At 42.4% G+C, this 60,597-nt stretch overlaps 4 protein-coding genes across 6 annotated transcripts; 2 read left to right on the top strand and 2 right to left on the bottom strand.

The window, feature by feature from the left end:
* Nucleotides 1–4,659: 4,659 nt before the first annotated feature.
* UBR7 (ubiquitin protein ligase E3 component n-recognin 7) lies at nucleotides 4,660–26,117 on the bottom strand. The gene is made up of 11 exons (XM_049898594.1): nucleotides 25,911–26,117; nucleotides 23,370–23,503; nucleotides 22,651–22,711; nucleotides 21,676–21,771; nucleotides 19,364–19,417; nucleotides 19,039–19,144; nucleotides 17,626–17,834; nucleotides 17,316–17,465; nucleotides 14,145–14,307; nucleotides 13,050–13,111; nucleotides 4,660–6,944 (listed from the first exon to the last, which is right to left on the bottom strand). The coding sequence occupies exons 1-11, from the start codon at nucleotides 26,058–26,060 to the stop codon at nucleotides 6,852–6,854; spliced, it is 1,278 nt and encodes a 425-aa protein (XP_049754551.1). The 5' UTR covers nucleotides 26,061–26,117; the 3' UTR covers nucleotides 4,660–6,851.
* A 159-nt stretch (nucleotides 26,118–26,276) lies between these two features.
* Nucleotides 26,277–29,197, top strand: GON7 (GON7 subunit of KEOPS complex). The gene is made up of 2 exons (XM_049898865.1): nucleotides 26,277–26,522; nucleotides 28,848–29,197. Exons 1-2 carry the CDS (start codon nucleotides 26,315–26,317, stop codon nucleotides 28,940–28,942), a joined length of 303 nt encoding a protein of 100 aa, XP_049754822.1. The 5' UTR covers nucleotides 26,277–26,314; the 3' UTR covers nucleotides 28,943–29,197.
* Nucleotides 29,198–47,712: 18,515 nt separating this feature from the next.
* On the bottom strand, nucleotides 47,713–49,662 carry LYSET (lysosomal enzyme trafficking factor). Of its 2 annotated transcripts, XM_049898872.1 has the most exons (3): nucleotides 49,565–49,615; nucleotides 49,137–49,285; nucleotides 47,713–48,510 (listed from the first exon to the last, which is right to left on the bottom strand). In XM_049898872.1, the coding sequence occupies exons 2-3, from the start codon at nucleotides 49,232–49,234 to the stop codon at nucleotides 48,099–48,101; spliced, it is 510 nt and encodes a 169-aa protein (XP_049754829.1). In that variant the 5' UTR covers nucleotides 49,235–49,285; nucleotides 49,565–49,615; the 3' UTR covers nucleotides 47,713–48,098. The 2 variants fall into 2 exon arrangements, with proteins under 2 accessions (XP_049754829.1, XP_049754830.1); XM_049898873.1 differs by lacking the exon at nucleotides 49,137–49,285 and having other exon boundaries at nucleotides 49,565–49,662.
* A 5-nt stretch (nucleotides 49,663–49,667) lies between these two features.
* Nucleotides 49,668–52,121, top strand: MOAP1 (modulator of apoptosis 1). 2 transcript variants are annotated; one of them, XM_049898870.1, is made up of 2 exons: nucleotides 49,668–50,035; nucleotides 50,261–52,121. In XM_049898870.1, the coding sequence occupies exon 2, from the start codon at nucleotides 50,385–50,387 to the stop codon at nucleotides 51,444–51,446; it is 1,062 nt and encodes a 353-aa protein (XP_049754827.1). In that variant the 5' UTR covers nucleotides 49,668–50,035; nucleotides 50,261–50,384; the 3' UTR covers nucleotides 51,447–52,121. The 2 variants fall into 2 exon arrangements, with proteins under 2 accessions (XP_049754827.1, XP_049754828.1); XM_049898871.1 differs by having other exon boundaries at nucleotides 49,672–49,733.
* The last annotated feature ends 8,476 nt before the right edge of the window (nucleotides 52,122–60,597 follow it).

Here is a 60,597-nt window from a genome sequence, read left to right as displayed (position 1 = left end):
AAAAAAAAAAAATCACTAAATTGAATAGATAGGAGAGACCTGCTTTCTACTGCTGCCTTGCTGAGCTATCTTGGGTCAGTTGCTGTTCCTCTGGACCTGTTTCCTCACCTGTCAAGTGGTAGTAAGGGCAGTTCACATGTGGTGAGCACCTACGCTGTGCCAGGCACATGATGCTCTCCACAACCCAGTAAGGTATATAAATATTGCCCTGATTGGGCAGGTGAGGAAACTGAGGCACAGAAACTAACATGGCCAGTGAGATCTGCGAGCAGGTCTGTCCAGTCTCACAGGTGGAGTTCTTAGCACTACAGTAGTCCCTTCTTATCCGTGGGGGATATATTCCAAGACCCCCATGGATGCCTCAAATCACAGATAGTCTCTAACCCTATATATACTGTGTTTTGTCCTGTACATACATACCTACGCTAAAGTTTAATGTTTAAGTTAGGCTCAGTAAGAGATTAACAGCAATAACTAATAATGAATTCATTTTTTATAGTAATAAAAATATTCAAAAATTAATTATAACAATATACTATAAAAAAGGTTATGTGAATGTGTAATACTTGCCAACCACAGTTGACGGGGGTGGGGGGCGGTCACTGAAACCATAGGTAAGGTGGGGAACTGCTGTACACTGCACCAATGCCCTTGTCACAGGGTTATAGTGAGAGCCACAAGACAGAAAAGTCTCACCATCTACAAAGGCCTTGCAAAGCCATCTCCATTTAACTCTTCCCTCAGTGTTGCCAGGGCAAGTAGCGGTTCTGACTCCCACCTAGGCCCTCCTCCGGCTGAGCTGCCTGAACCATCCACTTGCCAATGGGTAGGTCCCCAGGGGATCCAGATGCCCAACAAAGCTTGGGGCCTGAGGGAGGAATCTCTGCCTGGGAGGTTGTGGGCTTGCTTTTTCCCAAGCTGAGACAGACCAGGCAGGGTGACGCCTTCCTTCCCTCTTACTTCCTACAGCTCAGTGTTTCTCTTTTCTAGCTACGAAGTGGCTCCTGGTTCCCTGATGGAGTCTACCCAAGTTGTCAGCCCCCACCTCAGCCCACCTCCATCTGCCTGGCGGCTACCATTTTAAATCATCTGTTCTGTGTGGCATTCCTGGTAGGCGAAGGCAGGCCTACATACTCCAGCGGGTGTCACCTTCCATTCCCAGCTGTGCACTTGGGCAGGCTGAGCTGGAGTCTTGTTTCTTGGTAGGTTTTCTAAACCTCCCTGGAGTAGCTTAGATGTTGGTTATTGTTGTCGCTGGGTGTGATCAAGTCTATTCCAATTCACAGCGACCCCACGTGACTGACTAGAATTGCCACCATAGGGTTTCCATAGGAGGCCTGGTGGTGCAGTGGTTTAGAGGTCACCTGCTAACCAAAAGGTCAGCAGTTTGAATCCACCAGCCACTACTTGGAAACCCTATGGGGCAGTTCTACTCTATGAGTCACTATGAATCGGAATCAACTCAACGACACTGGGTTATAGGGTTTCCTGTGCTGTAATCCTTCTGAGAGCAGAGTGCCGGGTCTTTCTCCGCCACTGGGTAGGTTGGAACCACCAACCTTTTGATTAGCAGCTGAGCACTTAACCACTGTGCCATTAGGGTTCCTTTTAGATGCTGGAAGAGAGTCCAGTTCTGTCAGGTTAAGTCCAAAATAAAACAAGAAGGGTCAATGCCCCTGTTACTCCAGGGTAGCATATGGCACCCTGTGATTTAGACAAACACCATCGGCCTCTTCCTTTATTTCTGCCCAGTCTCTTAACTGCTCCCAGGTGCCCCCACTTCAGGGAGGCCAGACTGGTGGGGTACGAGGCAGGGCCTGGGATCAGGTGAGTCCATACTTGATTTTGGGTGTCATCATTGACTAGCTGTACCACCTCACCTTCTCTGAGCCTCAGTTTCTATATCTGTACAATGGGGGTGGAGCCCCTGGGTGGTGCAAACTGAAAAGTTGGAGGTTCAAGTCCACCCAGAGGCACCTCAGAAGAAAGGCCTGTTGATGTACTTCAGCCACTGAACACCCTATGGAGCAGTTTTCTGACACACATGGGGTCACCTTGAGCCAGAGTCAACTCAATGACAATTGGTTAACTGGTTAAAATGGGGGTAGACAATGATACTCTTAGGGTCATCGTGAGGACTGAATGAGATAATGTACACAGAAGCTTCCAGCCCGTGCCCAGCGCTCACAAACTGTTTGATGCACAAATGAGCACTGTCATTCATGTATCTAACAAACAATGGCTCCAGCGCTCTAATAATGAACAGAAAGGACACAGTCCCTGACCTCACGGAATTTTTGTGGCTTAGTGGGGGAACAGATTCTAACAAAATACACTCACAGATATATTATTACCAACTGGGTTAAGTGCTATTCCAAAGTGAAACGTCAGTGATTTGAATACTAGCGTTGTCACGATGTCTCAGGTCTTCCCCATCCACAATGAAGAGGTGGCTGAGGGGCAGGGGCCGCAATGCAGGGAAGATACCAGGAAAGGCATTTGACCTGCACACGGACCAAGAAGGAAACCAGGGAATGACTTTTGACTCCAGCCTTTGGGAATAAACTGTGTAGAAAAGGCAACTCTGTCATTCTAAAGCAGGTTCTGTTTTTCCCAGGGGCTGCCCAGTTCTGTTTACAGCTCTGGGCCTGCCTCAGGGAGCTTTCCTGAGGGAGGCTAACAAGTCCCTTCCCCATACATGGGCTGTGCTCTGGCCTTGAGATGGTCATCCCACTGCTCTGCGCCTCAGCAGGCCTCTGCCATGGAAACACTGAGTTGCACGTGGGGCCAAAGGGGACATACGAAAAGGTAAAGCACAGGCCACAGTTGGTCCCAGGGTCTCAGGGCCTTCCAGACCCCAGGGGACGTACCTTGCTCCACAGAGTGCTTGGGGTGGAAGGAGACAAAAGTAATGGGTTGATTGTAGCCTTTTCAATTCAGCTCATTTAACTAAACTGCTGGTCAGCTGGGTCTTGAGGCCTGAGGCAGACACAAGAGGGTGAAGCTAGGAGGCTGGGCCCTGAGGGAGGGAAACAGAGCAAGAACCACACAGGAGCCCAGGGAGTCTCCAGGTGGGGGGAGTCAAGGAGGAACAATGGAGTTGCTTGGCAGGCTAACAGAAAGCACCGTCAACAGCCCCCACTCCTGCCAAGGAGGAAACACGGGGAGAAGACAGGAGCAAAGATATGGATGGGAAGCCGACAGCGTAGTCCAGAAGCCCTAGCCTTTTCCATAGGAGTCGCTGAGGACTGGGAATGCGTGTCTAGTGAGGTAATGAGCACCCCATCACGCGAGCATTCAAAAGCAGAAGCTAGAGGACTGTAGGAGTGCTCTCTGCTATGGAAAAGTCTGCCAGCAGCACAAGCTTCAAGCGAGGCTTGATCCCATGGCTGAATGCCTGGATCACCAAAGACCTGGTTTCGTTCTCCCTTCTTTGCCTTCCAGAGCTTGGCTTCGTCCTAAGGCTGGCTCCCCTAGTGCTCACGTGACCTCTTCCAGGAGCTTGGAAAGGGGGTGGTTAGTGTCCCTCAGACCACATGGCAGGGAAGTGGAGGGGCAGAGAACTCGCTGAAAACTGGGGTGCCACCCCAAGAGCATGGAGGCATAGAAACTGAGTGGCCAAGACCAGCCCGGGTGCCTCATGAGGGTCATCTGTAGAGGACGGGACTCCTGCCCTGAGAGATGAGGCTGCGTGATTTCTCAGGTCCCTTCCAACCTAGCGGCTGTGCAGCTCTAAGTATGGAGCAAACACCTACCTAAAGCCTGTTGGTTCAGGGGAAGTGAGGTACCGATGGTGTTATCCCAGCACCACCTGTTGAATGCCCCTTCAGACCAAGGCTTGCCTCTGGTGGCAGCTTCAAGACCTCACTGGGAGGCTGCCTTCCTGGCTCCGGGCCTCTGCTAGGTTGCTTTCTTGTACTCCCCATTCTCCCCAGACCAGGCTAATCTTCGGTGGGAGCTGGGCCAGCTCCCTTCTAAGGTCCTGTAATCACTTGACTTGCCCTTTCAATTTTATTCTGCTCCACTAAACCCTCTAGAGGGGCTGTCAGAATTGCAGTTTTCCCAGTGTTGAGATTATATAATCTTTAGTGTTCAGATACATGAGCAGCTCCAGGGCAGAGCTGGAGTACAGAGTACTTCCACAGCTAAGCTTAAATCTCCACGGATGATGACCACACGTCTGAGGAATCTCCAAGGAGGCAAGGCTGGGGCGAGGCCACAGATGGGCCTCTAAGCTGGCTCTTTGGTTTGGACAGTTCCTTTTGAAATAATGGCTACCACATAGGTGGACCTCATCTTTCCTTCGGACTGTGAGCTTGAAAGCAGGAGTCATTCTGCGCTCATTCTTGGCCAGGACCCAAGCCCATTTCTTCGTTTTCTTGTTCATTTAGAACCCAACGGGGATTATGGAACCTCCCTCCCAGGAGGTGTAGCAAAGCTGGCCATAAAGGAGCTCCACTGGGTGGAGGAGGACTCAGGTGAGGCTGCATTTTACAAACAGCAGGAGAGAAATGAACTACTTAACATCTTCAGCCGGCTGGGCTTTGAGAGCAGGCCCTGTGGCAAGAAGAGTCGTCAGGCCACTCTCATATTACGCCAGGACCTACAGAGGGAGGCTGTGCAGATTTAAATATGACAAAGAACAATCTGAAAAGCCAGTATTTTAAATTGGTTTTATTTAAATTTTTACAGAAACCTGATTATAGTTAATTATGTAGTTTTAAGTCCAGTAACAATTTCTACAAAAACGCACATACGATGCCAGAATTCCTTAAAAGCAACTAATATATTCTTGTTTTGCAGAAAACATGCATTAATGTCAAATGCCACGTCTTGGCCAAAATCAGTCTCTACAAGAAGAGACAGTTGAATACAGTCAGTAAGAAAACTAGTTGTGAACAACAGGTAAAAAAGAGGTTTTCCGGTTAACGTAAAAGGAAGAGTACCTTTCAGACAACAAGCCCTTCGGCACTGGGTGATCTGCATTACTGTGCTGCACAGACAAGCGTCACCTCCAAGACGCGGTCCCGACCTGTCACAGAAGTAAGGAACTTTCTGGTAGTTAAGTCAGACATCTGAGAAGGTATAAACTTGCAGGCCACAGTGGTACACAAATACTGCAACCTTGCAGAAGGGGTACAAAAATCCTCAGACTTGGGAAAACGTTTCCAAGCCACTGATTGTAAACAACCTCAAACACCCTGAGCTTTTTAACCTAGCCCTCTCTATAAGGCCAGCTCAGGGCACACCAGCGTCTCCGGCAGCCATGAGACTTCCGGCTCCACCCAGCCCTCTCCAGGAGGGTCCGCCACTACGAGGTTTAACCCAGGAAATAGCGGGTGTACCGTTGTACCATTCCTTTGAGGCCTTGGCTTTTTGTAGGCCTCGTTCCTCTCACCCAGGGATTGGCGGCCGCTCATATACGCATTGACTGGTGGACACGCAAAGGGATATTAGCATACACATGTAGCCCCAACACCTCACGCTTGTGGTGACATACCTCAGTGTGTCTCCTACTGTAAGAAAGACCTCATTCCTCCAGAGGGAGAGCAACTGAGGGCTCTATACTTATCAAAAGGTGTTTTCCACATAGACTGAGGGGCTTTAAAGGGATTCCATTTGAAGGATTTCCCTTCAAATATGGGGTTTTATATAACATTCCATGAGGAGCTTCAAATGAAGATCTCATAGTCATTAGGGAACCAGCTGTGGACGTTAAAGTTTATATACAGAAAACCCATCATTCGTGTGGCCTACAGCCTTGCTTGGAATCTCTTCCAGAGAGTCTGCCTCTTTCAAAACACAGCGATGACTGCCCTGCTCACTACAAGTCAGCTAAGTCAGTATCATTTTTTTCTTCAGCACAGATTTAAGGGGGAAAAATAATTTACTTCGGTTTTAATAACATTTTCATAACAGAAACAATATCAAAATAGGTCTGTTTTCAGTACATGCTTTTGCTTATGAATATCCCTGATAATATAAAAAATCAAAGGGCTCTGTAAACAGCCAAGATCTCACAGGGCTGGTACCCGGTCTGTTGTACAAGGCAGCAGGAAAGGGACAGTGCACTGCTCCATTCCTCCCAGAAGTCCTCTGAGCACTAGAGTACTGAAGTTCTAATATTCTAGTGCCAGGAGAATTGTGAATGAAAATCCCACTTTAAATTTACTAGTAAAGTTCGTAACAAAGGTTGCTTCCTCGGCTCTGGCATTATCCAATCTCCCTGCCTGAGACAGTCCAAGCCAAAAAACCATCAGTCCTGGCCACCCTGGAGGTTAAGACCAGAAGAAATCACTCCCAAGATCCCTTCTATGCCATGGTCAACCCTCAAAACAGCAGGGATGTGGGAGAAGGAGCGGACCAGGCTCAAGGAAGCTTTGACCCAAGGCACCATGATCATAGGGGTGAGGGGCCTGTAAGGTTCCACCCAACTGGAAGAGAACCTTCTGCGATGCCCTACAGAGCAGCTCCTGGAATACAATGGCTCTGTGGCAAAGGAGACACATTAAGGAGTTAAAGAACAAATCGTTAAGGAAGAAACCAATTTGCTTTCTCAAAACCAAATCAAACTTCTTAAAACTGAAAAGCAAATCACCCTGGGTATATCAAGTAGAGGGCTGAAGTCTGTGGAATGAGTTGCATTTAGCTGAGTCGTAAAGAAGAATGCTGGTTATGAAATCAGCATACACACTGTGGCTACTGTAGTTAAGGAGAATGGGAAAGCACGAGGCCAGAGGAGGCGGCCTCTGGAAAGAGAGGAGGATGGAAAGGGGATCGACTGTGAAAGATGCCTCTTTTATTTTAGTGGCATTTTCATTGGCCTGAGAGGCAAGGCTCCATCTTGCCTTCTAGCTGCAGTAATACTGCATCCCATCCACTCTTCTTCTCTTTTTTGACTGAAATTCTTCAAAGAACTGCTGAATGTCCTCTCTCTTCACAACCTGTTGATGAAAAGCAAAGATTAGGAAAGGGAACTAAATGACAGAACAGTAATGATGGGTTCTTACAAGTTAACATCAAGAAAACAAAAATCCTCACGACTGGACCAATAAGCAACATCAAGATAAACAGAGAAAATATTGAAATTGTCAAGGATTTCATTTTACTTGGAGCCCTAGTGGCGCCATGGTTAAGAGCTACAGCTGCTAACCAAAGGCTGGCAGTTCGAATCCACCAACCTTTCCTTGGGAACCCTGTGGGGCAGTTCTGCTTTGTCCTACAGGGTTGGTATTGAGTCGGAATTGACTCGACGGCAATGGGTTTTCATTCACTGGGATCCACAATCAACGCTCATAGAAGCAGCAGTCAAGAAATCAAATGACATCTTGCATTGGGCAAATCTGCTGCAAAAGACCTCTTTAAAGTGTTGAAAAGCAAAGATGTCACCTTGAGGACTAAGGTGCTATTTTCAGTCACCTCATATGCATGCAAAAGCTGGAAAATGAATAAGGGAGACTGAAGAATTGATGCCTTTGAATTATACTGTCGGCGAAGAACACTGAATATACCATGGACTGCCAGAAACACGGAACAAGTCTATCTTGGAAGAAGTACAGCCAGAATACTCCTTAGAAAGAAGAACGGTGGGACTTCATCTCACGTACTTTGGACATGATATCAGGAGGGACCAGTCCCTGGAGAAGGACATCATGCTTGGTGAAGTAGAGGGTCAGCAAAAAGAGAGGAAGACTCTCGATGAGATGAACTGACACAGTGGCTGCAACAATGGGCTCAAACACAGCAACGATTGTGAGGATGGTACAGAACCAGGCACTGATTTCATTGTGTTGTACATAAGGGTCGCTATGAGTCAGAATCGACAGCCCCTAACAAGAACAAATGATGTGTCCTAACATTCACAAACGAGTCAGACAACATGGGTGATAAGAATTATTTTAATGTGTAATTAGTTATCCTATCTCCATTGTATAGAAGAGATAGCCACAGCTCATAGAGTCTGACCTGTTCAGAGCCACACAGCCAGGCGAAATAGTATCATGGGTAGAGCTTAGTTTCCATCACCTACCTCGGATTTCTCATACAAAATGGAGACAAAAGCAGTGCGTGCCTACTGGGGTCATCTGAAGATCAGATGGCTCGAATGCCTGTATGCGCTGCCTGGCCCACAGTGAGTTCTCAATGAATATGAGCCGAGAAGAAAAGTGGCTGAACTAGCCTGCAACTCAAGAGTGCAAACGCTCTCCTAAGATCACTGCATGTCCGCTACCACGGCTGTCTTTCTGGAATGTCCTTCAGCTCTGCCTAAGCACCCACAAAACACAAAGGCTGTTTTGCTTTGAGATTTGTGCTTTCTTCCTTACTGAGAGAGGAGAAGGTTTAAGAGTCCAAAATTAAAGATGTTTGCTATATAAACAGAAAAATAACTGGCCAGAAACAAACAAAACTATAGGAGTACTACTTTTAGTGCAATGGAATGTCCATTTTATACAGTAAAAATGAGAAATTTATCCTCCATTTTTTTGGAAAAAGGATGCAGAACATCTAGGGCATCAGCAAGACAAAGTACTAAAAATATGAAAAGAAGATAAAGGGAAAATATGGATTAAAAAAGCAAACTGGGGCAACCTAGAATGAGTCCCTGCTCATCCGAAGAACGGGTCTGTAAGAGTTGCCCTAATCTCAAGCTTTCTAATGGCCATCTCAAGAGACAGGTTTGTTCATTCGTTTTTTAACTACAAAGGTTAGTTTATTGTTAGGAAGGAAGGTGAAGTAGGGAGAGGAAAGGAAAGAGAGAGAGGGCATGTGAATTTGTGAGAGCAAGAGGGAGAAAGAGAAAGTGGTCAAAAGCTATTGTATGAAGTGAATGCCCCTGCCCCCGGCTTTCACTCACAGGGGCAAGCGCCCCTAACACACTCAAGTGGCAATGCTAACTGGAAGTAACCTTCTTGGGGTAAGATACTATTTAATCCTCTAAATGAAAAAACATAAGTCTTGTCTGTGCTCTACTAAAGGCCAGTGGCTGATACACCACTTACCAAGAGCAAAAACTCAGAACTGCTGGTCAACTGCTAGGGAATTAAACCTCCTCACAGATTCAGGATCTAGATGGCTGACACACCCTGAAGTAACAGCAGACCAGTGCCCTAATGAACTTGACTACATGGCTCGGAAAAGTACACCTGTAAAACGCTAAAAAAATACAAAATTTGGGAGCTACAAAATGAGGGATCTGTCCCTACCTTGGATCACAAACATTAACTACTGAAAAACAATAGGAAAAGAAAATAATTTTTCTGGTAATAATCTTGTGGGAAGACCTAAAAACACACAAATTAGAGTGTGCAATTTTTAGAGTCTAGATATCCTCAAATGGTCACAGCTATACAGAGGAGAAATGTTATTGAATAAATACTTGCATTTCATAATAAATAATCTATTGATTCCTCGCAGAAAGTTTGTGGGGTTTCTAAGGGGTTTTTTTGTTGTTGTTGGTTGGTTGGTTTGCTTGTTTTTTAAACTCAAACACAAACATTAAATAAAAGGCAGTCCATCATCTGAGAACACCCAGAAGCTTTTAGTGTTATCCCCCGCAGACAAACACAACCGAGGCAGGTTAAGCCTTACGGCAATTTGAAGGTTTCGTTTTTTTGTTGTAAAGATCTAGTTATTAGTCCCATGGGACAAACAAACAAACAAAAAAAATCATATTTTTCTGTCCTTTGAAATCGTCGTTCTGATAAAAAAAAAATTTCTCTTGAAGACTCATAAGCAGTGGCTGCAGTAACAACAAAAACCTGGATGTTGAAGGTACATGTGAAGACGATGACACAAAATTGTCCCAAACGTGAATGGAAAAAGGCAACATATCTAATTTTTTCCTTTTATGTGATTTTGAATATGTGTGTAAAATACAATTAGGAACAAGCATTGTGGCCACAAGGCGTAACAAAAGCAGAGGTGCAACAGCACCCAAGTCAAGAGCACGTGCTTCGACACTATTTGAAACACTTCAAGCGGTCTATTCATCGTGCAGAGATTAAAATAGCGAGGCAAAGTGTCCTCCACTATACCCAGAAGATTCCTAGTGCTAGGATATAGACGTACGAGTCTACGCTAACCAGAGAATAGTCTTGCAATAGAAACAAGAATTATCATGGTTTAAGAACTGTTGGGAAGTAGGCATTCATAGTGGAAGTGGAAAACGTTTTCTAAAAAATGAGAAAACCACTTAGGAGAAGGCTCTCTTAGCCATTGACTTTATAAGTCATTTTGCAGGAAGGCAGTGCTATAACCCTTTCCAGAAATTCAGGCAACTAAAAATTCTTCATATACTTATGAGAAAGAAGAAAATGACCTAAAGTAGGCTGTCAGAGACTTCTTCTAAGAAAGCAGGTCTCAGGGTACCTCTTGGGTATCCTTCAGACCCGTATCTGACTCAATCTGTATCTCTGGCTACAGCGGGCAAAGCATTTACTACTTACAAGGACAACCTTAGGCCCTGAAAGTTAAATTTTGCTTTTTGTTTCTGCGTTTGGAAGTTGGGTAAGTATTTTAGGAAAAAAAATGGTCACGAATTTATTTTTAAAAAGTCTAGGAAGTGTTTGTAAATTCCTTTGGGAGCCTACTTTAAACCATCGCACATTCCATAGTCAGTGTCACTGTTACAGGTCTATAGAGGCCCTAATACGCAGCATATAGAGGACACAGAGCATAACTAACAATGCACAAACACCAGATGGGAAACTAGATAACTGGGAGCTCCTAAGAATTAAATACGTAGGCTCATCAGAAGACTTCGCTGAAAGCGTAAAAAGAAAACCTACAGACTGGGAAAAATATTTGGCTACAATCACCCAACAAAGGTCTAATCTCTAAAATCTAATAAATACTTCAACAACTCAACAACAAAAAGACAATCCAATTAAAAAATGGGTAAAGGATATGAACAGACACCTCACCAAAGAAGACATTTAGGCAGCTAACAGACACATGAGCAAATGCTCTCAATCATTAGCCATTAGAGAAAAACAAATCAAAACTACAGTGAGATACCATCTCACCCCAGCATTACTGGCATGAATCAAAAAAAGAGAAAATAACAAGTGTTGGGGACGTTGTGGAAAGACTGGAACTCTTATGCACTGCTTGTGGGAATGTAAAATGGTACAACCACTATGGAAAACGATATGGTGCCTCCTTAAAAAGCTAGAAATACCATACAACCCAGCAATCCCATTCCTGGAAATATATCCTAGAGAAATAAGAGCCATCACACAAATAGACATATGCACACCCAAGTTCACTGCAACATTATTCACAATAGCAAAAAGATGGAAACAACCTAAGTGCCCATCAACAGATGAACGGATAAACCATAAAAATTAGGATACATACACATGATGGAATACTAGGCAACGATAAAGAACACTAATGAATCCGAGAAACATCTCACACATGGATGAATCTGGAAGGTATTATGTTGAGTGAAATAAGTTAATCACAAAAGGACCAATATTGCATGAGACCACTATTATAAAAACACAAGAAAAGGCTTACACACAGAAAAAAACAATCTTTGAGGTTATAAAGGAGGGGAGGGGTAGGGAGGGAAAATCACTAACTAGATAGTAAACAAATGTTAACTTTGGTAAAGGGAAAGACAACACACAATATAGAGGAAGTTAGTCAACTTAACCAAGGCAAAGTCACAGAAGCTTCCAAACATCTGAAAGGACTGATTCACTGGGGCTGAGGAGTGGGGACCATGGTCTCGGGGGACATCTAGGTCAGTTGTCATAACATACTTCATAAATAAAATGTTCTGCATCCTACTTTGTGAGTTGTGTCTGGGGTCTTAAAAGCTTGGGAGCAGCCATCGGGGACCCACCTATTGGTCCCATCCCGTCCAGAGCAAAGGAGAATAAAGAAAACCAAAGACACAAGGGAAATATTAGTCCAAAGGACTAGCAGACCACATGAGCCACAGCCTCTACCAGCCTGAGCCTAGAAGAACTAGATGGTACCCAGCTACCACTACTGACTACTCTGACAGGGATCACAACAGAAGGTCCTGGACAGAGCGGGAGAAAAATGTAGAACAAAATTCAAATTCACAAAAAAAGACGAGACTCACTGGTCTGAAAGAGACTGGAAGAACCCCCAGAGACTATAGCCCCCCTGCTAACTCAGAACTGAAGCCTCTCCTGAAGTTCACAAAGATATAACACCTGCCCAAAACCAATGAGGAGAAGGCAAGAAAGGACAGGAAACCTGGACGAATGGACACAGGGAACCCAGGGTGTAAAGGGAAAGGGGGAGAGTGCTGACACATTGGAGGGACTGCAACTAATGTCACAAAACAATTTGTGTATAAATTTTTGAATGAGAAACTAATTTGCACGATAAACTTTTATCTAAAGCACAATAATGAATTAAAAAAAAAAAAGTCTATAGACTCTCTTACTAGCAAGATACATTTTTTTTGTCCATGGTTATAAAGTTCTCCTATTTTAAACTATGCAATCCAGTATCCCAGAAAATTTTAATTTTTAACTCTCTGGTCATTTCTCCCTCCTGCTCCAGGGATCCTTGCTTCGAGGTCAGGATGGGCATTTCCATAGTGCAGGATCTCTGATTCCTTCCAATGGCCCTCTCCTAAGCTAGAACCACTGCATTTTTTTCACAAATAACATGCCCATGTCAATAACATACACGCACACATAACACACAGAAATGATGAAATTAAGTAAAACAGTTCTGGAATGGCACAGGCGGCAAAAAAAAAAAAGGCGTAGCGTGCAAGTCACTTGGATAAAAATATCATAGTCTTTGCAGAGTTTGTGTGACTGTTCCCTCCCCTCATCCCTTCCAGCCCAGGGTTAAGGACTTCCCGTGTTGCCACTAGTGCTTTGGCGTTTCACCAGCACTCACCGATCTCCCTCAACCCTGCTTACACCTCTCTATCTCTGCATTAAACTCTCCTCAGGTATCCCATTTAAGATGCACGGTCCTTTTTTTCACCAGAAGAAATAAACAGTTTATTCAAAACATACAAGACTATGATTAAATTCTTTAACTCAACATACCGTGCCATCATCAGCAAATCTCTTGAGATAGTCTTTAAGTTCAGTCTTCAAATCATTGTATTCTAAATCAAAACAACAAAAAAAGCACTTAAACTTTAGGTAAGCCATTTGCTTTTAAAAACAAAATATTTCTTTTACCATTGACATCTGAGTATGTTAATAGTCTAAATCAAATTTTTCTTAAGTGAAATGTGTACAGGAACTTGTTCCCAATTTCTCCCAAATTCTCTGCACTTTACTCTGATCCCTCTGACTCTTTATTTTTTAAAACGTGGGGGGCAGGGAGAGGAAAGACCCTCACTCCTGATGAGCAAAGGTTTTTTTAAGTGTTACCTATTTCTATGGAATTTTACTACACGAAATAACCTTGGATTAGTCAAACATTAAGTTTTAAAACTGATTTATTCACTTAACAGTTTACACTAAGTGCAAGGTACCTTGAGGACTACAAAGATCTTTGAAATGCAGCCTCCATCCTCAGAAAGCTTTTAGTCCAACAAAGGCAAAAGATGATTAACCAACCAGTTACAAACAAAAGACAGAAGTGATAAATGCCGTAAAAGGGGCACACACAAAGGTGGTGACACCTGAGTGGAAACTGGCTGGGATGGAAATCACTGAAATCACGTGGGCAGAGTAGGGGGGCGGGGGGCGGGAAATGTAAAAGCCTACACTTAGGGCGTGGGGGTGTTTTCCCCTGTAGTGGTTTCCTGTGAACCACTGACACAATCTCAGTAATTGTCTAACAGATGGCATGATGAGGGAACTGCTCAATGGATGGAAAAAGAAATGGATATTCTATTCTTCTTTACTCCCACATCTACCCTTAATCAAAACAGCACACATTGTGGTTTCTCAAGCATGTAATTACTCCAGCATTTAGCCCTGATTCAATGGCAATAACAGCTGAATACCCAACAATACCAAAATTATGCAACTGTAGTTTAGGCCTACTATAACTATACAATTCAAATTTTTAAACTTCTTTGCAGTAAATTAAAACAATAGGTGTTTATTATCCTCCTTGTACATACGTTTTTTAATAGCGATGGAAACTTTGAAAGCTTCGAGAATTTTCACACACACAGTATTTACCACAAATCAGTTCCACTTGCTGGACTCTATTCATCCTGTTTAGGGTATCCATTAAAGGGTCTCGCCTATCAGTTGCCTGGTCAATCTTGCCTTTGTTTTCATAAGCCAAAACGGTGTCATACTCATCTGTCAGGAACAGGACATCTAGATCTCCATACATTTTCTTTTGAGAAATAAAACCAGTTTCTCATTAGAACTGTGTATCATTGTCAAAACATTAACTTCACAAGAATCACCAAAAAGTTATATAAGGTTTCTAGAGTAACAGCTAGGAAAACCTGAGCCTTTTATCATAAGAAGAGAGTGCTTAATTTATTCTTTTTGCTCAAATCTCTTTCAGAAATCCCCTAACCTCACAGATATACGGTATATGAGATCTCTATTTAAAAACCATTGACTTACTGTAACTTTCAAGCAGTTTGTTACAAGTAACTCTATGACATAAAAAAGATAACCACTGCAATAAGTATATAAAAAAATACTGTGTAATTCTTGTTAAGGAAGAAGTAAAACTGTCCCTATTTGTGGATGATATGGTACTATACATAGAAAACCCAAAAGACTCCATGAGAAAACGACTGGAATAGAAAGATTCAGCAGAGTTGAAGGATACAAGATAAACATACAAAAATCAGTTGGATTCTTATATACCAACAAAGAGAACGAAGAAAAGGAAATCAGGAAAACAATACCATTTATAATAGCCCCTAAAAAAAATAAAATACTTAGGAATAAATCTAACCAAGGATGTAAAAGACCTATAAAAGAAAACTACAAAACACTACTGCAAGAAATCAAAAAAGACCTACATAAATGGAAAAACATACCCTGCTCATGGTTAGGTAGACTCAACACTGTGAAAATGATAACTCCAACCAAAGCAATCTACAAATACAGTGCAATCCTGATCCAAATACCAACATTCTTTAAAAAGATGGAAAAACTCATCATTAACTTTATATGGAAAGGAAGCAGATCCCAGATAAGTAAAGCATTATTGAAGAAGACTAAAGTAGGAGGACTTACGCTGCCTGACCTCAGAACCTGCTATACAGCGACTGTAGTCAGAACAGCCTGGTACAATGACAAACACACTGACCAATGGAACAGAACTGAGAACCCAGGTGTAAATCCGTTCATCTACAGTCACCTGATCTTCAACAAGGGCCCAAAGTCCATCAAATGGGGAAAAGACATTCTTTTTAACAAATATGCTGCAAAACTGGATGTCCATCTGCAAAAAAATGAAACAGGGCCCATACCTCACAACATATACAAAAACTAACTCAAAATGGATCAAAGGCCTAAATATAAAACCAAAGACTATAAAGTTTCATAGAAGAAAAAACAGGATCAACACTAAAGGCCTAATACACGGCATTAACAAGATACAAACCATAATTAACAACACAAAAACTCCAGAGGATAAGCTAGATAACTGGGATTTTCTAAAAACTAAACACTTATGCTCGTCAAAAGACTTCACCAAAAGAGTAAAAAGAGAACCTACAGACTGGGAAAAAACTCTTTGGGTATTACAAATCCAACAAGGGTCTAATCTCTAAAGTCTATAGGAAAATTCAACACCTCTAAAACAAAAAGACAAAAAAAAAAAAAAATGAGCGAAGGAAATGAACAGACACTTCACCAAAGAAGACATTCAAGGGGCTTACAGACACATGACGAAATGCTCTTGATCATTAGCCATTAGAGAAATGCAAATCAAAACCAGAATGAAATACCATCTCACCCCAGCACTACTGGCACCAATTAAAAAAAAAAACAGAAAATAACAAATGTTGGAAAGGCTGCAAGTAGACCGGAACTCTTATGCACTGCTGGTGGGTTACAAGGGAGGAGAAGGATGGGGATGGAAAAACACTAAATAGACAATATATAAGTGGAAACTTTGGTGAGGGGTAAGACAGTATACAATACTGGGAAACCCAGCATAACTTGTACAAGGCAAGCTCATGGAAGCTCCACAGACACATCCAAACTCCCTGAGGTACCAAATTTCTGGGCTGGGAGCTATGAGGACCATGGTCTTGGGGAACATCTAGCTCAATTGGCATAACATAGTTTATAAAAAAAAGTTCCACATTCTACTTCGGTGAGTAGCATCTGGGGTCTTAAAAGCCTTGAAAAGCCATCTAAGATACTCCACTGGTCTCATACCTTTGGGAGCAAGGGAGAATGAAGAAAACTAAAGACACCAGGGAAAGATTAGTCCAAAGGACTAACAGACCACAACTACCATGACCTCCACCAGTCTGAGTCCAGTACAGTTAGATGGTAACTGGCTACCATCACTGACTGCTCTGACAGGGATCACAATAGAGGGTCCTGAACAGAGCTGGAGAAAAATGCAGAACAAAATTCTAACTCAACAAAAAAAAGACCAGACTTACTGGCCTGCAAGAGACTGGAGAAGCCCTAAGAGTATGGCCCCCGGACACCCTTCTGGCTCAGTAATGAAGTCTCTCCTGAGGTTTACCCTTCAGCCAAAGATTAGACAGGCCCATAAAACAAAATGAGACTAAAGGGGCACACCAGCTCAGGGGCAAGGAGTAGAAGGCAGGAGGGGACAGGAAAGCTAGTAATTGGGAACCGAAGATCGAGAAGGGTGAGTGTTGACATGTTGTGGGGCTGGCAACCAATGTCACAAGACAGTATGTGTTTTAACTGTTTAATGAGAAGCTGGTTTGTTCTGTAAACCTTCATCTAAAGTACAACAAAAAAAAATTTTTTTTAAGGATGAACCTACAGACTCTAAAATTTTAAAGACAGAAAAAAAAAACAGCACTTTTAAACTAAAGCCATGAAAGAGTTTAAATGAGGGGAAAAGCAAGATTAGGGCCAGATAGCTATATATAGTAGGCTTTTCTGTTTTGTTTTATATATTTTAATTTTTTTATAATTATTGTTATTTAATGCTTAATTATTAAAATTCAGAAATTTTACATTGCTCATAAAAAACTAATTCTTCGTTTCTTCCATAAATTTGAAAGTATTCAGACTGCAAGTTCTACTTGATAAATCTACTTAATATGAAAAAATTTTTAATTTCCTACACTCCTTACATCAATTCCATAAATACCCATTTCGGTTGTTCTTTTTTAGACATCAGTCCACAAAACACACTAACATTGACCTTGATCAGGTACTCACCATACAGTCTTTGCAGGTACATAACTTGCTACGCCAGTTCAGGGGCCAATAGGTGGCAGTGTCTTTCTTTATAAACTGCTTAGCTTTAAATTCTTGAAATTTGCAGCTGGATTGCGATTCTGAGTCGAGACTCTGATTCTTAAACGCTGTCTGAAATAAAATTAAGTTTCGAAGTGTGTTCTTAAAGCTATCATAGCTTAAATTTTATGAAGACATTTCTTTAGGCATAAAGTACCAATGAAATCCAAAGATACAGAGCTTCCTGGAATGGCTTTGCCTACATTTTATGGCTCATGCTTCCCTACATTACCTGGAGATCAGACTCAGAACTGGAGCTGGTACATGGTTCGTTCGTCTGCTCTACTTTAATGTCCTTCACAGCATCTTTTCCACTTTCTGGGACATCCTCTTTGAGGATACTGTCTTGATGATCTCCATTTTCAGTTTTGATGACTTCCTGATCACCTTTTCCATCCACATTCAGCAGCAACCCCTCATCCTCAGCAGATACTTTGGTTACTGTGGGTATAATTAAAAAAAGAAAAAAAAAATCTACTGACCTATCTGACAAGAAAATCACTTAGCCTGATTAAAAACTATTTCAGAATCCAGAAAAGGAGAAAAGCCAACCTTAACGTGTGGAAGGAAAAGAAAAAAGCAAATATCGACACCTTTTCGGGGTATGCCTGCCTAATCCAGAGTGCAAATACTTCAACACTTCATTTAAAAACATGAATCATTACTTATGTACTTTATACATAAAGGAGGGAAGAAAAGCTGCAGAAGCTACAAAGATGGCATAACTCAAGAAGCAAGTGGCAGGACAAGAGATTTAACTGCGAGCACAGGCAGAAGGGCAGTTGAGGAAATTAAAAAGGATGAGTGCAGAGGCAGCAACACTGAGTCGGAAAGACAAGAAACGGTAAGGGAGCTCAGACTGGGTGAGGACCTCTCAATGTCATAGGAGATTAGGTCATTTCTGACGGGGAAGGGACGGAGCGGGGAGAACACAATTAGGAAAACCCGAGAAATGAGAAATACATACAGATCCAGTGTCTGTGGAAAGTGAGAGATATGACTGCAAAGAGTGTGAACAGAAAGTGCACCACGTTCAGGGACTTTAGGCAAGTCAAAGGTGCAGGACGAGATCTTAGGTGTGGCTGTGCTGCTGTGGTCTGTATGGTGAAGTGTTCCCATAAGTTAAGGGAAGCAACCAATTATGAGGCCAGAGCTGCTGGTATTATGAAAACTGCTACCTTAAAAATAAACTAAATAACACATATAGTATTACCTATAAAAAAAAAAAATTTTTTTTTATAAGATGAAATATTTAATGCATCAAGACCATTCATTGTTGATTAGTTGTTTTGAGTCAGTTTCTCCATGTATAATAAAGGAACTCAATTAGATTATAATTACTCCCTCCCCAACCAAGAGCATTTAAGAACAACTTATTTTCTTTCTATTTCTCTTTCAAAGCCCCAGTCAAAACTGTCTCCTCCATTTTGTCTAATTCTGGTCCCAGCCACAATCTGCCATTTAAGTATACATTTGTTCTCGGTAATCTCCCAACCAATCTAGAAGCACTTTGTGGAGAAGGAACGTGTCTTATACTTCCTTCTTATATCTCAGGGTCCCGTTAAAAACAGTTCCTAAAAATTGTGGCTTGAACCTACAAATTTCACAAGCACAGGTTCGCGACATACACTTCACAGATTCCTACCTGCCAATTGTGCAGCGTAAGTCCACAAGAAAGAACAGCGTTTCATACAAGCTTGGCACACCATCTCTTGGAAATCCCCACTCTCAGGGGGAGTGGCACCAAGATGCTGTCAGTACAGAAAACAGAATATTTTTCTTGTGATTCCCCACGTTGTCCAAAATGCCCATTATTTTATAAACAAATATTACAATAGTACACTAATAATATTATATTTGCAGAAAAGTAGTCATGGTGTAAAATATAACCATTAAAAAGGCAAAAAATCCTTTTAATTTTTTCCAAAGGCTTTATAATAGCTTAATAAGGTGAAAGAAGCTTTCCTTACCCTTCCATGGAACCAGTCTTCACAGACTACACACTGGATCATTTCATCTGGAATCTAACACAGAAACAGTTTGTTGGCTAATGATTACATTGAATACTGGGACATAGAAATAATCGTGGCACACAGTAAAATTAGATATTAAATAATTCTCTACCAACTTTGAGACTCCTATTCACATGCCAGTACTCAAAGGGATAGGGTGAAACAATGGATCAAAGGGCCAAAGAAATCTGTTCTACACGAACTGGTGTCATGTAAGGGTTTCACTGGGATAAAACAAAAAACCAAGTGCACTGCCATCAAGTCAATTACAACTCAGAGCAACGTTACAGGAAAGAGTAGAACTGCCCCATAGGGATTCCATGGAGCGGCTGGTGAATTTCACCTGCCAACGTTTTAGTTAGCTGCCACAGCTCTTAACCACTGTGCCACCAGGGCTCCTCATTGAGATTAGCACCTTGCCATTACCAAAAGCTCTTTCATATCAATTACCTAATATCTGGAGCCCTGATGGCATAGTGGTTAAGAGCTTGGCTGCTAACCAAAAGGTCAGCAGCTTGAATCCAACAGCCACTCCTTGGAAACCCTATGGGGCATCTGGTTTTAAAACTTCGTAAGCAGGGCATTTTCATTTTCCCATTTTACACACAAACTGAGGCCCCGGGAGGGAATGTGAATTGACCAACTTGGAATGTGGCAACTGGGACTTCTTACCACACCATGCTGCCAAGAAAACTGAAAAGTAAATGCGAAAGACACTTTCTTGATAATATGGACAGCAACAATTTCTTTCATTTGAATTAATTAAATAATTAAATGTCAACCCTAGAAAGATTATATACCGAAGGACGTAGACAGTTTTTTGAATGATTTTCCTTTCATCCCCAGGCTTTCATGTCTACTGATTAACAATTCCAATGCTGTCCTGTCTTTTCCTCGTCTTGTTTTTTCTGTCTTTTGATCCAACAGTTTTATAAGATATCAAAGATATCTTCAATTTGTTCTTCTATATAATTCGGTTCAACAATTACAAATCTAAGACAGTTAGAAAGCAAGGAAGAAGGCTAATTTCTCTAAAGATAAAAAGAACTCCTTTAGGGTTTGGGGACCATGGTTTCAGGGGACATCTAAGTCAATTGGCATAATAAAATCTATTAAGAAAACATTCTGCATCCCACTTTGGAGAGTGGCATCTGGGGTCTTAAACGCTAGCAAATGGCCATCTAAGATGTATCAATTGGTCTCAACCCACCTGGATCAAAGGAGAATGAAGAACACCAAGGCACAAGGTAATTATGAGCCCCAGAGACAGAAAGGGCCACATAAACCAGAGACTACATCAGCCTGAGACCAGAAGAACTAGATGGTGCCCAGCTACAGCCGATGACTGCCCTGACAGGGAACACAACAGAGAGGCCCAGAGGGAGCAAGAGGACTTCTAGGCTCCTAGAGTCTGACAGAATAAATTTCTCTTTGTTAAAGCCATCCACTTGTGGTATTTCTGTTATAGCAGCACTAGACGACTAAGACATATAAAGATGTTCACTGCAGCCTTTTTTATAATAGTGAAAAACCAGACATGACCATTCTCGTACAGAAGAAAATTTAGGTGAACTAACTCATGCCATATGAAACTATGGAATACTCTGCGACACTTAGAATGATGTAAATTGGTGTTTACATCTGACATGGAAGGATGGCTATGATATGCTGAGAAGAAAAGTTGCAGTACTGTTTTCACTTTTGTTTAAAAAAAAGGAAACTACACAGAAACACACATTCACTCAACTACTTACACGTGCATTGAAAAAGTTCTAAGAATATATACATCGAAAAGTGTTAACAGTGGTTTTGTCTGGGAGGTAGGAAGGTACAGAAGTGAAGAAGAAAAACTCTTAATTTTGTATATATTCCTAACGGAATTTTTAAAGAGGGCCTAGTTTATACACTCAAACCGCATTTCTTTCCTTTCAAGGAGGCAAGAATTTAAAGGTCATTTCTTGAGTGACTGGGGGAGGAGAAAGCAGGCAAACAGAGAAAGGGAAGAACACAGAGGGAAGGAAAGAAGTCTTGGCCTTGGGAAAGTTCTGGACAATGTTTCATTTTTATAATGTAAAAGTGAGAATAGTAGTTCAGATCTGTACCAGTAATAAATCTAGCCCAGACTCATTAAGAAGGGATAAATTTAGAATTCTTTCACAATATGCACACCCCCCCTGCTGAACAGCTACAGAAGCCCACATATGTCAAGAGGCTGAGGAGTTAAAGCCAGTGATAACGGAGCCCCAGGTTTTAACCTCGAATTCTCTTACCTCATCTTCAGGATCAGGATAAGGTCTCTTGCAAACGCAGTACAGTCCAAAAAAGTTGTCATTGTACTTATTGCCTGAATTTACCTTTGCTTTATCCTGAAAGACAATTTCAATATGTAACATTGTTTAATTTTAACTACAATTTCACGCATGATGAAATGTATGCATTAAATTAGTATCTCCCCCCGCTAGAAGCTGGTCTTTAACTTTCAAAGTGCAAAGAAAAAAAATCACTCCCACTGAAGGGACACTTTTCCCAAGATACAGAAAAAAGATAAAATTTATTTTTTGTAGCAATTAGGGGAAAATTGAATATACCCATTCAATTAAATGGAGAAAAAAATTAATTATTAATTATTAACCTATGTAAACTGACATTGACCTGAAATTTTGGGGGTACTTCTTTATGACCAGCAGGGATAGTTAAGGACCCCACGGTACTAGGAGATCAAAAGCAGGCAAGGAAATTGCCTAAAAATACCTTCAAAGGAGGGAAAAAGCATGACATCTTTAGCAATTACAATTGAACAATGTGGCATTTCTTACTTTCTCTTTCATTTGTTGTTTTATTGAAGGTTTTTGCATAAGCAGGTTTTATTAACAAAAAAGCAGTGAAAAACTCTTGTGTGCATCTAGCCCACATTCATTGCTAGCATGTTTTACTTACTCAGTTTTTAAAGTCATATTCTTTTCTCTAAAAGCCTCACAGCATGAACACAACCGACATAACTGAACCTGAAACGCTTTTAAGAACATTTTTCCCCCAAACCCTTCACATTAATTACAATCTATTCAGTAGGCTTAGAACAGGGTATACGGTTTTTCCAACAAAGTGAAAAATAAAATAAGTCTATTATTGATTTGACCACTGCAGAGAATAAGAAGTTCCTTTTTGGAAAACATTTGGTTTTCACCCACTCTGGCAAATATCAACTTCAGCTTCTTTCTCCGCATTTATATATAGTGCTTACTTACAGGAAATAGTTTGCATTCCAAATTTTTAAACTTGCTGTTTCCACAATCACAACGAAAATTTCTGAAATAAAGGAAGAAGAGCCAATTTTATTTTTCTTTTTAACTTACTCTTTAAACTCAAATCATAGCCTACTCCTTTTTCCACAATTTTCCAGGATCTAAAAAGAAGACTTGGTTGCTGTTCAGGTATTCAATTCAGAATGTTCCCAAACACATAACAATAAATGGGATTTTACATTCTAGAAATTAACATGCATAAAGACAGATAGATATATCATATATATATATACCTGTGTATAAAACCAAACCAAGCCCAGATTCCAACTCATAGTGACACTATAGGTCAGAGTAGAACTGGCCCATAGGGTCTCCAAGGAGCAGCTGGTCGATTCAAACTGATGACTTTTTTAGTTCACAGTGAAATGCTTAACCGCTGCGCTGCCAGGGCTCCCTATGCATATATCTACGTACACGTAACTATATCTACATACATGTAAATAGATGTAAAACAATGGCAGAGAAGAATGAGTAGCTTCAGCTTGTACCACAGTTATATCTTAAAAGGCCCTCTAGAAAAATTACCTTCTCTAATTACATTATATAAAATAATTATATTAAATGTCACTAGTGCACAACTACTTTTAAGGGAAAAACAAAATTAAGAAAAAAAAGTGCAGCTGGGAAAGGAGCATTCAGTAACAATCTCTGACTGGCTTTACCTTTTCGTATATAGCTCAAAAAGTTTATGACTTCCATGGCATTCGTAACTGCAAGCTAGGCAAATCCCAGCTGGTTCTTCTCCCTCTGGGGTGCACGTACTACAGGCATATAGTGCTTGTCTCTTTACTGAGCCCTAAAAGACAGCCCCAAAATGGAGAGAGAGAGGATGAATTAATAAAATATGGCATAGTTACCTAATACGTATACTAACATCTGAGAAATAATTAAAATCAGATTACCTGTGGTCAATATCTTCCTGTAAAAACCACCGAGAAGTGTTGCATGTTTCATACCACTATACATGTACTACACTATGCTTATTTACATACAGTTTCTTCTTAAAGTGATAAGAAGTCTTAAAATTTCAGTCAACTGTGAACAAGTTGTTCTGGTTAATCATTTTAGCACATGAAAACACAGGAGAATGCGAGTACCCAGTTATATCACACCTTAATTTTGGAAAAGGCTTATAATTCTACAAAAGAAATCAATGCATTCTTAGGAGATGCATGCTGAAGTATTTAGAGGTGCAGTGTCATGATATCTGCAACTTCTTTTCAAATGGTTCAGTCAAAAAGAAAAAAAAAAAGGAAAGTGTTAGAGATAAAACAAGGAATGTATGTGAGAGGTATACAGGTGTTCATAATCTTCTATTTGCAGGTTTAAAAAATTTCAAAATACAAATTTGAAGGGGAAAAAAGGTAAAACTTATGCTTTTAGAAAGCGTGATAATGGTTACCCTCCTGTAGGGAGGAGGGAGAGACACAGGGAGGCTTCTGGGATGCCAGTAATGTTCTATTTCTTGATCTGGGTGGTAGGTATATGGACGTGGTCACTCTTTTTCAGAGCCATACTCATGTTTTGTGCAATTAGCCATTAAAAAAAAAACACAAAACCACTGCTGGATTTTTTTTAGCATAATTTGCCATTATGCTACAATAAAGAAAGAATTTTAATTAAAGCTAACTTTCATAAAGCTAACTACATTTCAAAAATAGTGTACAAACAGACTTAGGACCTATCACCATTTTTTAAAAGGACAGTAAATGTTGTTTCAGTGGTGATCAGAGGTTTTAAAGTACCAGCCAACAGCTGGATGCCAGGTTTACTCAACAATCTAACCACTTTACAGTGCAAATTCAACTTGGTCATTGATGACAACTGGCATTATGATCTCAGTGCACACCACATGATGACAGCAAGTCTCTCTCCTCATCCCCCAATGTTCCACTCGACCCTCCTGTCTAGGTAACCTTCCTCCTATAAATTCACACTCCTTGTTTCCTCCTGTCCACCTTTCTCCACTTTGATACCTAGAAATATAGGATGAGTCGCTGAACACTACATCGGACCCTCTCGAACCCTTGTTCACAACGTCTTCCAAATGTCAAATTTCCTCTTCCAACATATTCTTTCCTTTTCTCCTCTCCCTGCCCCGCTTGCCAGTGTCACCTGCTGTTCTGGCTCCAGTCTATTTCCAAGGCCGGCAGACTACAGGCAGCCATGGCACTTGCTTCATTTCACCACAAAAGTACAAGCATCTGCCAAACTAAACGGCAGAGAGGAACTAGCTGTTCAGCAGCCCACGCCACACAGGGCAGCTTTCAAATCCAGAGCTCTTTTAACCCTGCTTTGACTCTCCTGATAAATATCTAGTGGTTTTGATCAAAGATCCTATAGAAGTATCCTGATCAAAAGGAAGAAAATGCAGAACAGAATTTCAAAATGTCATGAACTCCAGACTTTCTGGAGCTATGGAGGCTGGATGAACCCCTGAAACTATTGCCCTGATATCATCTTTAAGCCTTACATCAAAAATATCTCCTGAAGTCTTCTTAAAACCAAGCAATAGTTTAGCTTAACTAGTAAAAAAGGTCTGCCTTGAGCATTATGCTCTTTTAAGAACTACCTATATGGGATCAAACTGACAACGGTAACTTGAAAAATCAGATAGGAAACTTAGGAGGCAGTGAGTTTATGTTAATGGGGAGCAACTCAGAAGAGGAGGGTGAGACTGGCTGCACAAGTTGAAGAATGCAATCAATGTCATCGAATTGTACACGTAGAAACTGTTGAATCGGTGTCTGCTTCGCAGCGTGTATTCTCAACAACAAAATAAATAAAAGTTTAAAAAAAAAAAAAACCTAATGGTTCTGTTCTTAATAAATGCCCTTAGAATGGGAGAAGTAGAAACAAAGATGTCTGGATTTGAGAAGTCACGGGGATGGTTTCCTAAGAAGTGGCTGGGCTACCAAGAAGACACTGGAGATGGACTGAGCAGCCGCTCCAGGGTCAAGCCTGGAGAATCCCGAGCGCTGGATGGAGGAAGACTGCGGGAGGAGAAAGGCTGGGCACAGAACGACAAAGGGGCCCTGGGAGGATAAAGGCGCATCCGGGCCTGGAGCGGGAACCCCAGAGGCGAACATCGGCCCTGGACCAGCCCAGGGGAGACGACCGAGGCGCCTGGAACTGGGAGTCTGGCCGGGAGGGGTGGCTCAGCGGGAGCCGGAGGGGACTTGAGGCCCGGGCCGCGCGCCCACCTGCGAATAGGAGCACTTCTCGGAGTCGCTGCCGCCCAGCACAGCGCACGCCTCATTCTCCAGTTCCTCGTCCTCCTCAAGGACGTCGACCAACGATACCACAGGCTCCAGCTCCGAATGCCGCCCAGCGGAGCCCTCTGCTCCGGCCATCCTCAACTGTCACCCGGCTCGCAGCTCTGCCCCGGCGGAGGCGGGAAAAGCGGCCGCGAGAGGCGTAGCCGGAGGAGGCGGGGCCTGAGTCCCGGGAACCAATCCCCAAAAAGGGAAGTGTCCGACGGGGGAGGAGCGACTCGGGACAAACGGAAGTCACTCCTCTCCCTGCTCCCGCCCGCGCCCGCAGGGGCCTGATTTCCGCTTCCGGGTGACGTGTTCTTGTGGCGCGCGCTTGAAGCTCGGCAGTCGCTATGGAGCTGCTAGGGGAGTACATAGGGCAGGACGGGCAACGGCTGCGGCTGCGGGTGTCTTGTGAGGCGCCGGACGACGGCAACCCTTTGCAGGGCCTGTTGTCGGGGGTGGTTCAGATGAGGGAAAGGGTGGCCGAGCTCCTTGGTCCCCTGGTACAGCGGGAAGCGCAGGACCCGTTGGCTGCGGCTGGAGACGAGGCCTTGGACGGTGAGTTCTGAGGCGAGGCTGAGCGGCTGGGGGGCGGGGCGGGGCGGGACGCTCGGGGAGACTCTCAGGGGAGCCTTGTGGAGTGGCGGACTTGGGGAAGGGGAGCCCTCGATGGAAGGAGTACTCCCTCTAAAAATTGTCGGCACTCACGGCCATGTGTATCTAGGCTGTTTATATTGAAGTGTTTTCACAACTTTATCCCCCAGAACGTGCTGAACGCGCCTACTCTGTCAGGCACTGGGCTGAGCTAGAGAAAGAATGAGGTGAATGGAGTCCCCTTGTGGAACTCACAGGCAGATGAGGGACTAGACAGGTAAACACTGTATTAAGGAGTGAAAGTATAAATCCTGTGCCTTCTGTAACTATTGCAAACCGAGAGAAGGCTTCAGAGAGGGCATCCCTACTTCTGATCTCAGTGTTGAGGATGAAAGGAGTGTTACCAGGTGCGAGATGGCTCACGTGTTTGGAAGACTGCAAGGTATCGCAGATTCCGAAGATTGAAACAGACTTCAGTTTAACAAGTCTTAACTGAGGAACTCCTTTTTTATATCCTGGCTTTGTAGGTGGTTGTTTGGAAGTAAAAACGTGAAATTTAACTGCATTAACTTTTAACAATCTTGTCTGGAATACAAAAACGGGTGGATTTTGACTGCCTGAGCTGAAAAACCTAAGAACTAAATATTGGAGTCGGGATTTCTTCCATAGATGAGCTTAAACAGTACTGTCCCTCTTGTTTTCCCCTTGATAGTTCTGGATAATGTGGAGAGATCAATTCAGGACATTACACTGAGTTCAAGATAATAGATTGTTTCCATGAGTACGTTAATTGGTGGTTGCCACATATATTGAGAGTTAAGTCCTGTTTCTTGGCTCTCTAATCTGTTAAAAATGTTATAACGTAAGAACAAGAGTATAATAGCTAGAGCTATTTTTTAAAAATCTATCATTACTTATTGGAAAATAACTACCATTTGTCCTGCTGATAATAAGTCAGTAATAGGAGGACATGTTTTTATATATTTAATGATCAAGTTTTTTGCTTTTGCAAAAAACGATAGAGCTTAAAATGATGGACTTTATGTGAATTATATCTCAAAAAGTATGCAAAAATAAAAATTATAACAGCTGCTAAAAAAAGTGACAGAATGCAACCCTTGAAAGACAAATAACCCATTTTTGAAATGGGCAAAACATTTGAATAGACAGTTCTCTAAGATATACAAATGGCCAATAAGCGCATGAAAAGCTGCTTAACGTCATTAGCCGTCAGGAAAATGCAAATCAAAACCACAGTGATTAATGGTGATGGGTGAAAAACGTGATGAACGTGTTTGTATTTAATGTCACTGAACTGTGCACGTGAAGATTGTTGAAATGACAAGTGTTTTGTTACCTATATATATACTGTCATTTTAAGAAGTTGAGCTACCACTTCATACCTACTAGGATGGCTATAGTGAAAAAGATGACAATAACAAGTATCAGTGAGGACGTGGAGAAAGTGGAACCTTCATACCTTGCTGGTGAGAATGTTAAATGGTGTACCTGCTTTGGAAAGCAGTTTGGTTTTTCCTCAAAAAGTTAAACATAAAATTTCCGTATGACCCAATAATCCCACTCCTAGTCTGTATCCAAGAGAAATGAAAACATGAATTCACACAAAAACTTGTACACAAATTTTCAAAGCAATATTATTTATTATAGCCAGAAATTGGAAACACCCCAAATGTCTATCAACTAATGAATGGGTAGACAAATGTGTATCCATCCAATGGAACAGCACTCAGCAATAAAAAGAAATGAAGTACTGATACATGCTACGACATGGGTGAACCTCGAAACCATTACGCTGAATGAAAGAAGTCAGACGCAGAAGGTCGTGTATTGTATAATTCCTTTTATATTAAAAGTCCAGAACAGGCAAATCCATAGAGACAGAAAATAGATCAGTGGTTGCCAAGGGCTGGGGTGGGAATAATGACGAGAGACTGATGATGAATAGGGGCTTTCTTTTTGGGGTGATGAAAATGTGCTAGAATTAGATAGTGGTGATGGTTGTGCGACCTTGTGAGTGTACTAAAAAAAAAAATAAAGACACTTTAAAAGAGTGTTATAGTATGTGAATTATATCTCCAAAAAAAAAGTGATAGAAAAGTTTTAGGTTATAAATTTCTAAAAATTTTTAATCATACGTATTTTGAATCTGAGATATGCATGGTTTTATTAATTCCAAAACTGAAATGGTTTCTATCAACCATTTTAAAGATCTATATTTCTTTTGAACCATTGAACATTTTATCATACAACAAATATTTATTTTAAAAGGTGATGGTGAAGATGATGCAGAAGATGAAAATAACATTGATAACAGAACTAACTCAGATGGACCATCTGCAAAACGGCCAAAACCACCGTCTTAACAATAGCTTTTATGAAATTTAAACTGAAAGACTGCTACTGTCCTAATTATCACACCCTGACATTTCAGGAAGACTTGTGCCCTAATTTGGAAAAGCATCTGTTTTGTTCTCCTGGGGGAGTTTTGTCAAAGAAAAAGCTTCTGTTTACAGCAAAGATATAATAAATGCTTAGAAATAAATCTTGAGTGAGAAAGAAAATTTAGACTGTGGAAATAAAATAGCACCGTTGAATTAAATGTGTGATGTCTATATCTTTTAACTTCTGCTTCTGTTATAAAAAGTACATAACATTTCAAGAACTAACATGAGCAAGTGGCAAAAGTTGGGTATTATAAATGTAAGTGTGGTGGCTCTTTACACGGAGAAGGAAAATTAGGGCATAGAGAGAAATACAGAAGAGAAAGAGCCTTTGAGAGAGAACCAAACCAAAAAACAAAACAAAACAAAACCGTTGCCGTTGAGTCGATTCTGACTCATAGTGACGCTATGGGATAAAGTAGAACTACCCAGTAGGATTTCCAAGGAGTAGCTGGTGGATTCGAACTGCCGACATTTTGGTTAGCAGCTGTAGCTCTTAACCACTGCACAATTAGGACTCCTGAGAGAGCCCCAGACCAACCAACCAAACCCATTACGTCAAGTCGATTCTGTAGGACAGAGTAGAACTGCCCCATAGAGTTTCCAAGGAGCGCCTGGTGGATTTGAACTGCCGACCTTTCGGTTAGCAGCTGTAGCACTTAACCGCTACACCACCAGGCTTCCAAGGAAACCTTAAATCCACACTCACACCCAAAATGTAGACATCTTACCACTCAATAAATATGTATTAATCACCTGGTTTAACTTGTGCCTTAAGGGCCAGATGGGAGGCCTTAAGTTAATCTGTTGACTAGAGCCATTTCCTTTCCTCTTGTAGCCATACTTGCGTAACAGGACTATTGATTTCTTTTAAAAATAGATATTCCTAAAATAGTGTGTTCCTTTTCTACTTGTTAGTAGGACTAAGGCATTTTGATTTACCGTACATCTTTCCTGATTTATTTAGATTGCTAAAGTGCGAATGAATGCAAAGATATCAAGTAGCGTGTACCCTAATGAAATGCAAAGCCATAGAATTTTTCAATTGGAAATAACCTTAAAAATTATGGTTTACTTCAGAAATAAACTGAATCTCAGAATAAGTATTTGCCCTGAGTTACACAGCTAACCGTTGGCAGAGCTGAGTTACATACATAGCCTTTCGCCATGTTTTTAAGCTGATAAAAAGAGAAATCAAATTCCCTTGCTTTGTCTAGTATCAGGACTTCAGCTCAGTTACTGATTATAATAATCTTGTATCGGTATATGATTCTTAAAAAAACTTAACCCTATAGAATTAAAATAGATCGTATTTTTAAATTGCTAGCAGAACTTTGCTCCCTGAGTATTTTATGCTTCCTTTGATCAGTAAATGTATAAAGGAGAAATGTCAAGATAATATTGGTGCTTGTGGCCCAGTGTTTTGAGATTCTGGGTTATAGGTTTGATTGATCTTTTCCTTAATTTTCATACTGATTCAGATTGTAATACCGTCTTCAGAAGCGGGCAGCCTCTGTGACAAAAAGGATCAGTTTGAAGAACCAGTGTGGAAGCGGGCCACCTCTGTGACAAAAAGGATCGGTTTGAAGAACCAGTGCGGAAGCGGGCCACCTCTGTGACAAAAAGGATCAGTTGGAAGAACCAGTGTGGAAGAAGTGCGTTGCCTAGTTTTCTAGCCCGCTGCCTTCTAGTGGTTCTGACATTAACCATAGGCAGGCAGAACAAAGTTAATCGCTGAAACAGCTTCAGCTTTCCTTTTCCACGGGAAAATCAACCGCATGATCCTACCTAAAAATAAGCTATTTGAATTTGATATCAGAGAAATCTTTTAAAATGTGAACCATACAGATTGTATGCACGATGACTGAAAGTAAGTGCTTTTGTGTCACATTAAGAAAAACAGGATTCTGTAGCCAAGGACAAGACCAATTTTTACCCTTAAATAATAGGTTGTGGTTGCTTGGTGGTAATATTAAAAAAAAAAAAAAATTTTTTTTTTTTTTAAATTTAGGAAGTTTAAAAATCACCTGAGAAGGAAAGTTATTTTAGAAAAAAGGTATGGAAGGAAATCAGTGTATTTTCCCCCCAGTTTAGAAACGGGTGTTCACAGAGGATTTATGCTTTCACTTAGTTGTCTTTCAGATCCTAGACCAAGTGCTCTCCTTTGTCTAGCTCTTCTCATCCTGTTTAGGTTTCAGTTTAAACATTTCCCCCAGGAGGCCTTTCTTGACTTCTTAGACACGGTTAGGTCCAGCTGTTTGTTTCCGTGGTAGTTAGTGCCCTCTACTTCCTCTCTCAAAATACGAAATGGACCTTATTAGAAATATTTTTCAGCTAATCAGAATTTTTAAAAATTATTGAGAAGGACTGTACTTGAAAGAAAATAAAGTTAATGTTTTCTCCCAAGTGAGAAAGCAGTTGGAGATGCCTATGGCCCTCAGTTTGTTATTATTTATACTGTCTGTCCAGCCCCTACTTAGCATATTAAAGATACATCTATTTCTGGAATACTTTTCTTATATAATCTATTGCAGTAAGATGTATACTTTAGTCATCCTGCAAACCTAGTGTTTAACTCAACCACTATATTGTGACAAAATGTTTACAAGCCATTTCTGTTTGAACTTATTGTGGTTGGTATCACAAAGTTTGAAACTATTACACCCAGTAGACATGGCCCCCGAACTCTCTGTTAACCCAGAACTAAAACCATTCCCCAAGCCAACTCTTTAGACAGAGATTAGACTGGACTGTAAAACATAAAATAATACTTGGGAGGAGTGTGCTTCTTAGCTCAAGTAGATAACACGAGAGACTAGATGGGCAGCTCCTGTCCAGAGGCAGAATGAGAAGGCAGGGACAGGAGCTGGTTGAATGGATGCGGGAAACCCAGGGTGGAAAGGGGGAGTGTGCTGTCACGTTATAGGAATTGCAACTAGGGTCACATAACAATACGTGTATAAATTTTTACATGAGAAAATAACTTGAGCTGTAAACTCACCTAAAGCACAATTAAAAAAACAAAACTATTACTGTAAATGCAGCTGGGGATCATGACAGATTGACCATGTTTTGGAAAGTTTAGTTGTACTACAGTCGTTTTGTGAGAGTTATTTCGTGAATATTTAAGTATAGGATGGGTAAATGTAAAATTCTTGGAGAAACGGGAATATTTGTTAAATGACACTATAAGTTTAACAAATGAGAAACTGGTTAGTTTTTGTGGATTCTTTTCTCACTTCTTAAGACACAATAAGCTCCAGGTACATCCAAGATTTTTAGTGTAAAAAATGAAACCATAAAAGTACTAGAAGAAAATGAGAGAATAGTTTTTATAGTCTAAGAGTGAGTGAGGAAGACTTTCCTAAGCAAGATTTAAAAAAAAAAAAAAGTCCAGAAACCATAATAGAAAAGATTAGTAAAGGCGATTACATAATGAAAATTTCTGCACAACCCAATATTGTATAAGGTCAAAAGAGAGGGAAAAAGTATTTTCAGTACAAGTGAAGATTTTTATGTGCACTTGTTGCTGTCATGTTGACACATGGTCACCCATGTGTGTCAGAGCAGAACTGTGCTTCATAGGTTTTCAATGGCTGGTGTTTCAGAAGCAGATCGCCAGGCCTTTCTTCCCAGGCACCTTTCGGTTAGCACCCAAGCGCATTAACCTCTTTCCACCACCATCCAGGGACTCCAGATCGCTTGTGTACCAGTCAGAAAAAGACAATAGCAATGGGCGAAGGACAGGAACAGTAAGAAAGAGAGATGGCTTGTACATGGGAAAAAAAAGTGCCCCACTTCAAAGATATAGAAATTAAAACCACAATGAGAGAATACTTTTCACTTTTCAGACTGAAAGATCAGAAGCTTTGATGCAAATTCGAGCTGGAAAGGATGTGAGGTCTATAGTACCTTGCTGTTGAGAGTAAACTGGTATAAGCCTTTGAAAGTCAAGTTGAGGATTCTGTTAAAATGTTTAACGTACATGCTCTTTGGCTCAGCAATTTCACATACAGGGATTTATCCTACAGGTAATGACACACGCGCACAAAGATCTGTTTACAAGACTTCATTCCAGCCTTAGTAACAAAAGACTCAAGAACCTAAACGTCCACCAGCAGAAGACCTTAGTTAGAGGACTGTTAATAATATCGTACAGCCATTAAAAAGAACAAGGTAGAGGCCTATGTGCTGTTACTGGTCACTCTCCAGGATATAGTGTTAAATGAAAACTAGCAAGGTACAGGACAGTGTGTAGGATGCTACCACCGGAGACTGCGGGCGGGGTGTGCATACTGTATCTCTGGAAGGACAACCCAGCTGCCCCTGGGAAAGGGAGAAAGGGTCACAAGTGATTTTTCGTTGTTTACCTTTTGGTTCTTTGCATTTTTTAAAATGTGTATGTATTTTTCTACACGATTACAGAAAAAGTTATTTTGAGACCTTCAAACAATTTTTTAGACAAGTCATGCTGTTTAAATTTAAAAGGGCAGACCAGCCATATTAACGTTTAAAACAATGTCATGTAAGTAGTTCAGCTAACGAGATCAGCTGCTAACAGGTTGGAGGTTCAAGCTCACCCAGAGGTGCCTCGAAAGAAAGTTCTGGCAGCCTACTTCCAAAAAATCAACCGGTGAAAACCCTGGAGGGCACAGTTCTACCCTGACGTACGCGGGGCCGTCACGAGGTAGAGCTGACTGCACGGCAGCTGGTTAGGCCGTGTAAGGGCTTTGGCTGTTACTCAGAGAAGGGAATTTTTAAAAGGACTCCACTGGCTACCGGATTGATAATAGCCTTGTAGGGCACTCAGGGAGCAGATTTTGGTGGGTGGGGAGATCAGCAGCTTGACTTTGGACAGATTAAATTTTAGGTGCCTGATAAGACATCTAAGGAGCCCTGGTGGTGCAGTGGTTAAAGTACTCGGCTGCTAACTGAAAGGTCGGCAGTTGGAACCCACCAGCTGCTCCGCAGGAGAAAGATGCAGCAGCCTGATTCCATAAAGGTTTACAGCCTCGGAAACCCAGTGGGGTAGTTCTTCTCTGTCCTGTAGGGTTGCTGAGTCAGAATCGATGGCAGTGGGTTTTGGGCTTGGTAAGACATCTTAGTAAATATATCAAGAAGGCAGTTAGATATTAAAGCCTGGAGCTCACGAGAGACACCCAAAGTAGTGATACAAATTTGGGTAGTTTAAGCCATGAACTTGGATGAGATGACCAATGAGAGAAAGGTAGAAAAGAGATTTGGGGCACCCCAAAACTTAGAGGTTGGAGTTGGACCAATAAAAGGAGAGGAGAAGCAGATGAGGAAGAACTGGGCTAATACGTGGTAGCTACTGGCCGTGTGTGGATATTTAAAGTTAAAATTTTTAATTCAGCTCCTCAGTCACACTAGCCGTATTTCAAGGGCTCAATAGCCACATGTGGGTAGAAGCTACTCATTTGTACAGCACTGATAAAGGACATTTCTGTCATCACTAAAGCATGGTGGGCAATGCCGTTCCAAAAGCCAAATGAAGAAAGTATCACAAGGAAAGGGCATGTGTCAAAAACTGCTAGTAAGTAATTTGAGGACTGAAACTTGGATTTAGTTTTGTGTAAATAACCAGCACCTCTTGACGAAAGAGCGTTGGTAGGGTGGGAGGTGAAAGCCTGCTAGCAGTGTATTCAGGATACACTGGAAGAGAGGACCTGGAATCTGAAACACTCTAAGGACTTAGAGTTTGAACACCTGCAGAATATTTGTCCAAGCTGTTCCAAAGACAAAGCACAGCTCTCACTAATCGTTGAGTCTTTAGTAAATGAGACATAAAAACACCACAGACTAATAATTTGCAACCCTAATAGAATTATTTAAAGAGCTTTTAAAATATTGCCTGAGCCCCACCCCCCAGAGACTGACTGAATTGCTTGGGAAAGGGCCCTGGCATTGTTTACATGTGAGAAGTCTAGCTTTGTTGTTTGTTAGCCCTTAGTGATTCTAACGTACAGTTCAAGGCTCGCTGCCTTAGTCACAAAACATGAATTCTAATGTATGGTGATTCCTAATCATGTCCAGAATTATATGGAATTTTATATAATGTGATGAAAAAGTGAGTCGTGGTATTGTAGTAAACTCTTCTGACAGTGTTTTGGAGGTTGAAAATGTTATATCCATCAGGAAGGAAATCAATACTAGATAATCTTAAAAAAAAAAAGACCTTAACCGTACCCATGATGAAGAAGCATACCAGTTTGATTATTTTATGGGTGCGGTTACTCTCAAGAATACTTTATCTAAGATTTCACTTCCTAAAAGAAAAGCTTTTCGTTCGTTTTAAAAGTTTGAAATAGAATCAAATTTTAGACCTAGGAGACCAGGGTTTTTTTATTTTAAGACTGGTAGCATCTTTAAGAATCACTGGGTAGCACAGATGGTTAAATACTCAATTACTAGCCAAAAGGATGGTAGTTCAAATTCGCCCATAGGTGCCTCGGAAGAAAGTCCTGGCAATCTGCTGCCAAAAGGTTACAGCCTTGAAAACCAGATGCAGAAGCCCTACACTGCACACATGGGGACATCGTGAGTCAGAATAGACTTGATGGCAGCCAACAGCAACAACAAGCATCTTTAAAACCAGAAAATGAATGTGGTACTAAAACTTCATGAGTTAGATGTTTTTTTCTGCAGTTCGGTTATCTATTTCCTATACTCGCACTTTTGAGAAAATATCTGGCATGTTGCAGGAAGAACCGTTTAGCAGGTCTTACCTCTTTTCAGGTGTAGTTGTAAATAAAATGATTGAAAATCATTGTGGGATACAGCTCTATTTTCCTCATATGTGGAAGCAAATACCATTTAGTAGCTCTAGGTCCTAGGATGCCTATCCCTTCCCTAAGATTTCTGAAGGACCTGTTGTCCTCGCCATTCACCTTGGTACCCAATTCTGTGTTCCCTGCTTTATGTAGTGTAGTATGAAAATAAAATAAGTGATGGTCTGCTACACAGATCTCCTATCCATCAATTTCAGCCGCCCCCTCAGTCTAATAGGTCTTGGTGATAACAAGATATGTTTGATTCCCTTTTCCCTGTTTACCCAACCAAAGGAGTGCTTTTGAGCTATTTAATAGCCATAAAGTAGATAAAATTGGGAATACACAACTTGGGTAATTCCTTCCTAAATAACCAAGAAATAGATTAACCCCACAATCTGAAACTTAGTAATTACATTCGGAAACACTGCATTAATCCTACTCTAATTAATTTAATATTTCTACTATCAAGGCAATATGATCTTTAAAGATAGAGATGGACCTAACATTTGCCTACCAAATCCCGATATATTGGAATTTGAAGTATAAAAGAGATAGTTTACTTAAATAGAAAGGAATTGCTTATTACTTTGCAAGTGGCAAACTCACAAACCTTGCATTACATCAAACAATTGAAATTATTTTATTAAAATCATTTCCAAACTATGACTCCCTCAAGACTAATAAACAGGCAACTACTCAGAAATTTTTCTTTCTTTTTTTAAATTTTTAAAAATTATGTGTTAGGTGAAAGTTTACGGAACAAATTAGTTTCCCCTTCGATAGTTTGTACATAAAGCGATTCATGACATTGGTTTCATTCTCCACAATGTTCCAGCATTCCCCCCATTTCCATCCTAGGTTCCCCATTTTCTTCCATTCTGAATTGCTACCCCTTCCTGCTTTCTCATCTTTGCTTTTGGACAGACATTGCCCATTTGATCTTGTGTAATTGATCGCCCTGTTGAGCACGTTACTCTCAAGTGTTATGTTTATTTTATGAGCCTGTCGGTTGTTTGGGTGAAGGATGGTTTCCAGGAATGGCTTCAGTTCCAGTTCAGAAGGGTGTCTTAGGGCCATAGTCTTGGGGGTTCCTCCAGTCTCTATCAGACCAGTAAGTCTGGTCTTTTTTGTGAATTTCATTTTTTGTTCTCAGACTCTGTTTGGGACCCTCTGTTGTGATCTCAGCCAGAGCAGTTGGTAGTGATAGCCGGGCACCATCTAGTCCTTCTGGTCTCAGGGTCATGTAGGCTGAGGTTCATGTGGTCCTTTAGTCATTTGGACTAATTGCTCCTGTAGGTATTTGGTTTTCTTCAGCCTCTTTTGCTCCGGATGGTAAGAGACAAATAGTTATACCTTAGGTTGGCCACTCGTAAGCTTATAAGACCCCAGGTGGTACTCACCGAGTAGGATGCAGAACTTTGTCTTTATGGACTATGTTGTGCCAGTTGACCTAGATGTCCCCCGAGTCTATAGTCTTTCACCTTCAAGCCTAAAAACTTCATCCTGCGAGGTGTTTGGTTATGTCTAAAAAGTGGCCCTGACTGTGGCCCTTGTGTGCTCTATTGTCTGTACTAATATACACACAGTATATAGAAATATCCCTACCAAACGGTATATCTGCAGGTGGGTATGTTCCCTTGTACCCTCCCATACCACTTGACATATCTATGTACTTATTATGCATTTGTAAATTAGTGTTCGTTGCAGGATTGTCTATGCTATAGTAATTTCTGTTGTTGCCCTTTGTTCTTGCATTCCTTTCAGTGTCTTCCCATGCCTTGGTCATGTTTTGCTGCCTTCCGCCATATTGTGCATTGCCTTTCCCCTCATCAGTATTAACACGTCTTCTATGTATTTGGTAATTTTTCCTCTCCCTTCCGTCCCTCATAATCATCTACAAAATTTTTTTTCCATGTGTAAACCTTTTCTTGTTTCTTTATAATAGTGGTCTCATACAATATTTGTCCTTCTGTGACTGACTTATTTCACTCAGCACATTGTTGTTCTTAGGTGCCGTTCAGTCAGTTCTGACTCATAGCGTCCCTGTGTACAACAGAACAAAACACTGCCAGGTCCTGCGCCATGTCTACAATCATTGTTATGCTTGAGCCCATTGTTGTAGCCACTGTGTGCATCCATCTCGTTGAGGGTCTTCCTCTTTTTTGTTGACTCTGTACTTTACCAAGCATGATGTCCTCCAGGGACTGATCTTTCCTGACAATATGTCCAAAGTATGTAAGATGTAGTCTCACCATCCTTGCTTCTAAGGAGCATTCTGGTTGTACTTCTTCCACGACAGATTTGTTCGTTCTTTTAACAGTCCGTGGTATATTCAATTTTCTTCGCCAACACCACAATTCAAAGGCGTCAGTTCTTCTTCAGTCTTCCTTATTCATTGTCCAGCTTTTGCATGCATATGATGCAATTGAAAATGCCATGGCTTGGGTCAGGTGCACCTTAGTCTTCAAGGTGACGTCTTTGCTTTTCAACACTTTAAGAGGTCTTTTACAGCAGATTTGCCCAATGCAATGCATCTTTTGATTTCTTGGCTGTTGCTTCCATGGGTTTTGATTGTGGACCCAAGTAAAATGAAATCCTTGACAACTTCAATCTTTTCTCCATTTATTGTGATGTTGCAGCATAATGTCCTCCAAATTCATCCACGTTGTGAGATATTTCACAGATTGATCATTATTCTTTATCAATGCATAGTATTCCATTGTGTGTATGTAACATGGTTTATTAATCCGTTCATCTGTTGATGGGCACTTAGGTTGTTTCCATCTTTTTGCTATTGTGAATAATGCTGCAGTGAACATGAGTGTGCATGTATCTATTCAAGACATGGCGCTTATTTCTTTAGGGTATATACCTAGGAGCAGGATTGCTGGGTCATATATTATTTCTATTTCTAGCTTTTTAAGGAAGTGCCATATTGTTTTCCATAGTGATCATGCCATTGTACATTCCCACCAGCAGTGTATAAAAGTTCCAAACTCTCCACAACCTCTTCAACTTTTGTTATTTTCTGTTTTTTTTTTTTTTTTTTATTAGTGCCAGTAATTTTGGGGTGAGATGGTATCTCATTGTAGTTTTGATTTGCATTTCTCTAATGGCCAATGGGAAACCCTGGTGGCGTAGAGGTTAAGAGCTACGGCTGCTAACCAAAGGGTTGGCAGTTCGAATCTGCGAGGCGTTCCTTGGAAACTATGGGGCAGATCTACTCTGTCCTATAGGGTCGCTATGAGTCAGAATCAACTCGACGGCACTGGGTTTGGCTTTTTTTTTGGAATGGCCAGTAATCACGAGCATTGCTTCATGTGTTTGTGTGTCGTCTTTGGTGAAGTGTCTGTTCATATCCTTTGCCCATTTTTAAATTGGATTGTCTTTTTGTCGTTGAGATTAAACCCTTGTCAGATGTGTCGTAGCCAAAATTTTTTTCCCAGTCTGTAGGTTCTCTTTTTACTCTTTTGAAGATGTCTTTTGATAAGCATAAGTGTTTAATTTTTATGGGGTCTCATTTATCTAGTTCATCTGCTTTTTCTGCATTTTTAGTTATGTTTGGTATTCTATTTATGCCATATATTAGGGCGTAGCGCTGTCCCTATATTTTCTTCATGATCTTTATAGCTTTAGGTTTTATTTAGGTCTTTGATCCATTTGGAATTAGTTTTTGTGTGTGTTGTGAGGTATGTATCCTGTTTCATTTTTTTTACAGAGAACATCCAGCTTTGCTAGCACCATTTGTTGAAGAAACTGTCTTTTCCCCATTTAATGGACTTTGGCCCTTTGTCAGAGATCACTTGTCCATAGGTGGGTGGATTTACATCTGGATTCTCAATTCTGTTTCATTGATCTGTCATTGTACCCGTATGTGGCTGTTTTGACTACCGTGGCTAAGATCAGGTAGAATGAGGCCTCTTTCATTTAATTGTGCTTTAGGTCAAAGTTTACAGAGCAAATTAGTTTCTCATTAAACAATTAATGCACAAATTGTATTGTGACATTGGTTGTCAACCCCACGATGTGTCAACACTCTCCCCTTCTCCACCCTGGGTTCCCTGTTTCCATTCATCTAGTTTTCCCATCCCTTCCTGCCTTCTTGTCTTTGCTTTTGGGCTGGTGCGCTCATATAGTCTTGTATACGTGACTGAACTACGAAGCATGTTCCTCACAAATGTTACTGTTTGCCTTATAGACCTGTCTAATCCTCGGTTGAAGGATGAACTTCAGGAGTGACTTTAGTCCTGAGTTAAAAGGGTGTCCAGGGGCCATACTCTTGGAGTTTCTCCAGTCTGTCAGACCAGCAAGTCTGGGGGGGGGGGGGGGTGTGTGTGTGTGTGTGTGTGTGTGTGTGTGTGTGTGTGTGTGTGTGTGTGTGTGTGTGTGTGTGTGTGTGTGTGTGTGTGTGTGTGTGTGTGTGTGTGTGTGTGTGTGTGTGTGTGTGTGTGTGTGTGTGTGTGTGTGTGTGTGTGTGTGTGTGTGTGTGTGTCCTGCTCTGTCCAGGACTCTCTATTGTGATCTCTGTCATGCTGGACTCAGTCTGTTACAGGTTGTGGTAGATGCGTTCCATTAGTCCTTTTGACTAATCTTTCCCTTGTGTCTTTGGTTTTCTTCATTCTCCTTTGCTCCAACCGGGATGAGAACAGTAGATGTGTCTTAGATGGCTGTTTGCAGGGTTTTAAGACCCCAGATGCTACTTATTACAGTCTGATGTAGAACATTTTCTATATGAACTGTTCGATGGCACTGGGTTACTGGGTTATGCGAATTGAGCTAATTGTCCCCCGAGACCATGGTCCCTAGCCCTCAGTCCAGTAATTAGGTCCCACAGGGAGTTTGGATGTGTCTGTGAAGCTTCTATGACTTTGCCTTGTTCAAGTTGTGCTGACTTTCCTAGTATTGTGTACCGTCTTACCCTTCACCAAAGTTACCGCTTATCTACTACCTGCTTAGTGTTTTTCACCCATTCCTACCCTCCCCCATAACCATAAAAGATTGTTTCTTTCTGTATATAAACCTTTTCTTGAGTTTTTATGAAAGTGGTCTGATACAGTATTTGTCCTTTTGTGATTGACTTATATTACTCAGCATAATGCCTTTCAGATTCATCCATGTAGTGAGGTGTTTTGCAGATTCATCATTGTTCTTTATCGTTGTGTAGTATTTCATTGTGTGTGTGTACCATAGTTTGTTTATCCATTCATCTGTTGATGGGCACTTAGGTTGTTTCCATCTTTTTGCTGTTGTGAATGTTGCTGCAGTGAACATGGGTGTGCATATGTCTATTTGTGTGACGGCTCTTATTTCTCTAGGATACATTCCTAGGAGTGGAATTGCTTTATCGTATGGTGTTTCTATCTCTAGCTTTTTAAGGGAGTACTTTATTGTTTTCCACAATGGTTGGACCATTCTGCATTCCCACCAGCATTGCACAGGAGTTCCAATCTCCCAGGAGTTTTTTTTTTTACCCCTTCAATTTCTTGTTTTGTTATGAGTCTATGTAGTTTTTCTACCTCAATTTATGTTAGTTTAGGTAGGTAGTGTGTTTCTGGAAATTTGTCCATTTCCTCCAGGTTTTCAAATTTATTGGAGTACAATTTTTCATAGTATTTTGTTATGATCCTTTTTATTTCAGTTGGTTCTGTTATAATGCCCCCATCTCATTTCCTATTCAGGTTATTTGCTTCCTCTCCTGCTTGTCTTTTGTCAGTTGGCCAGTGGTTTGTCAATTTTGTTTATCCTTTCAAAGAAGCAACTTCTGCTCTTGTTGATTCTTTCTGTAGTTTTTCTGTTCTCTATTTCATTTATTTCTGCTCTCATCTTTATTATTTCCTGTCTTCTGGTGACAGTGGACTTCTTTTGCTGCTTGCTTGCTATTTGTTTGAGTTGTAGGGTTGATGTTTTGATTTCTGCCTTTTCTTCTCTTTTCATGTGTGCATTTATAAATTGACATCTGAGCACTGCTTTTGCTGTGTCCCAAAGGTTTTGGTAAGATGTATTTTCACTCTCATTTGATTCTAGAAATTTTTTTAATTCTATCTTTGATTTCTTCTATTACCCAGTTCTTTTTAAGCAAGGCGTTACTCAGTTTCCATGTATTTGATTTTTTTTTCCTTGCTATGACCTGTTACCGATTTCTACTCTTACGGTTTTGTGATCAGAGAACATGCTTTGTATTATTCAGTGCTTTGGATTTCATTAAGGCTGCTTTGTGGCCTAAAATGTGGTCTATTCTGGAGAATGTTCTATGTGCAGTGGAAAATAATGTATATTTTGCTGCTGTACTGCTTTGTATATGCCTATGAGGTTGAGCTAGTTGATTGTGGCATTTAGATGTTCTGTATCTTTGTTGAGTTTATTTCTAGATAATACTGTCCTTCACTGAAAGTGTTTTCAAATCTCCCAGTATATTGTGGAACTACCTATTTCTCTTTTCAGTGCCGTTAGGGTTTGTTTTATGTATTTTGGAACCATGTCATTGGGTGTGTATATATTTATTATTGTTATGTCTTCCTGGTGCATTGTCCCTTTAATCATTATATAATGTCCTTACTTATCTTTTATGGTGGATTTTGCTGTAATGTGTCTTTTGTCAGAGATTAATATTTCTACTCCTATTTTTTGATTATTGTTTGCTTGATTTATTTTTTTTCCATCCTTTGAGTTTTAGTTTATGTCTTTTTGTCTAAGGTGTGACTCTTGTAAACATATTGATGGGTTGTGGGTTTTTATCCATTCTGCTACTCTTTCTGTACTAGTGCATTTAAGTCATTTACATTCAGTGTGATTATTGATAAGTATGAGTTTACTGTTTTCATTTTTTTTGTGGTGTTGACAGGTTCTTTGTTATGGTTTATTTTCTGTGCTAACTTCTTTTTGTTTGTAGATTTTATTGTTGATTTTGTGTTTACTGAGTCTTTTATGATTTTCTTCTTTTTTATTTTGATGGGTAGTTTTGTTAACTTTCTTTGTGGTCACTATAAAACTTACCTTTATCTTCCTAAGTTTAAATCCGTCTTTTATTTCTTGATATTGCCTTGACTTCCTCTCTGTACGAAAGTTCTATAACTACATCATTTGTCCCCTCTTGTTTTGACGTTGTCATTTACATATTTACATCTCTGGTTCCCTGTTTTCAGTATCTTAGCTGTTTTATTTTTTAGAATTCTTTATCTGGGTTGGTATCTGGCTGATCTGTCCTGTGTCCTAATCTCAGGTTGTTACCTGATGTTGTTAGTTCTCTATCTGAAGGACTCCCTTTTAATATTTCTTGTAAGTTTGGACTGTTTTTTACAAATTCCTTTAATTTCTGTTTATCTAGCAATGACCTAATTTTGCCATTGTATTTGAGAGACAATTTTGCTGGATATATAGTTCTTTACTGGCAATTTTTTTCCTTGAAGGTTTTATGTATGTCATCCGTTAACCTTATTGTCTGCATGGTTTCCACTGAGTCATCAGAACTTAGTCTTATTGGTTCCCCTTTGTAGGTGGCTTTTCATTTTTTCCTAGCTGCTCTCAAGATTTGCTTTATGTTTGGTTTTGGCAAGTTTGATTATGATATGTTTTGGTGACTTTTTTTTTGGGTCTCTCCTAAATGGGGTTTGTTGAGCTTCTTGGATGGTCTTCCATGATAATAGGGAAGTTTTCTACCAGCAAATCTTCAGTAGTTCTCTCTGTGTTTTCCATTGTCCCTGCCCTGTTCTGGAACTTCAATCATGCACAGGTTTTTCCTCTTGATAGTGTACCACGTAATTCTTAGGCTTTCTTCATTCTTTTCTCTGATTTTTCCTCAAACAAATTGGTGTCAAGTGATTTGTCTTCAATTTTGCTGATTCTTTCTTCCATTGTTTCAATTCTGCTCCTATATCCTTCTATTGTGTTATCTGTATCTAAAGTTTTATTGTTAATCTTTTGGGTTTCTGGTTGCTTTTTGTATGGTTTCTAATCATCTATTTATTTGGTTGTTCTCGTATTTTTTTTCTGAAACCTTGTATTGCTTTGTCTGCACTTTCCTTGATTTTGTCTGTGTTTTCCTTGGCTTTGTCTGTGTTTTCCTTCATCTCTTCCTTGATCTCTTGGAAAGCCCTGTATATTAGTCTTTTGAATTCTTTTTCAGGTAGTTCCCATTGTCATTTCTTCCTCTGGAAGGTTTTCTAGTTCTTTATTTTGGTCACTTGCTGGAGCCATCTTGATCTCCTTTAGGTGATTTGATGTTATCTGTTGTCTCCAAAGCAACAAGAAGTTATTGTATTTGTTTAGTATATGTTTGCTGCATCCTGAATTTTTGTTTTGTTTCGTTTTGATATATCCAGGTAGACTAGGCATGTGTGCTACTCTGGTCACTAATCCAGCTGCACTGAAACTCTCACCTCCTGTCTCCAGGTGAGTGGGGCAGCGAGTGGATGTGTGAGCTTGGGTCTCTGTTCGCTGGTCTTGGGACTGATGAGGATATAGTTGGTGTCTCTGGTGAGGTGATGTATCTGTCTGGCTTGTCACCTGGCCATGGGTGCAGGGGGCTTTCTCCCTGTTTGCTGGGTTGAGTGTTACGTGTGCACTCTGCCATTTTCCAGGTGGTAAGGGATGAGGGTGCCCAGGTTGATCACCATGTGGGTGGTGTGGAAACTCTCACTGATGGTCCTGGTTAAGCAGGACTACACAGGGGCGTTCAGAGCAGACACAAGCTTTCAGTTGCAGTGGGGGATGGTGACGCATGGGACAAGGCAGGGGGGACGTCCCCTCTCCACAGGTGCCCATTTGGAGAGCATGCCCTTGTCCATAGAGTACATCGTAGATTGTGCGGTCGGTCCTTGGACCACCAGTGCAGGTGGCTATAGGGAGTAGGAGACACTGCTAGTCCTCTGATCCCCTGCTCGGGTGGCTGAAGTGGGTAGGAGGCACCATCAGTCTTCAGGTCCCTTGCACAGGTGGCTGGAAGGGGTGGAAGGCACTGCCAGCCCTCAGGCCCCTGTGTGGGTGGCCAGAAGGAGGAGGCATCTCAGACCTTCAGGCCCCGGCAGGGGTGACTAGAAGGAGTAAGAGGTGCTGCAAGTCCGTAGGCCCCGGCATGATTGGCTGAGCAAAGGGGTGGGCACCTCCAGACTGGACTCCCAGCTTAGGGAGCAGGGTAGTGGTGAATGCCGCTGGACTGCAATCACGTGCGAGGACACGGGGCTGGGCGAGAAGGGTTGGGGTGCCCCACAAGCCTGCTGGCCTCTGACGCAGGGGGGCTGGGGTGGGTGCAGTGGGTGGGATGCATGCACTTAACTTTCACAGGGTAGGAAGCAGTCCTGCCTTGCTTTAGCCATGAGTGGTTGAGCAGAGGGGTGGGTGCATCCAGACCAAGAGCTCCTGGCTTAGGGGGTGGGGCAGTGGTGAGTGCCGCCAGACTATGATTGTGTGCGGGGAGGGGGCATGGGCAAAGAGGATGGGGGTGTCCTACAGGCCTGCAGGCTTCCAGCACAGGGTGCTGCGGTGGGTACAGTGGGTGGGGTGCACGCAGTTGACTTTTGCTGGGCAGGAAGCACTCCTGGCTGGCTCCGGCTGTGTAGGCAGTCATTCCTGCTTGGCTGCACTAGGTAATGGGGGTTTCGGCTGGGAAAGCTGCTTGCTTTGTGTCAGTATGGCCGGGCTGTTCAGGTACGGCTAGCAGGGCACTGGCGATCCATAATTCTCCATGTCTGCTGTTTCTGTATTGTCTGTCCTTCCACTTGGCGCTTTGTCTGATTCTTCACCTTGTCTTTGATGCTTCAGATTCTTGTCATCTATATCCAATTCGCTTGTTTTTTTCAGGTCTTTAAGAGGGATGCTATGAAGCATCTGACTGCTCTGCCATCTTTTACTACCTCCTTTCCTCCTTTTTGAGAAGCAGTAGAGTGGAATGATAAAGAGCTGGCTGGGGCTCTGAAGCTGGACATCCTGGGTTCAAATCTTGGCTCTTCTACTTATTATGTATCACAGGCGAGCTATGAATTCCTATGTGCTTCAGGTTTCACTTTGTCTGCTATAAAATGGGGCCAGTTAAGAGTACAATACCTGCCTCATATGATTGTTGTGAAGAATCAATGTAAATTTTCAGAAAACAGCACTTGCATCCTGCAAACTGTGAGAAAGTACTCAAAAGACATAAGCAAATATCCAACCCTCACCTAAACACAGGTATTTCAAACAGCTGCGGGTGCTTGAAAATCCAATATATTGGATCAAAAGCTCTATCATTTCAGTAAATAGACCTTTGGAGGTACTAAGGGAGATAAATGAGATTAACTGGAGAAAGATCTGTTTGTGCTGCTTTTGAGTTACAAAGGCATCTGCTTTATCTTTCAAGTAAAACCTTGCCCCAGGGATGTTCCGCCTTCTATCCTGGTCAAATCAGATGCAGTGTTAAGGTTGAAGTTGCTAGAAAATTTTCAGACTTTCAGTAGCTCATATACAAATCGAGAAAGAACTTTCTCAGTAATATTGCCATTTCCCTTCTGTGGCACAGCTGGGCAGACAGTACCTAGTACTGAACATCTGTCGTTTGTGAGAAGTGCTGTGGTTCAGTGGTTAAGAACAAAGGCCTCAGAATGCCTGGTTATTAACTCTGGCTCTGCTCCTTACTGTGTGACCTTGGGCAAGTTACTGAGCTTCTCTGCCTCAGTCTCCTTATCTGTAAAATCTGGGTAACTGCTATCTCCAGGACATCATGCTTGTGAAGTAGACGGTTGGCTGAAAAAAAAGGAAGACCCTCAAGGAGATGGACTGATACAACAATGGGCTCAAACACAGCAATGATTGTGAGGATGGAGCAGGACCAGGCAGCACTTCGCAGGACCAGGCAGCACTTCACAGGACCGGAAAGCACTTCATTCTGTTGTACATAGGGTTGCTATGAGTCGGAACTGACTCTACAGCCCCTAAGCACCTAACAACAACCGGCGTGTTGTGAGGACTGAGTTAATTCATGTAAAGCTCTCAGAACAAGGCCTAACAAGTAAGCACGCACACACAAAAAAGCAGTTATAATTATTCTTAAAATCTATCAGCATAAAACCTCTCTCCTCTATTAATGACATTACTATATAAAGATACATCTTGGTCTCATCCAGAAAAAAAAGAACTCCTAAAATCTAAACTTCAATTTTTAGTTATCTGTATTGGTACCAGACAAGAGGTGGTGTGACTGCAAAGGAGGTACCAGGATCACATCTTTATGCAACTGACCTACTGTCTGAAGACTTTTTTCTTTCTAAACTATATTAGCAATTCAACAGCTCAACCCTGACCTTGAGCCGGGGGCGGGGGGGGGGGGACCGGAAGGGACAATGACTTGATAGTATCTTTTAGAGGGGCATTAAGCATCCTGAAGGAGTCCTGGTGGCACTACAGTTTAAGAGTTCAGTTAACTGAAAGGGTGGCTTAGAGCCCGCCCAGCAGTTCCACAGGAGAAAGACTTGGAGATCTGCTCCTGTAAAGACCACAACCTAGAAATCCCTATGCCAAAGCCCTATGGGATGGTTCTATGCTGTCAATGTGGTGTCACTGTGAGTTGGAATTGACTGGATGGCACCTAACATAGCATCTGCTAGAGACTGGACTACATTTCCTCTGATATTTTCATGGACAAAACTTTTTCTCCTCTTCTACATGTAAATTATTTCCAGACTTTCAAACATTTAGTCTCTTAGTCCATTTTTTTAAAAAAACAGACCATTAATAATGACATAGCTAGCCCTTACCAAGAAGTACAAATTCTGCTTGTCAAGATGGCAAGCACTAAAATAATCATACAAATTCCTCATAAGCTGACAGAAAGCAGGCATAAACAGCTGGCTTAGTTATCACAGGATGCATTGGTGTTTTAAAGAATTTTAAAGCAAGCCAAGTAGTTGTATAAAATTTAAATTTTATGACCATGTTTGGACATTTTTACATTTAACACAATGGAAATGTTTATATTCATTCGTTTTTTTTTCCCCAGAGGAAAAATATTGAATCACCACTATGTTACACAGTAGAATAAAAATATGAGTTCAGGTGCTTATTCAAGTTTCTAAAGAATGCAAATAAAATACACGATATTACTTCCAAAATCTGACATCATCAACATGATTTTGTAGTATCTCAGGCTTTAGCTAAAAATTCAGTATAATTCAGATGAAGATAGCCCCCCAGTCACGCTTTTTAAAAAGCCCCTGCCCGACCACAACTTCCGGAGAACTGTGAAGGAACTGCAGTCTTGTGATCAGACTCCAGACGGTGCTGGCAGTTTGGTAATCAGTAAGGAGAAAACCATGACTGTTTTATGTGTCAATCAGTTGTAGTCTGCTGATCTGATTAGAAGCCTTGACAAATGCCTGGTGGCGATTGCAAATAACTGCCAGGCATATTGGGATGATACAGTAGCCCACCGTTTTCGGGTCAGCTCTTGTACAAGAATAGAGGAACAAAAACATCTGTAGGTAAGGTATCAGAAAAATAATTGTCCATAACCAAAAAGGCAGGGAAAGTAACCGAACTTTCAAGGAGTGTGTCCATGTGGTTCCTTCAAGTGGTTCCTCAGGGTGCTGCTGAATGTGTTCCAAGGCCAGCCTGTTATAAGTCTCACTGATTTCAAAAACATAGTAAAATGCCGCTGCACTTGCTAATAGATACAATCCCACTCCAATCCATCCCATCCGCTGACGGAAGTTCATCATTCTCCATGCTCTGTGCCTTGAAATTAAAAAAAAAAAAAAGTTAAAACCAAAAAACCAAACCCATTGCCACTGAGTTGATTTGACTCATAGCTACCCTATAGGACAGAGCAGAACTGCCCCATAGGGTTTCCAAGGAGCAGATGGTGGATTCGAACTGCCGACCTTTTGGTTAGCCGCGGAGCTCTTAACCACTAGTTGGGCCTAGTATTGTTATCATAGCAGCAATTCCAAATACACTGGCTTTATTTCCAGTGAGCTTTTTCCCTCCAATGAGTTTTAAAATACAAGACTTAACACATTTAAGGTTTAAAATAAGTAGATTTACATTTACTGAGAAATGTAAACAACTTACAGGTTATTTTATGTAATAGTCATGAGCAAGTAAAAACCACTGGTTTCTGTATATACCGAGTTCTGCTTTTTATACGAATCCCACAGAGTAAATCACCACCCTGTGCTTAAGCAAGTCCAATACAGGTCCTCAGGAATTAGCTGGAGTTAAATTCCCCACGCAGCATTTCACTCTTTACGATTCAAGTACTTTCTGACTTCACAGTATCCCTTTAGACGTGAAAACTCGGTTTTACGAGTCAAACCAAAGCCGGAGCCCCCAACTAAGAACAGTCACTCTGAAACACTTACAGTGGTCCTGAAAATCTTCCTGTCCCCACGGCAAGCGTTAAAGAGTCACTCAGCTCTGAGTAGGCAGGCGGCTTGGGCATTTCAGGGAGAGCCACCATAAGAGAACTCCCATGGGTCACCCGCCTCAGAGAAGGGTGAGCTCGGCCAGCCTGGAGAACAAGCTAACAGTGACTAAGTCCAGCGTGACTGGGGCCGCTCGCGCGGGGACGGGGCCAGCCTGTCACCCGGCCCGGCCAGCAGGCGCCGGCGCCACCAGGGCCTCCCCAGCAGCCGGCCCCGCCCCCTGCCGTGCGGCAGCGCCAGCCGGCCGCGACCAGGGCGGCGCAGGCGGCACCAGGCCGGGGCCTCGCCGCCCCGCAGCCGGGAGCTCCGCGCCCAGCAGTGGCCACCGGCAGAGCAAGCAAAGCGGGGCAGCTCCGGGCTCTCACCTTCCTGTCCCGGGTGGCCCGCCCGCCCGCCGTACCGGAGGCCGCCGCAGTCGGGGCTTCCGGCTCGGGCCGGAAGTGCGCTCGCCCCGCCCCGGAAGGCCCGCCCCCTAGACGTCAGAGCGCCTCGGGCCGCGGCGCCGCTGCTCTGAGAGCGTCCAGACAGATCTAGGTGGGGTGCCGGGGGTGGTCGTGTTGTCGCCGGTGACAGCCTGTGCCTTCAGGGGGCCCCCGTCCGGGCCTGGCGGGCCTCGCTCGCGCTCGATCGCCCAGTCACTCCCGCGGCAGAGTACCGGAGAGACTAGGTGGCCCTGCATCCCTCGCCGTCGCCCTTTAGAGCCTCGCTCTCCGTCCAGTCTCCGTCCGAGCCGAGGAGAGGTCGCTGACCCGCTCCTCAGGCCTGGAGGCTTGGGAGCCGGCCCTGGGCACCCCGAGCCCCGGCAGCTGGACGCAGGCGTCGGCCACTAGATAAAGGTGGGCGGGAAGCGGGCCCTGCGAGCGGCTCCGCGGGCCCCGGGGTCCGCTGGGGGCGCCCGAGGCCGGGAGGCGAGGTCACATGGCTGCCGCTGCGGAGCGCGGAGGCCTGGGTGGCCGCTCTCGGCGTCGCCGGGGGTGGAGGATCCGCGGGGCCTTTCGCGTCCTGCTGTGCGGCCTGGGACCTTGACCCAGTTAGCTAACTCAACTGCTTTGTCCTCACAGGCTGCTGGAACTCGGGACGTTGACGTGACATAGCTGGGGGACCGCGGAGGACTACTGCGAATCGCGGTGGGCATCTGCGCCCCGCCGGTCCAATTAGAATTTAAACCTCTGTATCTTGGGCACCATGACACTGAGGCTCTTGGAAGACTGGTGCAGGGGAATGGACATGAACCCTCGGAAAGCTCTGTTGATTGCCGGCATCCCCCTGACCTGTAACGAGGCGGAAATCCAGGAGGCTCTGCAGGCAGGGTTAGCGTCCCTGGGCCAGTACCGACTACTTGGGAGAATGTTCAGGAGGGAAGAGAACAGGGTTGTAGCCCTTGTAGGACTTACTGAGGAGACTAGTCTTGCTGTGGTCCCTAAGGAGATACCAGGGAAGGGCGGTGCCTGGCGAGTGATCTTTAAGCCCCCTGACCCAGATAATGAATTTTTAAACAGATTAAATGAATTCTTAGAGGGAGAGGGTCTGACAGTGGCTGAGTTTACCAGCGCTCTTGGGTATGGAAACGACCCTTTTGACCTAGACCAAAACCTAGTCCCACACGTGGGGGCCCCTATGTTGGCAGAGGCATTAGATGAGGCCCTTCAGCCGGCCCTGCAATATCTGCAATACAGAAAGCTGAAAGTGTTCTCAGGCAGCGATCCTCCAGAACCTGGAGAAGAAGGATTTGATTCCTGGCTGTTTCATACTACTCATATGATGAAGACATGGCAGGTGTCAGATGCAGAGAAAAGAAGACGATTGCTAGAGTGCCTTAGAGGCCCAGCATTTGATGTCATTCGTGTCCTCAAGATAAACAATCCTTTCATTACGGTCCCTGAATGCCTACAGGCACTTGAGCAGGTATTTGGGGTTATCGATAATCCTAGGGAGCTGCAGGTCAAATTTCTAACCACTTATCAGAAGGCTGAAGAAAAGTTATCTGCCTATATCCTAAGGCTGGAGCCTTTATTACAGAAACTGGTAGAGAGGGGAACAATCGAGAAAGAAGTTGCGAATCAGGCCCGCCTAGACCAAATCCTTGCCGGGGCAGACGACAGAACCCTTCGGAGGAGGCTTGACCTGCCGGAGGACGGCCCGGCACCTGGCTTATTGCAGTTACTGACACTGATAAAGGAAGAAGCAGCAGCTGAGGAGGAGGAGGAGGCCCTTCTTCAGGCAGGACTAGAGGGGAATTTCACCTGAGTCTTAGGAAACCAGAAGGGGATATCTGACAGTGAGCAGAGCATGAAGGTACAGCAGCCCGTACTCACCAGAGTTAGATCTGAACCAACCCCCGGCCTTGTGCCGCCAAGTAACTCATCCTTGCACAGTGCTCAGTATAAAACCTTTGTCATTTCTGTGCCTACTTAATGTCTCCTAAGTGTGTCCTTGACTAGAAAAAATGGAATTTTGCACTGGTATTTATATATTTAAGTTCACACCTGTGATGTTTTATATAAAACCGTACAGAAGGGTGCATCACTACATGTATGCAGTGCTCTGAGGTTGCAGGCACAGCTCAGGGACATGGGCTGAGCAGAAGAGCTTGCTGAGATGTCAGTTTGTGTAATGACGGGAGCAAACGTAGCATGTCAGATGGGATAATATGGTATCGTAGGTCGTTTTTAGATGTGTATTGTCTCTTATATTTACCATGAAATCATGAACAGTGGTTAAGATATTAAATATTTTGTGCATGAATCAGAATTTTATTGATTCTGTGCAATCAAAAAGCGGAATTACATGCTGAGGCTGAAAAGTTTGCAGCTGCCACCTCTAGCCCTAGGTGTCTGATATGCGTTGAACGGTGTACATGTCCTGAATGTCGTTTTAATAGATATTATACATGTGAATTTATAAAATAAAGGAATGCTAATGAAGTGACTTCTTTTATCTGTTCTACTTACATTAGGGTTTCAAGAGAGGTTTCATTTGAACAAATGGTCCCAAAAGCTTAAATATGAAAACCACTGAGGTTATACAGTCTTCGTCCCTCTGGACTCTCTTCTCTTGGTTCCCACAGGGTAGGAAGTGCTTTACTAAGTGAAATTGCTGGAGGGACCTGCTACTGAAGCAGTGAAACAATGGAATGAAACAAAACTACACAAATTGTCCTTGTGTGCCATTGAGTCAGTCCTGGCTCATAGCAAGTCTATATGACAGAGTAGAACTGTCCTATAGGGTTTCCTAGGCTGAAGTCTTCACGGGAGCAGATCACCAGATTTTTTTCTCCCACTGAGTGACTGGTGGGTTCCAACCACCAACCTTTTGGTTAGCAGCCGAGTGCTTAACCATTGCGCTGCCAGGGCTCCTTGTACACAAAGTAGTGCATGCCTCTGTTAGAAAAGCTAAATATTTTTCTATATATTTTCTCATTTAATCCTCTGAAAAATCCTGCATTGTAGAAAAACTCAGTTTCACACTTGTGGAAATGGGCACAGAAAGGTTAAGAAAAATTTGTCCAAGGTGAAACAACTAGAAGTGGCAGGGCCAGAATTCTATCCTCGGCCTTACTACAACGCCCATATTCTTCCCACTGCCAAGAACAATGGAGAAGCAACCATCAGGGTATCTATATCTCAACAGCCTCACAAGGGCAGCAGGGAGGTGTTACCGCAGTTCATAAATGTACATCATGTATGCATTAGCATGTAGTGTGTCATTCTGCATCACAGCCCTACTGCAAACTGGACACTATTAAATCCGTTCCTGGCAAGTGGATTCCGACTCATGGCAACCCCATGTGTTAGAGCTGCTCCATAGGGTTTTCTTGGCTATAATCTTTACAGAAGGAGCCCTTGGTGGTGCAATGGTTTAGTGCTCACCTGCTAACTGAAAGTTGGCGATTGGAACCCATCGGACACTCTGTGGGAGAAAAGACCTGGCAACATGCTTGTAAAGATTACAGCCTAGGAAACCCCATGGGGCAGTTCTTCTCCCTCCTGTAGGGTCATTATGAGTCAGAATCAACTCAAGGGCACAGAACAAGAATCTTTACAGAGCAGATTGCCAGGCCTTTCTTTTGTGGCACCATTGGGTGGGTTTGAAATGCCACCCTTTAGGTTAGTAGTTGAGCACTTAACCATTTGTGCCACTCGGGCCTTAGACACTTAGCAGTGGGGAATATAAGAACCTATAAGATGTAGGGGCCAGCTGGGGGTGGAGGGAGAAAGGGCATGGGTTAGTGATTGGTCCCTAAGAAAATGAATGGAAGTCACAGAATGAAAAAATTTGAAAATTGCTGAAAGGTAGGATAAAGTCTATCTTTAATAAAAATATCCAAAAGGGCCAAATTTGGGATGTACACCTTCAGTTTGGGATTCAAAGACAAAGTATAATGTTTCTGTTATGACTAAATGTCATGGTTTCCATACAAGTTCCCACAAGTTCTCCCACAATGGAAAGCTAAGCACTAGATGAGATGTGGACTCTGAATGAAGTAAAAGGTGTCATCCTGACCTTGTTTATGTTTGTGTAGTCGTGGAGAGCACGTGGAGTACTTCCACACGGGTCGTTGCATTTGCCGCCTCGTAAATGGTGGGAAGAGGTACTAACCACCTTTCCATCTGTGTGTGCGCACGCGTAGGCGTTCATAAATGCTGCACCTTTTCTATGTTATAAGCAAACAGTATATAAAAAGAATCCAAACCCGCTGCCGTTGAGTCGATTCCGACCCATAGCAACCCTATAAGACAGAGCAGAACTGCCCCATAGAGTTTCCAAGGAGCCCCTGGTGGATTTGAACTGCTGACCTTTTGGTTACCAGCTAAAGCTCTTAACCACTACGCCACCAGGGCTTCTTTCCTACTGTATACAAAAAAAACAACTGTATAGTTAAGTTTAAATTATTATCTCTGCCCTGGGGGAAACCCTGGTGTCATAGTGGTTAAGTGCTACAGCTGCTAACCAACGGGTCAGCAGTTCAAATCCACCAGCCGCTCCTTGGAAACTGTATGGGGCAGTTCTACTCAGTCCTATAGGGTCGCTATGAGTTGGAATCGACGGCACTGGGTTTAGTTTTTTTTTGGAGGTCTTTTCAGAGTCAATAATCACGGACGTTGAAGGCTTGCCGTGGACCAGGCACTGAGCACCACTGAGCTCATTTGCTCCTCCAATACTGAGAGGTAAGTCCTTTTATTTTCCACATCCACAGAGAAGGAAACTGAGGCACAGAGGAGTTAAGTAACTCACCCAGGGTTTCACAGCTAACAAGGGGCAGGCCAGGATTTGTACTCAGAGAATCTATTTCCAGAGTCTTTGCTCTTAATCTCTAGCTTATGCTGCCTCCTTTAATCCTCACAGAAGCCTGTGAGAAACATGCTTTTATTTCCCCCGTTTTATAGATAAGATATTTGAGGCTCAGAAAGACTCAGTGGCAAGAGCAGATCGTCTGACTAGAGAGCTTTTCTTAAATGCGTTCTGACATGTGTCTGGCAAACACTACGTAATTGTAAAAAGTGGCCGTTCTGTTTATGAAATCATGTAGTAAAAGAAAAATGTGTATGTTCTTTAAATAGCTATGTTTCTAAAACATCAGGAGGACACGTTACAGTGCTAACTGGTTAGGTTGAGGTCATGGGATTTTTTTTTTTAAATAAAACTTTATTGTGTTTTCGGTGAGAGGTGATGGGATTTTCAGAGTAATTTAGTTTTCTTTAGTTCCCTAAATGTTATTTTTTAAATGAAAAATAAATATGCAAAGGAGATGCTCAAAAAAAAAAAAAAAAAAGAATGTGGCATGTCAAAGGGACACAGGAGCCAGCCTGAAAGGGCTCACAATGGCCAAAATATAAAATAAATACCCACAAGTTGATATGAATAAATGATTTGAATAAATAAATGTGAGAAAAGAGGCTAATCTTCCTTACAGAAGAATTCTAAGTAATTTCTGTAGATAATGCCCCCTTACATGTGGGCTGCACTTAGTGCCTTTCTTCCAAAGAAAAGAGTATAGAAACAGGGAAAATGGAAACTTTTCAGTGGAAAAACATGGCAGGTACTACCTTGGCCAGGTGATCAAATACTACCTTGGCCAGGTGATCAAAGTTAACATCAGCGATAGGTGACATTAATTGCATGTGACCCTGAGATGTGATGAGACGGGCAATTCTCCTCTGTGGTATAGTTCCCCCAAACCCATAACCTACACCTAGTCTTGACAAAAACACCAGATAAAACTAAATGGAGGGACAGTCTACAAAACACCTGACCAGCTCTCCTCAAAGCTGTCAAGATGGTGAAAAACAAGGGAAGACAGAGAAATAGACCAGAGGAGCCTAAGGAGACATGCCGACTAAATGCGGTGTGGTTTCCTGGAAGGGATCTTGGAACAGATGAAGGATGTTAGTGCAAAAGTGAAATCCAAATATAGTCTGGAGTTTAGATAATAATGATGTGTCAGCTTTGGTTTCTCATAGGCGACAGTATACCACGGCAATGTAAGATAACGATAGGGAAAACTGGGTAAGGCGTATACAAGAACTTCTGTACTGTCTTTGCACCCTTTCTGTAAATCTAACACTACTCTTAAAGTAAAAAGACCATTGCAATAAATAAATACACAAATAGCTAATGACCTGGAATGCCAACCAGTGAAATAAGTCATTAATTAGGGAGTGGGTAACTGGAGCTCTGCCCTTCCTAACGAAAACCAAACCTATTGCCATCGAGTTGATTCTGACTCGTGGCAACGCTCTAGGGTAGAGAACTGCTCAACAGGGTTTCCAGTGAGTGGCTGGTGGATTTGAACTGCAAACCTTCTGGTTAGTAGCCACAGCTCTTAACCACTGTGCCACCAGGGCTCCTCTGCCCTTCCTAAATCAAACCAAACCCATTGATATCAAGTCGATTCCAACTCATAGCGACCCTATAGTACAGAGCAGAACTGCCTCACAGGATTTCCAAGGAGCAGCTGATGGATTCAAACTGCTGTACCTTTTGGTTAGCAGCGTTAACGCTTGACCACTGTACCACCAGGGTTCCGAGCCATGGCTAGTCGTCTAAACACCACTAGGTGGCGCTGAACACTCACAATAAACCCCAGCCTGGCCAAAGCAGAGAAGGATTTTTTTCTCGCTAAGTTTTTTTTGTTTTTGTTTTTGTTTAAGTGGTGTCATACCTGGCCCTTCACACACTGGAAAATTCTCAAGCTTTTGTGTGGAAAAATAGTTAAGTCAATCTGGGACAGCGGCTTCCTCTGTAGGTTCATGACGCTACTTCGTGTTATCGTTAGATGCCGTGGAGTCACTCCGACTCACGGCGACCCTATGTACAACAGTACACTCCCGGGACCTACGCCGTCCTCAGATCGTTATATCTGAGCCCATTGTTGTGGCCACTGTCGATCCATCTCGATGAGGGTCTTCCTCTTTTTCGCTGACCCTCTACTTTACCAAGCATGATGTTCTTCTCCAGGGACTGATCCCTCCTATGACGCTGCTAGAATCTTCTGAACAGCTAGTCAGAGTCCTGGTCTTGGCAAATGGACCAATCCCAGCCTCTACAGGTGGGAACATCCGTAGTGATTCCACACTTCACTTCCAGCCAGAGTTTCCCACAAGATTGGAAACCACATGGTTTTAGGGCTCAACTTCTGAAAGCCTCTTATTGGAAAGAGAATGAAATTTAGGTCCAAAGTACTACTTAGCTACCTTGGGTTTCCCAGGAGCTCTCCTGCCTCTGCCACTAGCCAACTCATCTGCCTTTGCAAGTGTTGGTTTTCTTAATGTCCACGGGGATTGCCATATAAACTGGGCCTGAATATTAAATATTAAACTCAGTGTACAGTAGGGCTGTAGGCTGTGAGTCGCCACCCTGAAAGGTGGGTTGGGAGTCAGAAGACTGGGGCCTAAAATAATAGAATTTTACAGAAGAAGAAAGGGAGGCTTGGAGAAGATGGGTGCCTTGCTCAAGGACACAGAGCTAGTTAGTGGCAGAGCTCAAACTTGAACCAAACCTGAGCCTGCCTCTGTCTTGTTCTGTGACCTGAGCTAAGTTACTTTATTTCTCTTCGACCTAAGAGTACTTGCCCACAAAATCTACAGTCCCCTTTATGTCTAAAACTCTGTGACTCAAAGAATTCTCCTAGATACCTTTATTTGAATATCTTTAATTTATAAGTTGACTCTCAGTTCTTAACATGCCTAATATTTGGCCCATAACTTGTTCCCAGATATCATCAGGACATCTTGAACCATACGCTTTCCAATTCCTTAACTAAAGTCTATGCTCCCCTTGATGTCAAAGTATATTACGTCCCCACCTACGCCCAGCATAGTGTTTCATACTTGGAAGGTAATAAATATTTGTTAAGAAACTAGGAAGGCTCTAATATATAATAATTGTAGTTGTTTGCTACCATTGAGTTGGTCCCCAACTCGTGCAACCCCACGTGTTACAGAATAGAACTGCTCCATAGGGTTTTCTAGGCTGTAATCTTTTCAGAAGCAGTTCCTTCTGGGTGAGTTTGGACTGCCAACCTTTAGGTTAGCAGCTGGTCACAAATGGCTTGCACTCTGAGACTCCCTATATATGACAGTAATAGCTATCATTTGTTAAACTCTTCTGTGTGCCAGACATGGCGCTAAACGCTTTACAAATGTTACCTCCTTTAATTCTGACCATAACTCTTGTAGAGATAGGCTATCCCCTCATTTCAAATAAGGAAATAGACGATTGGCTAGGTAAAGTGGATTGCCCAGAGCCACATGACTAGAAAGCTACAAAGATCTATCTTGTTCCAGAGCCAGTACCCTTCACCACGGCTCCAGACAACCTCCAAGAGTATCCTGGTTCTAAAGCGAAGAGTTTTCCTGAATGCAGCCGAATGCTTTGAAGGCCCAAGTAGCAGGGATGGGAGCCTGGGGACCATGGTTTCAGGGGACATCTAGGTCAATTGGCATAAGAAAATATATTAAAACATTCTGCATCCCACTTCGGTGAGTGGCGTCTGGGGTCTTCAACGCTAGCAAGCGGCCATCTAAGATGCATCAATTGGTCTCAACTTACCTGGAGCAAAGGAGAATGAAGAACACCAAAGAACCAAGGTAAAGATGACCCCAAGAGACGGAAAGGGCCACATAAACCAGAGACTACATCAGACCGAGACCGGAAGAACTAGGTGGTGCCTGGCTACCAGCAATGACTGCCCTGACAGGGAACACTACAGTGAATCCGTGACAGAGCAGGAGAACAGTGGGATGCGGATTTCAAATTCTTATGGAAGACCAGACTTGATGGTCTGAATGAGACTGGAGGGAACCTGAAGGTCTTGGTCCCTGGGCCCTCCAGTAGCCCAGCTTTAATTGGCTGATTTTCAGAAGTAGGTCACCAGGCCTTTCTTCCTAGTCTGTCTTAGTCTGGAAGCTCCGCTGACACCTGTTCAGCATCACAGCAACGCACAGGCCTCCTCTAACGGACTGCTGGTAGCTGGGCATGAGGCGCGTTGGCCGGGAATCAAACCCAGCACGGAAGGTGAAGCTTCCACCACTGAACCGCCACTGCCCCCACATGTCACATAAAAAAAAAAACCAAACCCGCTGCCGTCGAGTCGATTCCGACTCATAGTGACCCTACAGGACAGAGTAGAACTGCCCATAGAGTTTCCAAGGAGCGCCTGGCGGATTCGAACTGCCAACCTCTTGGTTAGCAGCCATAGCACTTAACCACTACGCCACCAGGGTTTCCATCTGTCACATAGTAAGTACTTAATAAATAGCTGTTGTATTCATTTTTTATATTGCTGCCTAGCAGATTACCCCAAAACTTAGTGGCAGAAAACTACAAACAGTTATTATCTCACAGTTTCCATGGATCAGGAATCTGGGAGACACTTTGCTGGTGGTTCTAGCTTAGGGTCTCTTACAGACTGCAAACAAGGTGTCGCCAGAGCTGCAGTCATCTCGGGGTCCACAGAGGAGGATCCTCTTCCAAGTTCACCCATGTGGGCCTCTCTGCAGGGCTGCTTCATAACATGGCGTAATTTCCCCCAAAGCAAGCAGTCCAAGAGAGAGTGGCCCAAGAGCAAGCTGAGAATACCCAAGACCCTAAGACAGAAGGCACAGGCTTTTTTTATAGCATCTCAAAGGTGATATCCCACTACTTTTGCCATATTGTATTCATTACAAGCAAGTCGGTAAGCCCAGGCCTACTCAAGGGAAGGATCTGCCACAAGCCTGTGAATCCCAGCAGATGGGAACGGGAGAGCCTCTTAGAGGCTGCCTACTGATAAAGATGAAGTAAGGATGACGAGACTTCATCTCACATACTTTGGACATGTTATCAGGAGGGACTAGTCCCTGGAGAAGGATATCATGCTTGGTAAAGTGGAGGGTCAGCAGAAAAGAGGAAGACCCTCAATGAGATGGACTGACACAGTGGCCGCAAGAATAGGCTCAAGCATAACCATGATTGTGGGGATGATCAGGACCAGGCAGTGTTTCATTCCGTTGTACCTAAGGTTGCTATGAGTCCAAACCAACTCAATGGCACCTAACAACAACAATCCATACAATGAACCTATCTACTTGTTACTTCTTTATATTTTTACCTGTAAATGACAACATTCCTCTGTTAGAATCCAGTTAAAAGAAGAAGAAAAAAATTTCCTGTCTCGTCACTAATTTAACTCTTTCGCCTATCATAGTAATAAATACAGGCCTGTTCCTGGCCCATTCTAAAGGTCCTCTTAGGTTTTATAACCAGCATATGCTCAGCTTCTACATAAAAAAACCAGAACTCATTGCTGTTGAGTCGATTCTAACTTATAGTGACCCTAAAGGACAGAGTAGAACTGCCCCATAGGGTTTCCAAGGAGTGCTTGGTGGATTTGAACTGCTGACCTTTTGGTTAGCAGCTGTAGCACTTAAGTACTATGCCACCAGGATTTCCATCAATCTAATAGAAGGATATTTTTTGGTGTACAAATAGGTTTACAACTTACTCTTGATTGAAAAAAGAGTGCAAGGACATTTACAGAACAATCTCATTTTTGTGTTTACAGATACATATAAATATACTTGAATTAAGAACATCTGCAAAAACATTGCATAAGGGCTTTTAAAATAGAGGTACCTGGAATATCCGAGGAGGCTGCTTCAGGTTTGGGCCTGACTCCATTTTGGTGACTTCTGCTTTTGCCTTTAGCAGCCGTAGCTCTCAACCTCTCCACCATCAGGGTTTCCGCTTTCGCCTTAGCGGTAGTTAAAACTTTGTGCGGTCTTAACCTTGGATGTAAGGGAATGTTTTATCCAAGGTGAAGAATGTCTCATGGCAACCATGAGGGAGGGAAAAAGGAGGTTATGGAAACTCTTTTTAAGACTTTCTTGAAAGAACTGTGCCCACAGCAAGTTAATCT

Source organism: Elephas maximus, chromosome 10 (genome assembly GCF_024166365.1).
Source record: "Elephas maximus indicus isolate mEleMax1 chromosome 10, mEleMax1 primary haplotype, whole genome shotgun sequence".
Lineage (NCBI taxonomy): Eukaryota > Metazoa > Chordata > Mammalia > Proboscidea > Elephantidae > Elephas > Elephas maximus.
The sequence above is the reverse complement of the archived record's forward strand: the minus strand, read 5'-3'. Positions and strand labels throughout refer to the sequence as shown.

Excerpts from the sequence above, each read along its gene's own strand:
- UBR7 (XM_049898594.1), bottom strand. The coding sequence starts at position 26,060 with ATGGCCGGAGCAGAGGGCTCCGCTGGGCGGCATTCGGAGCTGGAGCCT. Across the intron at positions 22,712-23,369 it reads TTTGAGCTATATACGAAAAG|AAATTTTCGTTGTGATTGTG; the intron begins GTAAAGCCAGTC and ends CCTTTATTTCAG. Across the intron at positions 17,466-17,625 it reads GTTCTGAGTCTGATCTCCAG|ACAGCGTTTAAGAATCAGAG; the intron begins GTAATGTAGGGA and ends ATTTTATTTCAG.
- GON7 (XM_049898865.1), top strand. The coding sequence starts at position 26,315 with ATGGAGCTGCTAGGGGAGTACATAGGGCAGGACGGGCAACGGCTGCGG. Across the intron at positions 26,523-28,847 it reads TGGAGACGAGGCCTTGGACG|GTGATGGTGAAGATGATGCA; the intron begins GTGAGTTCTGAG and ends TTATTTTAAAAG.
- LYSET (XM_049898872.1), bottom strand. The coding sequence starts at position 49,234 with ATGGTGGCTCTCCCTGAAATGCCCAAGCCGCCTGCCTACTCAGAGCTG. Across the intron at positions 48,511-49,136 it reads GGAAGATTTTCAGGACCACT|GCACAGAGCATGGAGAATGA; the intron begins GTAAGTGTTTCA and ends TTTAATTTCAAG.
- MOAP1 (XM_049898870.1), top strand. The coding sequence starts at position 50,385 with ATGACACTGAGGCTCTTGGAAGACTGGTGCAGGGGAATGGACATGAAC.